Genomic DNA, 72,089 nt, shown 5'->3' with positions numbered 1-72,089 from the left:
GATTTATTGACAACACATGCTAAAGATTACAGTAACAACCATGTAGGCTCTTTGACAACACCATCTTCAGGCATTGATAAAGACAGGGTGTCAATACCAGAAACAGGTACAGATAGCGACAATGATGTAGTAACATCACCAGCTACGAAAACATCAATTACAGAAGAACATTCGTTGAATTCAATAACCAAGGGAGATCTGAGAAATTGTTCAAAAGTTGTTATAGCTTCGTGTAGTCAACAATGTGGAGTATATCGTCCATTGCCTTGTTCATGTGACCAGTTTTGTTTAATCTACAAGAATTGCTGTCCTGATTATGAGATGGTGTGTGACCAGGATGCTGAATTACTCCGAGAATATTATTCCGATCTTATAGATGTAGACATTACATGTCTAGAAAGTCCAACCGTGGATATCCATTTGGGTTTTCAGGTAAAATAATTTTATTTTTCATACTAAACAATAAGAACATAAATATGATGAATTGTGTCAATGATTGTAATTACCTTTTATGAGATCTTATTAAAGCGATAGTTACATTTTTTTTAAAGTCAAATTGAAAATATTTTAAAGATGCATTATGTAAGATGTAGATAAAGGCCTGTCAGTTCTCGCAAAAATAGTTTAAAAATAGGTAATGAAAAAGGAATATAATGAAAATATCATTCAAATTATGGATGTTTGAAAAATAGCGTATCACATTTTTCATTGCTACCATATATTGTTTACGATAATAAACAAAATCTCGATTATCCGTTTTTAAATTAAATTATTAAATAACGTTCGTGTTTCAATCCGTTTGAAATCCCACCCACCCGATAACCTAGAGAGTTGATTTATAAGTTATATAACATTCTGGGGTTAAAACAAAAGATCTACAATAGACAGATTTAGCTCTTACATAATACATCTTTACTATAATGGGTTAAAGCACATGTACTCGATGAACAGTCCTACCTTGTTAAAGAATAATCATATGTTTGAACCTGATCAGGGAGCCACGGTGGCTAAGTGGGTAAGATGCTGGCGCGCTAGCCTGGAGATCACGTGTTCGATCCCTGCATGGGTCGAGAAAGTTCATCCGGATTTTCCGACGTGGTTTCCCCTTGTCAGTGGTGCAGGACGGATGGGACGGAAACCCGAGGTCCTGTGTATACATTGGCGTGAACGTAAAAGATCCTTTGGCAGGAGCAGAACAGTAGAACGTTAAACCCCATTTCATTTGTTTGTAAATACTATATTTTTGCCTAAAATGTTCAATATTGTCTACTGGATATGTGAAGAGAATACTCAGAGAGTTTGTCCAACATTTTATAAAATATTGCGATATTAATACGAAGAACTCACTTAATATTTTAAAAACTGTCTACTCGTATTTTTGAAATCATCAGAAGGATACAATGACAATTCTAAGACCAGGGCCCTGTTTCACGAAATTTTAACTAAAGATAAAATCCAAATTTTAGTAGATACTTCAATTTTGATTGGCTAAGCACTAAAATCAATCTAATATTATCCAATCAAATTACTAAAATTTGGATTTTATCTTAGTTAAAATTTCGTGAAACAGGCCCCAGAGCTCAAACTTTATAAAAATATAGTACACACTCACTGTTGTTATATTTTCACGTGTACATCGTTTTATTTATAACATGTAAATACATGTATCTATATCTGACAGGGAGAGGGCTTTAATATAGGCTATTCTTGTTCGTCAATCCCTTTTCAGATACAAATATTGTTTATAAAAAAATAAAACAAAATACCGCTAGACACGTCCATCAATAACAGTTTTGTAATTTTTGTTCCAGGTAATCAGCGGATGTGGAATTGAAGCCTCTGAAGAATCTAAAAGATTATGTAATCCCACTAATATAAAACCTGTTACATTAAGCAACACAAACCTACATTTTATCAACCTTCACTGTCTCATCTGTAATGGCTTTAATCCCAATCATACCACCTATTGGAATCTTCAAATTATTCCCCACACAATCGATCTTGATTTAATTACTGGAGGGTTTGAAAAACTAATTAAGAGCCGCAAGTTCTCCGTGTATCCGCTCCCAACATCAGGAATTGATTTAACGTATTGTTGTAATAAAATAATTGATCACTGTGAAGCCCCAACTACCATGGAAGACAAATGTTCTAGTTCTCATAGTTTCTATTTTAGATATGGTTCTGAGCGTAAATATTGTCTTAAAAATCACTTCTGTGCTGAATGCAATAAGAATTTATATCCAGATGTTTGTCAATGGAATGAAATCGATTTTGGTAACAATAAGGAGTTGCCTTATATGGCATTTTTATTTGAGATTGGGGATACAGATAAGGTAAGCGTTAAAACTTACGGAACACGAAACCTGATGTTATGGTCAAGTGCTGAATGTAAATCACCTCTAAACGATGAATTTGGTGTAGACATTACTAATTGTATCATTCAGGAATGTCAAAAAAACGTTCAACTTTCTGATGGCAGCTGTCTCTTAAAGAATAAAATCTTTTGTTTCGAAATTATTGCTAACTTATCACTGATTGACCAGGATATTAATATGGACAAGTTATCTGGATTATTGTCTAAACAAGCGGTAGCTACGTTTAGTCAAATGAATGTTACTCTTGGATCGTTCAATACCACATTCTATAAAATAACTAAGCTACTACATTACGAATGGCAGTTTACAAATCAAACAGCTGGTTTTAAAGTTAGGCAATTTAATGAAATATTTCTATCGTCTGTAGAACTAGGCCTTGAGAAAACTGGGATTTCTGGTAATGTTTCCGTGTGTGTAGTGATGAATAGTAAAGCATGCTCAGATACAAATGTTAATCAATGCCGTATTTATTATAATGTTGAATTGTCACCACATCAATCCACAAATATATGTTCCCGCAAATTGATTAGTAATTGTGTATTGTATATGTGTCTTGTATTGATCAAGTTTGGGGCCGCAATAATCGGGCGGTAGGGGGCACTGAATGTAAACTTAAACTAAGGATTCGGCCCCCTCATTGGTTGAGTTGTTGTCAAACTAATTAAGTTGTCATGCATAATACCCCAGAAAAAAAGCCGTAAAAGTTGGAATATGACCCTGGAACAATTATTCTCACTAGAATTAGATTAAATCCTTGTAATATACATGTTTATTGATACCAACAATAAATCTTTATTTATGTAAAATGTTAAATAGTTTAGAAGACTTTATTAGTGTAATGTTTAGGTCTGTATGGTGTCTGCTTGCAATAAGTCTACGTGCCTGCGGAAAGCAAAGAAAAGAAAATGCTCCAGCAGAGAGTGTGACAGTTATGTATTAGCTGTCGGGTTATAATAATATTGATCAAATAACTTCACAATCATCAATTAGCTTTTAATTAAAACTTTTATGACATATGATTTGAGAGCTATTAGTCGTGGTTATGAAAACTGTTACGTATCGTTGTATTGATTATATTACTTGTCACAAACATACATTAAATTCTCTTTTTAAAACTTAAACCACCTTTCTTATATATTATTTGTCGTGGTTGTAATTATATCGTTGTATGGGTTATATAACTCTTCACAAACACCAATTAAATTCTCTTTTTAAAATTTAAACTACTTGTATTATATATTATTTGTCGTGGTTATAATTATATCTTTGTATGGATTATAATATGTCTGTTATAAAATAGAACAAACTTCAATAAATATTGTATTAAGATTATTATGTTTCATGTTTTGTATGAACTCCTGTATAAACGTAAGCCCCACCAATCACCGGGAACACCTGTTATATTTGTTTTATTTTTTCGGTTCGGGGAAAAGACTAATTTGAAAACGAAAAGTACTTGAAATCTTAAACTAAACAGTTTTCATGTGATACAAGTGGTTATTTGTTTACCAAGACCTAGAAGAACTGGTTTGGCCTTAGTGTGATATAACCATCTTGATGTTTTTCTTCGTGGGGGCGACGCCTTTGGAAAAGAGCCAAACCTCCGCCAATTCAAGTACGATAGATATGACCCATGTGCTGTGCTTCATAACGAAAGGTAATGTCACCTACACGTTATTTTTATAAAATAAAAGTCATGTTTTATCCAGTCACCGCATAATACATCAAAATGTAATTTAAAAATGGGAAAACGTGGCTAAGTGTTGGTTACCACAGTGCACACATCTGGTCAAAACTACAAACAGTGATAACTTGGCTCAGAATAAAATAATTTGAATGAACTTTTCAATATTTTCATTTTGAGCAATTATAGCAAGAACGATTAGGGTTATAAACATGTATTTCAAGTTTCATCAAAATCGGATCAAAATTGTGGCCTCTAGAGGGTCCACAACCTTGATATACCATATACACTATTTGCGTACATAGGGATGGCCATTTTGTCCAGCAGTTTTGGTCCGATTTTCACGACATTCGAACTCGACCATCATTAGCGTGTAACGGTGATATATTCAAGAGTAGGCAGTGGTGCCATTGTCTGGGCAAAATATCCCTCATAACACACTCAGTATGGCGTATGCCCATCATCATTAGCCCAGTAAGAGCAAAACAGTAGGACATTAAACCCCATTTCATATCATTTTATCATTAAAACTAATTATCAAGTCATGAAGGCAAAATTGTTTTTTAATATACAAGTTTACAAAGTCATCCGCTCGCTGTGGATATTCCTAAGGTTGGATCCAAGGTGAGATGGTGAGACGGACCTGTGACAAAGGACAGCGACACACTCATGTAATAATATTCTACCAGTTTATTTATTTTATTAACATAAAGTTATGGATTTTTTTCAGGCCTTCCAAGTTTAAAAGAACAGGCATTAACAACAGCACATCCTACAGTACAACCCACAGTGCCTATATTTGATGTCAACTGTTATACTCAACAGTATTTGACGGACAAATTTAAAGAGAATTGTAATACTGATTTTTATTCGTGTTTTAGTACTTTCTTTAAACCGACGTCAGAAATTATTTTTCAAATGAATGAAGCAACTTTGGGTCAGAGTACAAACAGCAGTTGGTATTCACCGAGAGAAGGTCGTATCACAGCATCCAATTTTTACGCTGTACATACTAGAGTCCAAACTTTAAAAAAAAAAGCACGACAATGCAGCAGGTGAAGATATTCGCCCACTTCTGAAAAAAATCATGGGATATACTAAGCTAAATCCTAATTTAAAACCATTAAAATATGGGCGAGAGATGGAGCCTCACGCAAAGGTACAATATAAAGGCATGTATTCTGATATTCATAAAAATGCTTCATACACAGAATGTGGTTTATTTTTAGATATGTGTAGACCTTATCTATCAGCATCGCCTGATTTACTTGTCGAGTGTGATTGTTGTGGGAAAGGTCTTTTAGAAGTTAAGTGTCCTTTAATTACAAAATGTGACAGTTGTTCTGCATTTTGCACATGTATTTTGCCTGTATATCTTTATAAGGGAAGTAACTCTCTCTTATCTTACTATGGGCAGGTGCAGGGACAGATGTTTGTAACTGAACGTCCCTGGTGTGATTTGTTTATATATACTTGTAATGGCTTTTTCTATGAAAGAATTTTATATGACGAGAAATTTGTTTCTAACATGGTTTGTTCTCTTAATTACTTTTTCCAAAAATTTGTAATCCCTGGATTATTTACTAGACGTCTGCAGAAAGAGATCCCTGAAAGCGCTAATTTAATGGAAGTAGATCAGCCCATCAGTGTCAGCACTGTAGTCCATTTCTGTCCTATTTGTCAGGGTGTTGTTAAAAATGAGACAGACATTAAGTCATTTAGGGATCGTAGTATATTATGTGATGCATGTGAAAATTGGTTTCATTTTAAATGTATTCAAATGACAAAGGCACAATTGATAGAGTTAAGTGATAAAAAATGGATGTGTAAAAAGTGTACATTGGAAGTTTAATTTGATAAGTTAATATAGGCCTACCTTGTTAATTGTACATATTTAATTTAATATTTTAGTTCATGTAAAATATTTCTATCTTAAATAGGAACTGATACCATATTTATTGCCCGCATGTACCTGGTTTGAAACAATGTTATTTTATTTCAAATGTTATGCGTTAAGCCTTTATTGAGAGGTAAATGTGTATGTATTTCTTGTTAGAGAGAGAGAGAAATGGGGTTTAACGTCCACTCGACAGAGACTAGTTCATTTCGGGACTAACATGTAGTTTAATTTTATTTCAATAATTCGCTTGCGCGTAGGGGTCTTTAGCAGTGGGAGGAAACCAGAGGACCCGGAGTAAACTCACGAGGCTGGACAGGCGACCCTACTCTTTGTCACGTACATCAAGGAATCGAGACCACGCCAGTTGGCTCAATGACAGGCCTTATTATCAGCGCGCACGTGCCAACAATTCGGCCATTAAACCCCCCTATTTGCTTGTTAAAGATAAATAGTAAATGCATAACTTCATAGTCTCTTAAAATTTAGCTAAACCTCTAACTCAGTATTGTCCATATGAACTAAATTTTGGTCCATTTCAATTAATAATGATGTTGGTATCTTGCCCTGACAATATGAGATCCTAATATCCAATATTTAAGACACAATGAACATTTTAAGTTCAGTACATGAGGTGTGTACCATTTGTAACGAACAAAGATAAACAATTGTCAATACAACAGATTAAGCAGACTCGGTTTGGAGTGTTCATGTAATCGATTATAAATAACAATAATTTTTGTAAAAATTTAATATAAATAACTTTATATACTTTCATATCACAGGTAACATGTGATTATGGACCCATTTAAGGTTCCAAATAATAGAGCCATACTCCTTTACATTGATAAAATGTAATAACTGGTATTTATATTTTTACAAAATGCCAAGGATCAAAAAATAAATATTTTAATCAAAAAAATTGTTCTAGTTTTCTCTCATGTCACAAAGCATTCTCAAAAATTAAAATTTGTATGAAGTTTAATAATGATATTATACTTATTTATAAGGATTAAATGATGACGATTTTTATTATCTCAACGCCAAGATTTTGACTACTATTACTATCAGAATTTTGCAAGAGGGGGATACAGATTGCAAATGCCAGAAGCAATCAAAACAATATCATCAAGATGATGTAAAAGTGTGAGAGGGAGTTCATACTTCAGAATTCGAAAGCACTTCAGTCTCCTAATGGCCTGTTCAACATATATGCAACGTTTAGCAATGACCTCTGTCGTTCTAACATCCGATACGCTCATCTGAGAGACTCCCCGTCTCCCAGGAGGCACCAACAGTTCAGCACGGAGAAGTGCAAGTTCCTCTCTTATTGGGAAACCCCTGTCAGCAAGTACAATATCGTAATCCTCAATCAAATCAAGGAACCCAGAATTTAGTGTGACATACTTATCACGCCCCCCCCCCCCCAAGTTTTTGATACAAAATTAATCATCCCTGCAGGAGTGATACTGATAAGAATTTTTGCAGTATGATGAAGTTTGTAATCACTCCAAGTGAGAGCCTGTACCTGCAAATTGTTTGGTGTTTCTATAAAAACTTCTGTGCAGTCAATAATATGCCTAGCTCTGCAAAACTTTGGATTTCGGAAAGAGGGAGGGAGATTTTCTCTTACTACTTCTTTTTCAGGATTGAAAACTAGTGACCCTAAAAATTTTGATAAAAATTTGATCCATGTTGTGATAACATTTGATACTTGTGTACAAGAAATTCCAAATCTATCAGCTAAATCTTCATTTAGAACACCAAGGCGCAGTTTCATCAATGTCATGATAAACTCTTCCCTATGTGTAAGAGTTCTTTGAACTCTGCTATCATACCTCTTATAGCGAATAGGGTTTACACACCTTGCTAGGTCCCCTCCAGTACCTGATGTGCCTGAAATATTTGTTCATGCAAGACTCAATTTTCAAGAAACTTGCCAATGTTGGAATTCCTGTATAAAATTTTACTTTTTTATCTGATCTAAGGATAGACTGAATTTGAAATGGCTTTCTTAATAAATCAGTTACTGTACTCTTAGACTTTGAAAGTTCTTTTTCTAAGTATTTTACCCTGTTCCTTAGCCTTTTCAATTCAACAGATTCTGATGACTCAGCAGAGGTTTGAATATATGAAATTGAGTAACTGTGATCAACATTATATGTAAAATCTAATGGTAAGGATTCAGAACAGTCATCTTTCTCAGAAGAAATGGCATGTTCTGTCATAGAGTTTTCATTGATATTACAATTACTATTAATATTTTGAGACTTCCTGCATTTTTTGGGGACATGATCTACATTTTCACGTGCTGTAGGAGGTGGACGAGACTTAATTTCTCTACGAGACTCATATCCAAGATGTAGTGATGGATATGAGTTAGCAGCGGTTGGATTTCCATCAGCAAAGTGAACGGAACAAACTCGAGAATCAGAAGTTGGAAGCCAAATTTTGTTCCCTTTCTTCCTGTTTACAATGGATGTCCACTTCTGTCTGCTGCCCTCTGGATCTTTAAGTTCAGTTGGAAGAGTGAATAAGCAAAATGGGGGATCGCAAATACAAGAGCCTGTTCCTTTGTTACAGTTATGAATATCACAGTTTTGACATCTCCATTTCTCCAATTTATGTTCACCATTAGAGCACTTAATAAACGCACAACATCTCCGTGATTTTGGCATCACTTTCTCGTCAAATGTTCTGAACAAGTAACAATAAAAAAGCTCTAAACTGTTTAACAATGAAAGTATAACACAACAAGAAGGGTATATATATATACTATACCATGTGTATATCTTAGTAAACCTGAAACATTGAAGCAAGTCGGATGTTTAGACACTTTTTTTGACATTTGTACTTATGAGCATTACATTCATTCTTAAGGTTTACAGTGCATGTGGTGAAAATTGTCAACAACTGAGATCTTCTATAGCCAAATTACAAGGGGTACTTAGTGGGGCATAAGACCAAAGAAATTAATTTTGCTTATAACATAACTGGTACCTAAAATTTGACTTCATATTAGATCTACATTTAAAAAAAAAATAACTCAACTCAAATCCAGTTATTATAGCTAGATGATTTTATTATTAACCTGGTGTATGATCACAATTAATTAAAACCATTAATAATTAGTAATTTATATAACTGGTGATACTTATATTGTATCAAACAAAAACAACAACATTATTAGCCTGGGCCTAATCGCCCTAATCTAATCTCTATGATGAAGCAGTCTGATCAAAACACAGCCTGTAGTGTGATGAAACTACATGCCCGAATGCAAGGAAACGGATTATTAGGCCTATTATCATTGAATATTAGCGTGCGATAAATATCTTCACCACAGTCCTGTAGCCTAGATCCAATTTTAACATCATCATACATTAATACACATGGCTGACACGATAAAAAGTATGTTCCCGTTTTAGTTTAACTTCTTTTTCAGTTTTACGACGACTGTACACTCGTTTCGCTTATTGAAATTATCCGTCATTTCTTCAATATGGCGGCGCAATAGTATTGATAGGGACTCAGACTAGCAATTATTTGCCCATTGACTTCAATGTTAAATGACTGTAACATCACAGGCTGTAGCTTTTTGCTCAACATTCCGTTGGTTCCAATCTTTATAGGCACAATGGGGACAACATTTGGCAATCTCCTCATCATAATTTTGTAGGGGGTTGACCATTTAGATTTTTTGCTACACGGATTTGAAGTTGACAGGGGTGAAAATCTCACTTCCGACACTATGATTGCTCTGCAGAAAGACACTTTACACCCCCTATCCCTCCGCTGTAATATCATCAGTATTACCCAAAACTGCTATGAAATTGCAAATTTGATCCCGTTTCTCCAATTCTAGACCAAAAAGTCAACCCAAAAATGCAGGAAGAGGGGAGAAAAAAATTAAGGGAAAAATTGTCTATTTATAACTCGCACTACATGAAATAAGGGGAAATAATTACTAGTCTTAGTCCATAGGAGTATTGGCTATAGTTACCATAGTATATCGTTAACTAATAGAAAACATGTATACACGTGTGTCAATCTGTTGTAGATAGGTACAATTTAGAAACAATGAGTGGAAGATAATCCTAGGATAGATTTAAGAAAATTAATGAAGTTTTTGGCCAATTGTTACTTATTGACTATTATTGACTATTAAGTCGAGGAACGTATTTTTTAATAAAATGGTTTTCCATTAATGTCCTTTTATTAAAAGGGAAATTTGGAATTTTACTTGTAGGTGTTGTGCACATCTAAAGATATGTCTATTTACAAATAAGGGCCCATTTTCAATCTTACAACAACGTTGATGGTTGCGTATCCCGTAGTTGCGCGCCCGTCTCTCCGATGTAGAAATTTTGATGACACCCATTGCAAGTAAGACATATATGAGATTTGTGTGTCACAATTCATATTATCGTTGACACTAAAAGTTATTGAAATTATATATGTTATTTAGCGTAATATGCTCGCAACATATAAAGAGGCATTGTGGGAGATTAGATAAAGAGTTGACTGTTCTCGCTATAATAGTTAAAAATAGGGTGTTTTATTAAATATACATTATGGGAGATTAGATAAAGAGTTGACAGTTCTTGCTATAATAGTTAACCAGCGGCTGCCAGGCAGGATACGCCCACATTTTCGAGAGATGGATAGAGAACAAGCTAACAAGAAAGTGATTTTTCTTAAAATCAAGGGCCATAATTCAGGAAATTACAATTCGATATGCGCGAATATCGAAAGGAACTGGGATCTTTGGGTTATAAACTTACATTTCAAGTTTCAACAAAATCGGATAAAAATTGTGACCTCTATAGGGTCCACAACCTTGATATACCATATTTTTACGCTATTTGAGAACGAACGGCGGCCATTTTGTCTGTCAATTTTGGACCGATTTTCACGAAATACGAATTCAGTCGTCCTTAGGGCGTAACGGTGATATAATAATACGGTTGTTTAAATCGGATAAAAATTATGACCTCTATGGTGTCCACAAGCTAAGAACGCGATTTTTCGTACAATCAGAGGCCATAATTCAGGAAGTTACGGTCCGATATGCACGAATATCGACAGGAACCGAGATCTTTGGGTTATAAACTTACATTTCAAGTTTCAACAAAATCGGATAAAAATTGTGATCTCTATAGGGTCCACAAGCTAAAAAGGTGATTTTTCGTACAAACAGGGGCCATAATCCATGAAGTTTCGATCTGATACATGCCAATATCGAAAGCAGCCGAGATCTTTTGGAGATAAACCTATATTTCGTCAAAATCGGAAAAGAATTGTGACCTGTAGAGTGTCCACAAACAATTGTGGACGGACGGACGGACGGACGGACAGGGGCGACGACAATATACGTCCACATGAAAATGTGGGCGTATAAAAACTAGATAACGTGTAGTACTATCAGATCTTCAATCTGGAAGCGTTACAAACAATTTTTCCTGGTCTCAAATAACTAAATGGCCGGTATGACCGGCGGGGTGAGCTCTCTCGAATGCTATTTCCCCACCCTATTTTATAGGTGCCTATTCCTTTGTCTGAGGTGTTAATCTAAAGACTGATAACAGCTAAGTTCCAAATCTGAAAATTTACAGGGATTGTTACCTAATTTCTTTAACAAATATGATATATGTTTTATAACAAAGAAACATGTAAATGACCAACATGTTCATTAATCTATAGCTCAGTTAAAGTATCAAAATAACCGGCATATACTTTCTATATTTTTGGTTATGAAGTTACAATCAATAATATGAAAGATAACGCTATTGTTCCAGCCACCATATTTCTCCATTCTTTGTCTGTAGACCCCATGTCCTGTTATTGTCACAATATTTCATAAACAATTTTAATTTGCGTTTCAGAATTAACTTATACCATAGCTAATATTTTGGCAATGGAGAATAATTAATCAAAACCCTAATATTATTTTACATAGATGTTCATTAGCACAAATTCCTGTTCTCCATATTACTACACACGTAAATAGGATATGTTGAAAATTTTAGGCAAATTGCTCCGATCACCATTACTAAAGTCGTTATGATAAAAAGCATAGTCTCGGTTGTCCACTTTTGGACTTGATCATCAATGAGCGTTGAACAGCAGATCGGATTCAAATCCAGAGGACATCGAGTTGATTATGGTTTGGATAAGGTAATTAATGTCTAATTAATAATTTAGATAACATTTCAGGCCTAAACATAGATATGCAATAGACAGATTTAGCTCTTACATAATGTATGTTTAAACTAAAAGAATTAAATATGTTTTACATGTATGTAGTCTTGTTTCGAAGGTCAATTATGGCCGTAAATCATTCTATTGTTGTTTTTTAACATAATGTTATGTTTCTAGCTGTATAGAATGAGTTGAGACACTTTAATAAATAATTATTATTATTTAACGACAATCTGGTTAAAACACTGATCCTATATTTTCGTTTCGTTTTTATAGTTCAAATTTTCGATTTTACTTGTCTTTACTGCACTTGGATCTGAAAGCGTTGTTATTTAACTCGTGTTCCGCTTGAAATGAGGGGTCGGCCAATCAAATGGTCTGTCGAATCGAGCGTTTGATCTTTTTTGCGCGGAACTGTGGGTAGACATCAGCGGCAATAGAAATCAAAACAAAGCAAAAGTTGATAAAAAAAATACATGGCGGTCGCTAATTGGTTAATCGAATGACTGACGTAATCGGGTCAAATGTCGCTTGCTTGGTACCTGACGTCATAGAACGTGAACTCCCACTATAACTTGTTAGATCTACATGTAGTGTAGGCCATTGAAAGTATAAAAAACGAAACGAAATATAGATCTATATTTTACTTAGATTGTATTTAACGACTCGCGCTTTCTGTTCGTAGTAAACAGGCCATTTGTATTTATAAAATAGCACAATAGACTGTTTAAGCTGCATTTAGTAACTGAATAAGAATAACATTTAGAAACCATCAAAGGGCGTGGGGAGTCATGGTTTCTGAATGATTATCTCTGATTGTATAGGAGTGTTTATTTTTCTTTGTGCCATATTTTATATCTTCTTGTACTACCGTTGTCATTCTTTGCTTGATAAAGACGAGATAACCGTCATTGAAACGTCTCTGAATTAAATCGTTCAAGTAACATGTATTCAATATAATTGTGTCATGTGTTGAATAATAGACCTTACGTCATGACGTTACTATAAATAGATATCAAATACAACATAATCATAACATTTACATATTTCTACATTTAGTAAATAATCAATAAAAAGAGAATTATTTCATCTCTTACTATAATATCCGTTTATTTAATTCTGGTTTGTACTTTTTGATGAAATAATTTCCTTTACATTCATTAAATCATCAATCATTATTTAAAAAATTCAGTTTGTACAAGAAATACGTGTCGATGTGTGCGCTTAAAGGTATAATTCAATTACTTGGATTCTTAATTTGCGATCCATGACGGTTCATTCGAAGGTTTAGTTGACGGACAGTGGCGACAATATATGTCCATATAAAACTGGAGAAATATAAAAAATGTATTATAGTACCTGTATATATTATTGTACCGGTATAATAATTACCTTATATACAGTTTCCAGGTATAATAATTACCTTTTGATATTGATATACAGTTTCTAGTTGTATTACGTATAATATTACCAGTAAACTAGTTAGATTAACATTATTTAGTGATAATGTGGTTTATTTTGTATATATCCATGATCATATAAATATAGAAAATATTACAACCATGAGGTAGATATAATTAACTCATCAGATAATTACCGATTCATGACAAGCTATGATCGCCAATAACTGATTGATTTTCATTGTGCTTCTAACAAGAATATTCAACATCAATTGTAAAAACTTCGTAAGTTATGAATTAGCAATACAAAGCATGGGGTAAACGGTGTGGTCCTAGAAACAAAGCAAACAAGAATGGGTAGACAAGATGGTTCTAGAACAAGGCGGGGGTAAACGAGTTGGTTCTAGAAACAAAGCCAACAAGAAGGGGTAAATGGTGTGGTTCTAGAAACAAAGCCAACAAGAAGGGGTAAACGTGGTGGTTCTAGAAACAAAGACCTATGTAAGTGGTCATTAAAGTGTTCTTTAGAAAGTCTGCAACAAATAACACCCTTGCCAGCAACTCTTCAACAAAGATTCGATCTGTATTCATCCAAAAATAGCATTATGGAACGCTGGTTCGGTCAGAAACAAAACTCTTGAAATTACTGAATATATATTGGAAAACAGTCGTGATATTATTGTCCTGACTGAAACATGATTATACGAAACAGGCGATGAATCAAACATTGTAGAACCCGTCCCTCCAGGGTATACACTTTTAGACACGAACCGCGTGATAAAATCACGGGCGTAGGACTCGCAGTCATTTTTAGAGAATATCTTATCGTCAAAATCATTAAAACGGCTGTGCTATATACATCAATGGAATTGATGGAATTAGTTAGTGACGTTTGCAAGCCAAGCTTTGCGTATATTGTGGGTCTACACCCCCCCCACCATCGGTTAAAACTTGTATTACAGATTCCCAGTTCCACAATGATTTTTCTTTTTTTTACTATCCATTAAGAATATTTAACTAAACCTTGTTTGTCAAAGGTATTGAAATCATTGAAGTCTGGGGGGGGGGGGGTCACTTGTCCGCATCTATACAACATAGTTGCGATACTCGATGTGACGTGCCTGTCCAACCTCGCGGGTTTTCTCCGGGTCCTCCGGTTACCTCCATCTGCTAAAGACTCCTATGCGCAAGCCAATTATTGAAATAAAATTAAACCATATGTTAGTCCCGAAATGACCTAGTTTGTGTCGAGTGGACGTTAAACCTCATATCTCCCTCTCTCTCTCTCGATTTGACGTTCCGGAATTGAATTCTCCCAATCCGCAAAATAGTGACAATCGAGTGAAAATGAGTGATTTCGGGCTACAATACACGAAAATATCCCAAAACAACCATGGTAGCTGAAATATATTTGTCGTGTTTAATCACGATTCTACTCCCACCACCTCTGTTGTAGGGACTGACAGATGTGTGAAAGGAATGAATTCCGCGCCATTCGAGTGCAAGTCTGTATTTCGTCCCGGACGTTCCGGACTGACATTCGTGTATCCGCATATATGGGTATCAAAATGTTTTTACATTTTGTTAAGGTCAAGTGTCAAGGTTAATAGATTGTTGAATCATCACAATAACCCTAACCCTAACCAACGGACAATTGAGTATTTCCCAAGTGGGTCTACACATTTCAATAACCCTAACCCCAGCCCACGGATCAATGAGTACTCATCAAGTGGGCCTACACATTTCAATAAGCCTAACCCCAACCCACGGATTAATGAGACTTACCAAATAGGCCTACACAGTTCAATAGTCCTAACCCTAACAAACGGATTAATGAGTACTCACCAAGTAGGCCTACACAGTTCAATAGTCCTAACCCCAACCCACGGATCAATGATTACTCACCAAGTAGGCCTACACAGTTCAATAGTCCTAACCCTAACACCCTGATTAATGAGTACTCACCAAGTAAGCCTACACAGTTCAATAGTCCTAACCCCAACCCACGGATCAATGAGTACTCACCAAGTAGGCCTACACAGTTCAATAGTCCTAACCCTAACAAACGGATTAATGAGTACTCACCAAGTAGGCCTACACAGTTCAATAGTCCTAACCCTAACAAACGGATCAATGAATACTTCCATGTAGACCTAACCCTAACAAACGGATCAATGAATACTCCCCATGTAGGTCTACACAGACACAAAAGGTTAAATAAAACTAGTACATAGAAACAAGGCGATACAACAAATTCTAAACAAGCAAAGAAACGTCAAGTCAATCAACAGTGGTGGATACAGCGTGTTATATTCTGCAGTGAAGGGTACAGGTGGGGGCTCTAGGGACCCGGGAACCACCTATATAACAGTATAAATTATTATTTTTTATTATTCGTGTAAATCTGTTATATTCTGAAGATTGGTGTGATGTAGCTGATCAAATCGGGTATAATAATTGTCACAATTCACATTAATTGACAACGGGCACCTGCCCCCCCCCCCTGTCAATGTTAATATGGTGTAACGGGTCTATTTTTTAGATATTTAGATATCCGAGGTAAGGCTTCAACTTGTTTTCGATGAGCTGCGACTTTAGGGAATTTGTCTAAGTTGATTGAATTCCCTAAATTACCAAGCATAGCATCTAAATCTATCAACGCCAAATCAGCCCACGTCAACTGAAATTACAAATCATAAAATAATAAACACTTAATAAAATTAAATTTTAAATTATGTAGACCTTATATTAATGTACAAATATTTAATCAGCCAATGGAAATCATAAAACATAAACGAATATTAAAGATGCCTTCCCAACTACACATATGTACGATTGTATTTGAACTGCAAAAATATTCAAACTAATTTATCAAACGTTTGCTTAATTCCTTCTTAAAACATTTTAATAGGTTGAACTACCCCCATGCTGCAAGAACCTATTTTTAGTCTCTAGTTTGTCACGTGACTTGATTGAGAGATAATCCATTTTTAGATTGTATTTGTCGTTAGTCGGTGTCCATTTACCATCAATATCAAATCCTAATAAAATTTTTGTATTATCCTTTGCCAACTTCTTTGTCTGCAGAGTCTACTGGATGTTTAAGTCCTTTACTTTTCACTTACTCACTAGCTATCAGATCACTTAAACAAAACTCCTTACGTCATTTTCTGCACAGTCTACAGGACGTTTAAGTCCTTCACATACTCGCTAGCCATTGGATCACTTAAAAACACTCCTTACGTCATTTGACGAGACGACCTGCCAGTTAGTGACACCCTTATCCCGTGAGCCCCCATGTGTTTTGCAGGGAATCCAGTTATATTAAGATCGGGTGTCTCTACTTTCCAAATATGCCATACTACCCTATCAATACATTCTTTAAGACGAACAAAATTATATTATCCCAGGAGACTAGCCTGTTGCGTGTTTTTTATATTCCAGGGGGTGGTTTGGTTAGGAAAGCAATGAATTTTACGATTGCACCAAACTTGTTCATTCATAACAATTAATGATTTTACAGCAAGCCAACATATTGGGAATATTCGATTGAACGTTCCGGAATTGAATTCTCTTAAACCCTAATGTCCCCGTCAGACCGAGGTGCCGTCATTACTGCGCTGCTGCGACCGTACGGCGACCAGAAAATGCGACAAGGTCGCTGGCAAACGTTAACACAAAGGAGAAAATGTCTTAAAAAATTACAAATTTGAAAAAAAGTCACGTTCTCACAGCTTTTCAGGCCAGATCGCAGAAACTTGGCGTTTGTTTTGAACATGGTCGAATGATTTACAAATGCTGTCCGATTCATTTCTCAAATAAAATCAGATAAACCTTCCAAATTCTAGCGAAGTTAGGACGAAAACACGAGTTGTACTGCTTCCTATGCGCTATGCTGATGATTGTCAATTGTTCTTTAAGATTGGCGCTGTTGTTGAATGGATGTGTCAAATAACAATAAAATTTATTTTTTATATCCATGTTCTAGTTCGTTCGAGGACGAACGAGTTTTCGAAGGCCTGTGTAGTGTGGCCGGAAATGCTAATTTCTAATATTTTCATTTCATGTGTACCCTTCGTGATTCATTATATTTTCGTAGGCACAAAAAATTGGCGAATTTATCCTTATTTAACCTTGTTCTGTTGTTAATTTGGAATCATTGTCAATGTAAATTCTATATAAGCCTAATTATGTTCAATGTTGCAGAGTAATTTTATGCGATGTGCTTATACCATTGTCTAGCATAGGGGAGCATATTGATTTCATCGGCAAGGATCGGCAGTAGATTAGTTTCATGTTTTTATTGTGTTTATGTGTTTGGAATGTATTTCCGAAGCAGTGCCTATTCGTATTTTTATTGTGCCTTAATCATGCCGGAAATTATAATCATTTATGTATTTTACTTATTGAGTAAAATGCAGGCTTGATCAAAGGGAGATAAATGACGGATTCGTAGAAGATATTAATTTTGTATGTTTTGGAGGTGTTATGATTTTACTTACGTGATTGTATCTGATTAAAGTGAATTATTGTAGACATTTTAATTTTCATACATTGTTCGGGACGCTGGCAAGACCCCCGTCTTATTCGTTCCGAATTACCCGAATTGCTGTTTGCTAATCCCCTACCGAACAAATATTTAATATTCACAATATAATTTCTTAAGACTGAAGGTGTGCACGTAACAGGATTTTGGGCTACAACGCATACGAAAGTATATCAAATCATTACTTCCAACTGATGTATTAAAATTATTTTATAACGCTCACTTTCAATCACATCTTGACTACTGCTCTACCATTTGGGACTCCTGTCCAATTTCTTCTCTTAATAAACTTAAAATTATCCAAAAATTATCTTTTAAAATTATATTCAACAAACCTATTATTAAAAATAATTCTTCTGATTCTTCATATTCCATTCTTTCAAAATCTTTAAAACTGCCTACCATTCAACAACGTCATTTAATGAATAAATATATATTTCTGTTCAAAATATTAAACTATAAAAGTCCAAATTACTTGTGTTCCTTATTTCAATTTAAAAATACTCCTTACAACTCTATAAATCTTAAATTACAAATTCCACATCCAAAAGGTACTAAATTTAAACATAGTCTTAGTTATAATGGTCCAGTTTTATGGAATTCACTTCAAAATAATTTAAACTCATTACATGTTCTCTCAACTTTTAAAAAATCACTGCATAATTATATCCAAAATGTTATATAACTATTCTGTATATTTAAATTTAAACCATTATCGGTTTCTGCATTTGATGTTATTTGGAATGTAAAGAATACATTTTCATTATTCAGTTTCCTTGTATGTATAATATATGTGTATGTTTGTTTTGTCTATTGTCATTTAAGGGCTGAATTGTAAACAGGCTGCTAACACGACGTCACTTGTCGGGACTAAGGGAACTGTGACAGGATTCAATTCCGCGTCATTCCATTCAAATTCTTTCCATTCGGGACGTTCCGGACTGACATTCGACCATCTCGTCGTTTTAGCCAAGCAAGGTGATATTGGGCGATATTAGTTTGGCTACTGATACGATAAACTTACAGTGGTCACTACTTACAATCAAACAGATATATAAATATTAAACAAGAATTTTAGAAACTTTTTAAGAACTAACCTGATTACCGACAAGAAATCCACTTGAATTTACCGATAAAGTTTTTTCTATATATCCAAAACATTTTGGTATCTGTTCTTCGTTGAATTTCTTCATCAACTCGGCCTGTATAAAATACAATCAGTGATATGGTGAGATGGCAATACAAGGACGTGCGTGTGGGCTGGATCTCTGTTGGGCTGGACGCTTTACACTACAGACAGAGTAGTCTCTATCACCCAGAAAAATATCCTATGAATATTAGACTTGATGCGTTGTTACATTATCATAAACAAGGTCTAAGGGGGGTAACTAGTCATTAATGGGTTGGATCTCTGTTGGGGTGAGCAAGAAATGGCTTTGTCTTTGCTCCAGTGGTGAACCTCATTGAAGCAAAGATACACAGTTGCATACCCACCGTACATTTCACCAATCTGTTACCAAAACCTGACAGAAATGTTAATTCCAACCCACTTCATCGATTCTTCACCAAAAATCAAAACAAATCACCAAGCAATAGGGGATAAAGGGAGAGTCAGACGAACTTCAAACCGAGAAGGTGAATTTAATGGTCGTTGTCTTCATTGTGCGATTCATTGTGCCCTAAATATGATGACGTTCTGAAAAACTGAGTAAATTATTTCCCAAATACTTACTTTCTTAGCTTCATCTTGTTCACCATTCAATACGACCAGTGATTCTCTGATTGCTATCATCTGGTCTACTAAAACATCAATCTTTGCATTATCTAGATTAGATTTACCAAGTAATCCTGGGAAACGAAAAGAACGAAATCAAATGAGAGAGAGGGGGGGGGGGTAGATGGGGTTTAACGTCAACTCTACAAAAACTAGGTCATTTCGGGACTAACACATGGTTCAGTTTTATTTCAATAATTCGCTTGTGTGTTTGGGTCTTTAGCAGTGGTTGGAAACCGGATGATCCGGAGAAAACCACGAAGTTGGAGAAATCACATGAGGTTTAATGACTTATTTGTCTGCCATGAACTGTCCTATGAGGAAGATTATCCCGGACAGCTGCGTTCCCACCTGCTCTTCGTCTGATTCCACCTACCTAGTGTTCTCTTACCTTTACACACCTGTCACCTCATTATCTAATGGTAACGTCGAATAAGGGGGCACAGGGTTTAACGTCCACTCGACACAAACCAGGCAATTTCGAGACTAACGTATGGTACAATTTTACATCAATAATCCGCGTAGGGGTCTTTCAGTAGGAGAAAACCAATAGACACGCGAGTTTGAATACGCGACCCAATTCCTTGTCACGTACAAGATTGGGATTGAAAACACGCAGTTTTATCCAATGACAGACCTTATGATCTAAATCGAGGAGACTAAACCATTCGGTCAAGCTACTTCCGCCCCTCCCTACCCCGACGTGATGAACTATCCATTACTAACAAACATACCGAATTCGTTGGCTAGATATCTAGCAATAGCAACACTTTCTGGAATTTTCTGTCCATCTACTTCCAAATATGGTAAGGAACCGAGAGGAGTTGCTGAAATAAAACACCAGGTATTATTACTTCCATGATTTAGAATAGTATCAGATTTAAAATAATCTTACAATCACGCTTAATGATCAAATGTCCCTTTAATTTATTACAACCAACAACTTCCAGTCTTACATAGGCCTATATCATTGTTTATTTACGTCACCAGTATATTTATTACAACAAACAACTTCCAATCTTTGTCATCCCGAATGGCCGAATGGTTTGGATATGCGCGCTATATCATATGGTCTATCATTGAGTCAACTGGCGGGGTTTCGTTTCCCCGGTTGTACGTGTCAAGGAGTAGAGTTGCCTGTTCAACTTTATGGGATTTCTCCGGGTCCTCCGGTTTCCTCCCACTGGTAAAGACCCCTACACGCAAGCGAATTATTGAAATAAAATTCAACCATATGTTAGTCCCGAAATGGCCAAGTTTGTGTCGAGTGGACGTTAAGCCCAATTTCCTCCTCTCTCTTGTCATCCGCAGGTAAAACGGAACTGTACTACTGGGGATACCTAGGAGAATTAGAAGTCTTTACATGGATTTCGAAAGACGCGATTTGGGGTATCTCATGCATAAGCAGCACAATAAAGCGATTTGTATCATAGCATCGCTCAGAATTGACTCGTGGATTTTTCACTGAAAAGTAGATAGGCCTATATCATTGCTTATTTTCGTCATCAGTGCATTTGCGGTCACCATAGTAGCGGTATCAGCAGTCATTGGCAGCTTCCGCAACTCCCATTTGTTAATCAACGGCATTTTTTCTCAAATCTAATTCGTAAATCATCGACCCTTTCGTTCAACTCCTAGCCGTAATAAATCGGACATTAGTCACAAGAGGATTGGACAGAGAATATCCGGAATCGTGAGCTAATAGATGTTCATCTTGACGTCTGAATCAGTTATTTCCATTCTGTGACTGCGAGCTACAAGATGTTCATCTATTGCATAAGTTGCTATCAGTCTATGACTGCGACCTAGTAGATATCCATCTATTGCATCAGTTGCTATCAGTCTATGACTGCGACCCAGTAGATATCCATCTATTGCATCAGTTGCTATCAGTCTATGACTGCTACCTAGTAGATCTCCATCTTTTGCATCAGGTACCACCAGTCTATGACTGCGACCTAGTAGATCTCCATCTGTTGCATCCGTTGCTATTAGTCTATGACTAGTAGTAGATGTTGCATCCGTTGCTATCAGTCTATGACTAGTAGTAGATCTCCATCTGTTGCATCAGTTACTATCAGGGTGCAACAGTCTATGGACGAGGGGTAAAATGACGTTAAGATCATTTGAACAGAGGAATGGGGGGGGGGGGGGTCTATGATTTTGGCCGTGACGATTAGACAGTGTATTATTACTTACATCCTTTTACTTTCGGCCAATCAGATAATTCAACTCTGTCATCTGTATATTCAACCCCAGCAGCGGCAAAAATAAGTCTTGGAGTTTCGCCTCTTCCTTTCAAATTAAAATAATGGTAGATATATTTCTTCCCCATTTTGACTTTTGGTTGATGATATCTTCAAATCTGAAAAGATAAACATTTATTCAGGGAGTTTCATCCTTCGAGAAACTTCTTACTTGCGGTCGTCGTTTCCAGCCCTGAATTGAGCGTATGTGGCTTTACTCTGGGTACTCCGGTTTCAACCCACTGGAAAGAGAGAGATAGAGAGAGAGAGAGAGAGAGAGAGAGAAAGTGAGAGAGAGAAATGGGGTTTAACGTCCACTCGACACAAACTAGGTCATTTCGGGACTAACATATGGTTTAATTTTATTTCCATAATTCGCTTGCGCGTAGGGGTCTTTAGCAGTGGGAGGAAACCGGAGGACCCGGAGAAAACCCAAGAGGTTGGACAGGCGACCCTACTCCTTGTCACGTACAACCGGGAATTCGAAACCACCCACAGGTAAGACCACAACGCATACGCTGAATTTACTGAAATAAATAGTCTGCGATATCACGTTCGGTGAAAGCGGATTTTAAACCCTAAGAACAACAAAAACTAATTGTGGTTTTGTGCGAGTTCATTATAACCAAATCCTCACGCCACATTTTGTCTCTCTGGGGTTGAGTTTGGTCTGGATAGATTATAAGGATTTGCGTTTTGATTTTGAACTAGGTTTTGGTGACTAAGAATAATATTAAATTCTTCTAGGTCACGTCAATTTGATTTGATGTTCGTCGGGGAAAAATGTATAAAAATCTTATCTCTTCGGAAAAAAAAGATTTATTTTAAAACCAAAAGTACTAGTTTGTACTGTTCGTAAGCTATTAGTTACAAATTTTTAAAATTTGGAATTTTAACAAATATTTCACGAGATTTAAGTGGTGGTTTATTAAAACCCAGAAGAAGAGATACTGAATTAGTGTGGTCTAAAGGTAATCAGATTTGGTGCTAGGTTTTTGTGACGGTATGGTTATAATCATTAGAATGGATATTTGCGATATTTTAAACCATAGCGGAGGTCCCGATAAGGACAGCTGTCTAGTCATTCGGATAGGACGAAAATTAGTGTGGTCTAAAGGTAATCAGATTTGGTGCTAGGTTTTTGTGACGGTATGGTTATAATCATTAGAATGGATATTTGCGATATTTTAAACCATAGCGGAGGTCCCGATAAGGACAGCTGTCTAGTCATTCGGATAGGACGAAAATCCGAAACCTCAAATAAACAATGTCATACACGTAAAAGATCCCTTTGCTGTTGTAATTCGATATAATAATAGGTCATAGCGCCGCTGTCTGTACCAAATTTAATTTTCCTCATAGCAAACTGTATGGTGTATGTCCGCCTTTATTATCCCAGTCGGAGCAGAACAGTAGGACCCCAGCTAACAAAATTTAGTTTTCCGAACGTTTTCAAAACATTATATTTTCGTTATTTAACGTTCGTTGTGAATGTTTGTGGCACGTGACCCAGGAAAGTTTTGTTGTCGTAACGTTAACGTTTTTACAAACGTTACAGGATACATTTACTGAACATTAATGTTAACGTTTTGAAAACATTAGTTATTATGGTTATTTCACGTTAGTTTTGAATGTTCATCTGACGTGAACCGGGAAAGTTTTTTTTGTCGTTCTCCCAACTTTCTAAAAGAATGTTATAAAATGTACTCGTGGCACGGATTAAAAAGGTTTTCATAAAATGATCCCAGGACGTTATCTAAACCTTTATTTCGGTTCGCTTTATGTTATGGGGAAGGTACCGGTAACGTCTACAGCATGTATTACACTTCACCTCTTTAACGTTCCGGATAACGTCAATAGCATGTGTTAAGTTCTCCTTACCTAAACGTTACAGATAACCTCTGGAGAATGTGTTAAATCCCTTCATTGTAAGGTTTCAGATAACGTCTATAGCATGTGTTTTATTTCCCTCCTTGAACGTTACAGATATCATCTAGTGCAGGTGTTAAAATCCCCTCGGTAAACGTTCCCTGTAACGTCTAAAGCACGTGCTAATTTCTAACCGCAATACGTTACATATAACGTCTACAGCATTTGTGAAATTCCTCTCCTTAAACGTTCCCGTTAACGTCTACAGCATGCGTGAAATCCCCCTCCATAAACGTTCTCGATAACGTCTATAGCATGTGTTAAATACCCCCTCCCCCCAACATTACCGATAACGTCAATAGCACGTCTTTAATCCCAACCCTAAAACGTTACCGATAACGTCCATAGCAGGTGTTCAATTCTCCCTCTAAAACGTTCTCTATAACGTCAATAGCATATGCTAAATCCCCACCCTAATACGTTACCGATAACGTATATAGCAGGTTTTCAATTCTCCCCCGGAAACGTTCTCTATAACGTCTATAGCATGCATTAGATTATTCGCCCTAAACGTTACAGATAATGTGTAACTCAAGTATAACCTGTAATATCATTTCTTCAAAGGTCAGCTTAATTCTATCATCAAAAATATGAATATTAACCAGAATTTTTTTTTAAAATAAATTTAATAAGTAATGATAACAATAAATTAAAAAGTATAGGCCTAAATCAATATCATAGAAATCATATATCAATATCACAGAAACATTAAATAATCCTACAGTAATCAGAATCACAGAATCAGTATATAATCATATAGTAACACAGAATCAGTATATTATCATACAGTATCAGTGCATCACAGCATCAATGTATAATCAATCCTACAGTATCACAGAATCAGTATACCTGTATAATCAGTATTATAATCATGCAGTATAAGTATTACAATTATATAGTATCAGTATTAAAATCATATAGTATCACAGTCTCACAGAATCAGTATATTATCATAAAGTATCACAGAATCAGTACATTATCATACAGTATCAGTATATAATCACAAAGTATCACAGAATCAGTATATTATCATACAGTATCACAGTATCGGTATATAATCAAAGTTTCACAGAATCAGTATATTATCAGACAGTATCACAGAATCAGTATATTATCATAGTATCTCTCTAATCACTATCTTATCATACAGTACCACAGTATAACTACAAGTGTATTATCATATTTTATCACAGAATTTTATTATAGTCATACAGTATCACACAAATTGGAATCACAGAATCAGTATATAATCATACAGTATCACAGTAATCAGAACCACAGAACCAGTATATTATCAACTAGTATCACAGAATCAGTACATATAATCATATACATGTATCACAGAACCAGTATATAATCATGCAGTATCAAAGTAATCAGAATCACAAAATCTGTATACAATCATATATCACAGTATCAGAACCACAAAATCAGTATATTATTATACAGTATCACAGAATCAGTATATATATTGTCATACAGTATCACAGAATCATTTTATATATTGTCATACAGTATCACAGAATCATTTTATATATACTATTCAAAAAAAGTAGGGGATATTTGATTTTGGGGGCATAATACTAAAATATGCAAATGACTACGAAAAAAGTCACTATAGAACCTAACAGAAGAAACATTTCCAGTTACATGTGACGCCCAAACGCACCAATAGCTACCGCATGGAATGCAGGTGATGCTTGGGATCATCATGGGGGTCCAACCCAAGATTTGCACGACTCTGACTTTGAATGTTACAGTCATTGTGGCATTGAATTCCAGGGTGGAAACATCAGTTTAATTGTTTTAGTGACCAGAAAACAAATTTTGATATGCGTCGGCTTACCCAAAATGAAAGGTTACGTGCCCTTGGCATGCTACAGATCGGCACAACACAGGCGGTTGTGGCGCGGACGATGAATGTTTCTCAGTCTGTCATAAGCAGGCTATGGTCCAGATACCGTGATACACAATCTGTACAGGACAGACCACGCTCAGGTTGACCAAGGGCGACAACTCAAGCCCAGGATCGATTTATCCTTACCTTGGCCTTGAGAAATCGTGTCATCACAGCAAATCAGATCAGCGCTCGTCTTCAAACAGACACTGGTGTGAGAGTGAGTGGCCAGACGATTCGGAATCGACTGCATAGGGGTCACCTTCGCGCCCGACGTCCTCGCGTGATCCCTTGTTTGAGAGATCATCACATTCAGACAAGACGTCGTTGGTGTAGGGATCGTCAACACTGGGATAATTGACGCTGGAGAAATGTCAAGGTTCACTGTTGATTTTTTGGACAGACGTAGGAGGGTGTGGCGTCGTCGAAACGAGCGCTTCCAAGACGTTAACGTCATCAGACATGATCGATTTGGGGGTGGTTCTGTTATGGTGTGGGGAGGCATCACTGTTGCTGGAAGAACGGCTTTACATGTTGTTGCAGGGCGTGTTACAGGCCAGTACTACCGGGACAACATCTTGGCAGTCCATGTTGTGCCGTTCGCACGACGTCATGGCCGCCGTTTCATCTTCCAGGATGACAACGCAAGATGTCACAGGGCCAGGATCGTTACAGGTTACCTCCAACAACAGAACATCACCACATTACCTTGGCCAGCACTGAGTCCCGACCTCTCCCCCATCAAGCACGTCAACGTCAACAACGTCCTGCCAATGTCCAAGAACTTGCTGCTGCGTTGCAACAGGAATGGGACAATCTGGACCAAAATGACCTTAGACGTCTCATTAGGAGTATGCCACGTCGGATCAATGCTTGTTTGGCAAACAGAGGAGGATTTACCCGTTACTGACTTGGTTGTGATGCTGTGGTAACTTTGCTGTTTGACCCCGGGTATCATTTTACCCTTATAATGGTCAGTCTGTGCCTTACTTAGTCTAACGATCATTTGGAATAAATCGATGAATGTGAACTTCATTTCATTTTGTCATTTGTTTCTTCGTCAGTTTCATTAGGTGACTTTAATAACACTTAAAAATCAAATATCCCCTACTTTTTTTGAATAGTATATATTAATAACGTTCAAAGAATTATAAGTTAAAACGTTACATACTTTATTTTATAAGAAATAGTTTACTAATGTGCACAGGAGGTCTGATTAGGCTTAGAAAATAACTTTGTATCAGATGGTTCATTTGGTGTTCTTGACATAGCTTATTTGAACGTTAGTAAAGTAAACGTCAATAGATTAATACCAATTAATGTTTAGTAACTTCTCACAGTTTCAACGACGAAACGTCAAATAAAACGCGCTTGAAACATTAATCATAAGCCTAAATGCAGTTATTGTCAGTAAAATATTTAAAAAAAACCATCTAATTATAAAACGTTTTACGAACATTTTTGGACGGTTTTTTTGTTCGTTTAATTTAAACGTTTATTATATTAGGAACATGGAATGTAATCCAATATAATCAATATAATGTCACGAACATAATATATACTTATAACGTTCAAAGAGCCATAAGTTAAAACGGTACAAATATACACTAGAAGAACATAGTTTACTAACGTTTGCAGGTTGTCTGACCAGGCTTGAGATAAAACGTTAAACCAGACAGTTCATTTGACGTTCTTGGAACAATTAATCTGAACGTTTCTAAAGTAAACGTCACTAGAAGGATATTAATTAATGTTTAGTAACGTCTCGCATTAATCTAAAGTCTTTATGCAACGATTGTCTAATGTAACATCAAAAAAGCATTGGAGGGTTATTTCTGTTCGTTTAATTTAAACTTTTTGGAATAGGAACACGGAACGTTTCAAAGTAAGTATAAAATCTAATATCAATATTACGTCTAGGAAATTACGTTTTATCAGATGGTTCATCCGAAGTTCTTAGAACATCAAATCTTAACGTTTTAAAAGTAAACGTCACTAATGTTTAGTAACGTTTTACAGTATCAATGACGTAACGTCAAAGAGAAGAAAATAGTTTACTAACGTTTACAGGCTGACCATGCTTAGGAAATAACATGTTAACAGATGGTTCGACGTTCTTGGAACAACTAATCTGAATGTTGCAAAAGTAAACGTTACTAGAACGATATTAATTACTGTTTAGTAACGTCTCACAGTCTCAACAATTTAACGTCTAATAAAACGCGTTTGAAACATTATTCTAAACTTTAAATGAAAATTGGGGGTGGGAGGGGGGTATTTTTATTTGTTTAGTTAAACGGTTTTAGATTAGGAAAACGGAACGTTTTAAAAAGTAAGATCCAATATAATTATTATAATTCGGAAATAATTCGGGATTATATGTTCAATCTTATTTACATTAGAAGAAACTAGTTTACTAACGTTTACAGACTGTCCGAACAGACTTAGGAAATAAGGCCGTATCTGATGGTTCCTTTGACGTTCTTGGCATAAGTAATCTGAACATTTCTAATGTAAATGTTCATAGAACAAGTTTAATTATTGTAAAATAACGCCCACAGTATCACCGATGTAATTCCAAATAAAACGAGGCTGAAACATAAATTTAATGTTTCAATGGAACATTTGTCAATGAAACATTACAAAAACATCTCAAATAACATTAGGTCATTGTCCAATTACAGGAGAAAGATGTAAAATAAAAATAGAACGTTTTACGAACTTTATTGGAGATTATTTTTGTTCTTTTAATTTAAACATTTTTAGATTAGGAAAACAGAACATTTTGAAAACTCGAATCCAATACAATCAATATAACGTTACAAACAAATATATAAATAACGTTCAAAGAATCATAAGTTAAAACGCTACAAAAGTTAGAAAAACATACATTAGTTTACTGGCGTTAACAGGCTGTTTGACCAGTTTTGTGAAATAACCTTGAATCAGATGGTTCATTTGACGTTCTTGGAACAATTAATCTGGATGTTTCTAAGGTAAATGTCAATAGAATTACAGGAAAACGATGTAACATGGAAATATAACGTTTTTACGAACTTTATTGAGGGTTATTGTTTTTGTTTAATTTCAACGTTTTTCGATTAGGAAACCGAACGTTTTAAAAACCAAAATCCAATATAACCAATAGTACGTACGTTACAAACAAATATATTAATAAAGTTCAAACAATCCTAAGTTAAAACGCTACTATAGTTACGTTAGAAGAACATAATTTACTGACGTTTACACGTTGTTTGATCAGGCTTGTGAAATAACGTTGAATCAGGTGGTTTAGTTGACTTTCTTGGAACAACTAATCTGAACGTTTCTAATGTAAACGCCACTAGAACGATATTAATGAATGTTGTGTAACGTTTCACAGTATCAAGGATATAAAGTCATAATAAAACGAGGTTGAAACATTAATCTAATGTTTTAATGCAACGTTTGCGAATTTTATTGCAAGGTTGTTTTTATTTTCGTTTAATTTCAACGTTTTAGGAAAACAGAACGTTTTAAAAACTAAAATCCAATAATCAATATAACGTCACAAACAAATCTATTAATAACGTTCAAAGAATCATAAGCTAAGCGCTACGAAAGTTATGTTAAACGATCATAGTTTACTGACGTTTACAGGTTGTCTGACCAGGCTTAGGAAATAACGTTGAATCAGATGGTTCATTTGACGTTCTCGGAACAACTAATCCCAACGTTTCTGAAGTAAAACTCGCTAGAACGATAATAATTACATGTAATTCTAACGTCTCACAGTATCAAGGATATTATGTAAAAAAACCGGTTTGAAATATTGATCAAATGTTTTAATGCAACGTTTGCTAATGAGTTAAGATGTAAAGAATATGTAAAATAGAAATACAACGTTTTACGAACTTTATTGGAAGGGTTTATTTTTTGTTTAATTTTAACGTTTTTAGATTAGGAAAACAGAACGTTTTAAAAACTGAAATTAATATAACGTCACAAACAGATATATTACTAACCTTCAAAGAATCATAAGTTAAAACGCCAATATAGGTATGTTAGAAGAACATAATTTACTGACGTTTACAGGTTGTCTGACCAGGCTTGGGAAATAACGGTGCTGCAGGTGGTTCAGTTGACGTTCGTGGAACAACTAATCTGAACGTTTCTAAAATAAACGTCACTAGAACGATATTAATTAATGTTTAGTAACGTTTCACAGTATCAACGATGTAACGTCATAAAAAACGGAGTTGGAACATTAATCTAATGTTTCAATGCAACTTTTGCTAATGATGTAAGATGTAAAGCATATGTAAAATAGAAGTACAACGTTTTACGAACTTTATTGGAAGGGTTTATTTTTCGTTTAATTTTAACGTTTTTAGATTAGAAAAACAACGTTTTAAAAACTGAAATTAATATAACGTCACAAACATATATATTACTAACGTTCAAAGAATCATAAGTTAAAACGCAACAATAGTTACGTTAGAAGAACATAATTTACTGACGTTTACAGGTTGCCTGACCAGGCTTGGGAAATAGCGTTGATTCGGGTGGTTCAGTCGACGTTCTTGGAACAACTAATCTGAACGTTTCTTAAGTAAATGTCACTAGAACGATATTAATTAATGTTTAGTAACATTTCACAGTATCAACGATATAACGTCATAAAAAACGGAGTTGGAACATTTATCTAATGTTTTAATGCAACATTTGCTAATGATGTAAGATGTAAAGAATATGTAAAATAGAAATACAACGTTTTACGAACTTTATTGGAAGGGTTTATTTTTCGTTTAATTTTAACGTTTTTAAATTAGGAAAACAGAACGTTTTAAAAACTGAAATCAATATAACGTCACAAACAAATATATTACTAACGTTCAAAGAATCATAAGGTAAACGCTACAATAGTTACGTTAGAAGAAAATAATTTACTGACGTTTACAGGTTGTCTGATCAGGCTTGGGAAATAACGTTGATTCAGGTGGTTCAGTTGACGTTCTTGGAACAATTAATCTGAACGTTTCTTAAGTAAACGTCACTAGAACGATATTAATTAATGTTTAGTAACGTCTCACAGTATCAGCGATATAACGTCATAAAAAACAGAGTTGAAACATTAATCTAATGTTTTAATGCAATGTTTGCCGATGAAACATTATAAAAACATTCAAAATAACGTTCGGTCATTGCTGAATGAAAGTAAAATTAAAACGTCAAAAGATAACATTCTGGCGATGTTTCTGGAACGTTTATAAAAAGTACAGTCTATCTCTGAACCCTTTTCGAACGTTTGGAGAACGTGCTTAAAAAAACATTCTGACCGCAACCATATTAGAACCAATTACGAATGTTACCAAAACGTTTTGTGTTTGCTGGGACGTTCTTCCATAAGTAGGCCTATGCGTTATTATAATATAGTATATTGTCCTGCCCAGTCACTAAATGACTGTAAAGATTGTTAAAGTTATTATTAAAATTATATGTTGTGTTGTACATGACCTGGTTGGTTTACGCCCTCTAAACAAATACGACAAATACGATATTTAATCAGATACGTTCAACAACCATTGAATTATAGAGTAAATATGTTTTGAGTCGACCATTACACATGAAACAAGATCTGATACTTGATAAATATACGAGAGAGAGAGAGAGAGAGAGAGAGAGAGAGAGACTGGGTCATTTCAGGACTAACACATTAGTAGTGGGAGGAAACCAGAGGACCCTGAGAAAACCCACGAGGTTGGACAGGCCACCCCTCACGCACAACCGAGGAATCGACACCATGCCAGTTGACTCAATGACAGACCTGATGATACAGCGGGCACGTGCTAGCCATTTGGCCATCCAACCCCGACCCCATCCGAACGACTAAAACAATAAATGAGGGTTAACAGCTCGAATAGTTTCATATAATTTCACATCACTATTTAAAACAAATGTGAAATAAATATCATCTTACCTGGTGAGATCGTCTGTGTTGAATCCTTTAAACGATGACAATGTACTAGTTCGCTCCAACCAAGCTTATATATATATTGACAAGTGTATGTTTACTTATGATTCACCTCGAATATTTTTGCAAGTCATGTTGCTGGTGTGCTATTTGAGCCACTTTCATCGTCCCTCGACGCACGACGCAATTTAATTGGATTTAATCGGGAAGGTACGTCACGCGCCGATGATTTCCGTTTTTGAAGAACATTCTGGTCACTCGGCCAGGTTTATAAAAATTCGTTGTGGAACATTCAGGTCACTCCGTTTTATTTACGGTGTTTAGCAGTGGTAGGAATCCATAGGAACTACACATCAAAATATAATTCGATTTACAGAAATGGCTGACACTTTATATTATGAAAATTAGCAGCCTCTTCAACCACCTTCAGTTTTTTCAGGTCAAGGTTGTACACACCTTTATTCACAAGTTGTCGTGTCTTATCATAATGTTCGTTTATCATAGAGCTGCAATGTTTATTTTTATTTTTACACCACGTGGTGAGGTGTTCCTTTTTTTATTGTATTACAGAATTCAAACAATACCCACATTACATTTGTTTTAAATGGTTCGCACATTTGTTTTATATCTTGTTGCATGTTGAGTACCGTGTTATTAACCGCTGCACAATAAGCTTGACGATTTACTATATTTTTATCATCTTTATAATATTTGTCGTGTAATGTCACATGGAAATCAGGTGTTAAATCAGGAGAAGTTAATTCGTGACCTGGGATCAGATGAAGTTTGTTGTATTTCTGTAAATCTACATTTCCAATACCAATATGCCAATCATATCTCTCCTTTTCAAAATAAAATGCATACGCCATAATAATATTTACTGGACTCATAATTCTCGATTCATATGATCCTACTTGAATATAAGCCTCTTCTATTGTTGAAACGTTCAAATATTCTAAGATGTAATTCCTACAATTGGCTATTGTGTCTCTCCAGATATACACAGGAAAAAGGGTCATAAAATCTGACGGCATGCGCTTCCCGATCATTTGTTCAGTAAATCTGTCCCAACTTCTTATCAAAGGATACTGAAATGTGTCCATTCCTTTTACGCGCAGTTTTTTTTCCATTAAGAATATTTTCAGGTGTCACTGGAGTAGTAAATTTAGCATCAGTATCTGTCCAAGCTACTATCGGTGTTGAAATGAATGTGTCCATAATAAAACTAGAATATAGTTGACGATTGTATCGATGTGGTCTACTTTTCACTACAGTTAAAACACGTTTGTTTTTAGGCAGAGGTTCGTAGTAAAAATTCATATTTATTCCTAGTTGTTCCTGATATGTTTGAAGATTCTCTGCGAATTTGTGATCATCTTGGGATTCTTTGTCCAGTATCAGTCCAAGATGTCCTAGCTGACCAGACCAATACAGAGTCAGACTTCTCAACATCGTACAATAAAAATAATTTAATAGACGCGACACAGTACTAGACATCCTAACTGTTAATGTCATATCCGGAACGTCTTTAAAATGAGATACCGTCTTACGACTAGTTGTTGGCTGTATGTTAGACATACGCTTATATACAGGAGCTGCGTGACCCATAGTATCCGCGTGAACTGCTGGACGAATATAGGACATATAATAATGCATGCCTATAACACATACAGCTAAGAAAATGGCTACAACAACATATAATTTATTCCTCTTCATCTTACCCTGAAAAAGATACCAAACAGTGAGATAATTGTTATTTTCTAAAACTACATAGTAATAATAACTAAACCTATGATTCACTAATGTCGGGTTTCATCGGTTAAATTTAACCTTTAAATGATGTAACTATCCGTATCCATGGCAACAGTCCAGAGAACACATGAAAGACAGACCCGACATCCGGCGTTGATTTAATTCCAAGTATAGGATATAACCTGAGTATATAACGTCGTCTTGTCAACAAAACGCTTCGGTCCGAGGTCCCGAGACATCTTCCCATCTCTCACTTCGGTTATCTTGTGCCAAACATCGGATTATTATTTTCATCATAATCTTAATCGATATCCAACTATCCGGCTCCCCCAACTGTCCAGTTATCAGTGGATATAAATGTAAATTGACCAATCAATTGTGACACTCTGGGGACACGTAATCTATGTCCCGATAGTCAAATCTTCAATGTCACACTGTCGTGTGTCTGAGTAGGACTTTACTCTGTGATCAACAAGATTTCAAACTTCTGTATGTTGGATGTATGTTTATATGTTACAATGATATATTCTACAACATCAATTACAGCAATTGTTCTTTACGTGAAATGAAATAAAATACAATGGGGTTTAACGTCCTACTGTTCTGCTCCTATGCTGGGCTAATGAAGACGGGCATGTGCCATACAGTGTGCTATGAGGGAAAGTATGCCCGGGTAGCGGCACTATCGCCTACTCTCATATCGAATTCCAACTGCCAAGAGATCTGTTACGTGCATTCCAATGTATACACGGGACCTCAGTTTTTCGTCTCATCCAAAGGACTAGACAGCTGTCCTTGTCGGGTCCTCCGTCCTGCATCACTGACAAGCGGGAACCACGCCGGAAAATCTGGATGAACTTTCTCGGCCAATGCAGGGATCTAACACCCGGCCTCCAGGCTAGCGAGCCGGCATCTTACCCACTTAGCCACGTGCTCCCCTTGTTCTTGACGTATTTAAACGGTAATCATGATCAAAACCTACTATGGTGTCTACCCTGGTTATTTCGCCCATCCATCTCCAGGGGAAAACGCGCTGGTCTAATTTATATCAAAAGGTTAGGGGCGTTAACTATCAGGGCGGATCCTTGACCATATTTGGGTAAATGTTTCATTAGAGCACGCATCTAATCTGTACTCCAGAGACCTCTGACCTGATATCTGAACATTAACGTAATAGGACATCATTTTTAACGAACCATGTCACAACAATAGCAGGAACCGTGAGTCAGTCTAAGAAAGGTGAAGGCATCCTGCAAGGGTAGCCTACGTAGTATCACACAGTTAACGAACTGTGACACAACAGTACCCTATTCCAGAAATAACTGGTAGCAGGAACCGTGAGTCAGTCTAAGAAAGGTGAAGGCATCCTGCAAGGGTAGCCTGCGTAGCATCACACAATCAGTCGACCAGAAACCACCCACACATGGTAATAGGTAATAGCAAGATGTCATTTTATATCTAAAAATAATTTTGTTCAAATAAAGGCTGTAATCTTATTGATTATCTATTACGTCATGCCAAACATTTATCACTTATTAAATACTTTCAACCTGGCTATTTCAACTAATTCTCTGATAATTCACCCATAATATTTAACGTATTTAATCCAACAAATAAAACAAAAACAGTACATGATAACAATAAAGAAAATAGAATGTGAACAAAGAGCGGAAACAAGCAATAAAATTAACTGGGGTAAAGTGAATATTGATGAGAGAAACCAAGACATTTAATGAGCTCTTGCTTTGTGGTCAACACTACTCAGGACAGCGTTGACACATGTGTCGAAGGCTTTTTCCAAAAGTCTATCTGATCTGATATCGATATATATAGAAAAGGGCCCCGTAAAAAAAACTAAGAATGGTCTATTTCAATGGGAAGTTTTATCGCCGTTATTATTTTCGTTTTATATTAATGATTGTGAATCTCGTCTTTTAGCCGATAATTCTGAGTCTATTGATATCCAGACATTCAATTTATTTTTACATATGTACGCAGACGATAACGTAGTTCTTTCAGAAACTCTACAAGGCCTTCAAGATATTCTGAATTCAATATGTCGATACACACAGCAATGAGATTTGTAAATTAATACTAAAAAGACTAAGATTATTTTTACATAATATTCAACAGTCGTGGTTTATAGTTGTGGGCTGGAGATACAATCAGTATAGCTAATGTTATGTGTAGACTGGTGAAGTATCATGTATAGTCCGGCCCGTAGCCAGAGGGGGGCAAGGGGGGGGGGGGCAATGCCCCAACCCCCCCGAAAAAAAAATTGCCGATCATAGCTCTAAAATACCTACTGTAGAATGTGCCGGGTGTGCCCCCCCCCCCACCCTAAAAACTTCACTGCCCCTCCGAAGCTAGCAAGCTGGCTACGGGCCTGTGTATATTGGTCAATTTAGATAAACCGTTGACCACTAGTTTCGTTTACAAATAATGTATTATAATAATTGACCACTATACATACTGATTATATCTCCACATCAAAGCTATAAACTACGACAGCTGAATATTATGTAACAATATATTGAGAGAAATAAACAATTATGTACATTGTGTAATTTTGAAGATATTGAAGATGAGTACCATTTTGCCTTAATTTGCCGAGTTTATATAAAACTCTGAGATAAAAAAAATATTATTATTCGAACCCTAGTGTTTTTAAATTGTTTAATCTTTTATGTACCAAAAATGTATCTGAACTTGTAAACATTAGTTGGTTTTTATATTTTTCTAATAAAACGGAATAGTAACAGTTAATATACCGTCAGTCTACTCTCCATATCACGATTCTTGTTTGTAATAGCGTGTTTATATAATATTAGTATATATGGATATTTGTATATACATAAATAAATAAAAAAATAATAAATACGTCAAGGTAAAAAATTATCTACTTTACTTCATATCTAACATACATATAGGCGTCTTCGGAATATTGTATATCGTACATATTTTTGTTTTCCCAGATGAGTCTGTAACTCAAGGGTAATGAAACTTAACTATATAGCCTATATAAATTATAAACATTTAAAGATGGGTTCCCGCGTACAAACTGGGTGATTTAATGGTATATATGGACCAAAAACATATTCAAACTAATTAATTTGTCATAATTATGCTTCAAATCCTTCTCAAACATTGTATTGCGAAGGAATGTCCTGCTATTAAAATTCGATCAAACCAGGTCATGTTTACGTCACGCCTTGGGAGTCAGAGGAGAATTCATTACATACATAAGACGATGGTGTCTTTAATCGCTTACTATTTATTACAAATATCGAATCCTAATTAAATTCTCGGATTATCCACTACCCGTGTCTTTTTCCGTCATTTTTATCTCAGAAAGTATTGTACGTCTAACTCTTCATAAAGTTTATCAACTTGTACATCAAGCCCTCAATGTTCGCTTGTGACCTTTGACATCATGCGTGCAGAAGTTCCTAATCGTCGGGCTGTTGATTAGGGAAACCCTTACATTTTTGTCCTGTATAAGCTCCATGAGTGTTTTTCGGGGAATCCAGTATTTTTCTAGTAAGATTGGATATCTCTACTTTCCATATATACCAAAATTGCCATACTTTTATTGGAAATAACCACCCGATAAATACTTTTCTGGGAACCCATCTTTAATTTACCTGAAATAAAATACAGGAACACTGTTAGGGGTTAATGTATAGGTCGTGTTTAATGTCCAAGGTAAATTGAATGATCTACTCTCTTGTTGTTTATTACAACTATGCTCAAGGATGTTTTTATATTTAACGTTGTTGTTGTTGTTTATTACAGATTTAACGTCCAATACAATACATATGATATGATGGACAGGTTGATTTAATTAAATTATTTACACTTGGATATCAAAAGTTTCTTAAAACACACTTATAAGTTCGCTGTTGTATGAAGAGAGGGCGGGTCATCTTCTCCCTTTGTCATAATAAAGTTAAAACAGGAGGTCCAGCTGACTGATGTTTGGCGTCATCAGAGCGGATAGAAAAAAAAAGCCCGGTAAGGGAAAAAAGAATCCGCTGGCTTTATGTGGAAAAGCGAAGTGCTCGCAGTAAAACCCACATAGCTGGACCCGTAGATTATTTACATATTAAAAGTGTTCGTCCAATAAGTTCCATGTTGTTAAAAATTAACTAAAAGTTCAAGACTTCAAAGTTTAAAAGTTGTAAGCATTCCATTAGAGTTTTCCTTGCGTATGGCTTTCCACAGAGCCGAGTAACCAGAATGTTCTCCATGGACATGACGCATGACGCATCTTGGCAATTAAAGCCAATTGTAACATTGATGGGTAATCTTCCTTTGTTGTTTTCGTTGAATAAGCAGATTGTTTTCCCTCTAGTAGATTGGGTGGAGCTTAAAGGAGCTAAATCGCTAACATTTGGGACCTAGAAATTCACAAAAGTGGGTCGCAACGCATATAATACTGTAATATGAATGTATATAAACTGATTTACATTTAATGGTTTCCGTTTTAACTCCAATTTCAAATCAGTTATGTTCGGCGAAATAAGTCAGCAATCTCAATCGAGTGCAAATTTCTAGCGTCTAGTTATTCTAGTCTACATAACTCCATTTGATTTGGTGCAATGTGTCTAGCCTCGTCCCTCGAGTCTCTCAATACAACTGGGGCTGAAGCGCATTATGGTACACGATTCGTGTGCCAAAGTTAAAAAAATTATTTTATCTTAAATATCGGATATCAGAGGCTCATCTTTTCCCGGTAAGTTTACATCATCAATGTTGATTTAAATTGACCAATAATTCGTGTTTTCGATGTCGAAGATTTTGGAGGATTTTAAGTTACGGACTTAGCTCCTTTAACCGTGTAATAACTAGACATGTTCAATGTTATTGAACACTTTTACTGGTTTACACTAGTTTTAGTAGAAATCATATAGAGAAGTGGGGTGGGTTTTCTGTGCAATAACAACAAGCATGTTGAGCAGTTGTCAATGTTACAAGTCATTTATAGCACACTTCATTCGTTAACAGGTCGGGTGTTCGATCCCTGCATTGGCCGAGAAAGTTCATCCAGATTTTCCGGCGTGGTTCCCCCTTGTCAGTGATGCAGGACGGAGGGCCTGACAAGGACAGCTGTCTAGTCATTCGGATGAGACGAAAAACCGAGGTCCCGTGTACACATTGGCGTGCACGTAAAAGATCCCTTGACAGTTGGAATTCGATATAAGAGTAGGCCGTAGTGCCGCTGTCCGGGCAAAATTACCCTCATAGCACACTGTATGGCGTATGCCCGTCTTCATTAGCCCAGTTCGGAGCAAAACAGTAGGACGTTAAACCCCATTTCATTTCATTCCTTAACAGGTTTAACCCCTCGGCCTTCGGCCTCTGGTTAAACCGTGCTATAAATATAACTTAAACATGATTATTGTCTTCAATAACACCTTAATAGCCTCGCTTTAAGTGTCATACCACATCTGCATTGTGATTCAAACCACAACATGACTTGCTACACTATTTGAGGACAGTCATGCGTAAACATTCACTAGTCTATAAATATATATATATACCTGTAGTTGTAGCGAACTAGTACATTGTCATAGACACTCTCACCAGGTAAGATGACATTTATTTCACATAATACAGGTAACAACTGTACCTGAATCTAACCCTCGTTTATTGCACAGTGTTAATTCAGGTAACAACTGTACCAGAAAATAACCCTCGCTTATTGTTATAGTAGTTCGGATGGCACGAAAATCTGAGGTCTCGTGTACACATCTACACATTGGCGTGCACATAAAATGGCCGTTATAAATCGATATAAGAGTAGGCCTTAGAGCGCTGTACGGGTAAAATTCCTTTTATAGCACAATGTATTGCGTATGGTCGTCTTCATTAGCCCAGATGGCGCGGGGATCACGTGGTTAAGTGGGTAAGCCGCTGGCTCGCTAGCCTGGAGGTCGGGTGTTCGATCCCTGCATTGGCCGAGAAAGTTCATCCCGATTTTCCGGCGTGGTTTCCTCTTGTCAGTGATGCAGGACGGAGGGCCTGACAAGGACAGCTATCTAGTCGGTCGGATGGGACGAAAAACCGAGGTCCCGCGTACACATTGGCGTACACGTAAAAGATGCCTTGGCAGTTGGAATTCGATATAAAAGTAGTCCGTAGAGTCGCTGCCCGGGCAAAATTGCCCTCATAGCACATTGTATGGCGTATGCCCGTCTTCATTAGGCTAGCATAGGAGCAGAACAGTAGGACGTTAAACCCCATTTCATTTCAATTCCATTTCCCTACAATTGATTGTTTGTTGAACGTAGCTGATTGAATATGCATATCGTACATATATATATATATATATATAGTAGAATAGTTAATTAAAGCTGCTCTTTGGTAATATATAATTGAAATTAAAGATGGCAAAATAAAACTACATTTTTATGCTAACGTTTTCCCCGCGATAGCGGCTCTTCAGGCATTTATTAAACAATAATTCAATTAACAATAGTCTATGACGTCACAATGTCATAGTTACATTATTATACAGGCAAGGGTAGTAATTTCTTAGCCTACAGACTACAAATATTCAATCCCACCACGGTCTTTATTTTATTTAATTTAATTTAATTTAATTATTCTCTCATTTAGAATTAAGTTTCGGGTGGTACCTCTCAATAAAATAGCTTTCTTTTGCCTCCAAGAGGTCGTTGTTTTTGCTATTAAGTCTATATAAAGGAAAAACACTAAATTTACCCCCACCACATACTTCAAGATGCTCACTGAGCGGGATCATCCTGTATTTTGATTGAAGTATGTGCTGTCGATGGAGGTTCATTCTCAACCTAAGCATCATTTGGGTCTTTCCTATATACCTTCCCTTGCATCCCGGACACGCTATAAGGTAAATTACATAGTTCGATTGGCAATTCATTGCCTGTTTGATATAAAATATATTATCATCATTAATTTTTATGGATGATCCCTCAATAATAATGTCACAGGTTTTACACTTTGAATTACCACATTTCGAAACTACTGGAATTGAAGCGACTGAATCATATTTAGAAGATGTTATAATCCTAGCTAGATTGGAAGGTTGCTTTAGACTGTTGATTATATTTGTTTTTCTCAATATTTTATCCACCGTTTGGCTATTTTTAAGGATATGGATGTAATTTTCAATGATAGACTTCCCATTTTCCTGGGACGGATTGAATGTAGTAACTAAAGCAACGTTCCTTTTATCAGAGTCTACAGGAACTTTAGGTTGTCTTAAAACGCTTTGGTCCAGACTCAATGCTCTTTGGTTAGCATCGTCTATTAATTTACCTGGATAGTGTTGTTTTAATAAGAAACCTTTTAGTTCGTGTAGTCTCTGAACTTTGACATCTTGATTGGACACAATTGTACAAATTCGTCTAGCTAAGTTATATGGGATGTTTCGTTTCGTATGAGGTGGGTGATAAGAATTAAAATTTAGATATTGATGTGTATCGGTTTTTTTGTAATACACATCAGTTTCAATAGAGCCGTTTGCGTGTAGCTTAACTGTGACATCCAGAAAATTTAATGTGGATTGACTCTGTTCAATTGTAAACTGAATACTGTCATCTAAACTATTTAACATTTTATGAAGTTCTGAGATGATTTCTTGAGATACTCTGAGTATCACAGAACAATCATCTAAGAACCGTTTCCATGAAGTCTTAATTAAATCACCGAATTCATTGCCAAACGTTGTTGTCACCCTCTCATACCATATTTCCTCAAGATAACCTAAAGTTAAAGTAGCATAGGTAGGGCCAACTTTCGTACCCATAGCGACTCCCTTGATTTGTGTATAGTATAGGCCATTGAAGAAAAATATGTTATTTGATATCATAAACGAATATGATCCGAGGTGAGTTTCACGCTGCTAAGGTTTATGACAACCGGATCTACTACATTCGTTGGTTCTTGTATCGACTTCGGGTTTTCTATCGGCCTTGGCCTAAAAAATTGACCCTATTGTCATACGTATAATATATTTTCTGTATATATATATATATATATATATATATATATAGAGAGAGAGAGAGAGGGGAGAGAGAGAGAGAGAGAGAGAGTCTCCTACGAGAATCAACACAAATCGATATAGTAAAAAGAAAAACAAAAAAACCAAAAAAAACCTAGGCTTTACTTTATCGACGAGTGTTGATATTGTTTACACAGTCCTATATATTGACCCGGTGTTTCTTTTAAGGTCAAAGCCACTACGAAGCGAACACGTTTATGGTAATTAAGAACGTTCCCCCAACAATATAACTGAATACAATAAGTAGTTCCTTTTTGATAAAAAAAACAGTTCCTTTTTTTAATTGACCAATCAAATTCATGTAAATATGAAAGTTATTACCCAATCTACTGTAGAATGTGTTATTGGGTGATAAACATGTATCTTTATAAATGTATCGCTTGACGTCAACCAACTAGAAATAAGTTACCAATAACAACTTTAAAGGAGCTCAATCACTAGTATTTGGGACCTTTGAAATTGACACAAATGGGCCTCAATGCATATAATAATGTAATATGAATTTATATAAACTGATTTAAATTGGCCCCTTTCTGATTTGATTGTAATTTCAAATCAGTTATGTTCGCCGAACTACGCCAGAAATCTCAATCGAATGGCAATCTCTAGCGTCTGGTTATACCAGACTACACAGATAGTATTTATTGTGCATGCTATTCAGATACGGGGGGGTTGGATGGCTGAATGGTTAGCGTGCGCGCGCTGTATCATAAAGTCTGTCATTGAGTCGACTGGCGTGGTTTCGAATCCCCGGTTGTACGTGACAAGGAGTAGGGTCGCCTGTCCAACCTCGTGGGTTTTCTCCGGGTCCACCGGTTTCCTCCCACTGCTAAAGACCCCTATGCGCAAGCGAATTATTGAAATAAAATTAAACCATATGTTAGTCCCGAAATGACCTAGTTGTGTCGAGTGGACGTTAAACCCCATTTCTCTCTCTCTCTCTCTCTATTCAGATACGAATAAGGCGTCGCCGTTTGATACGACTTTTGGAATATGATTAGCCCCGTTCTTCGAGTCCCGTGTTACAAATAGCGCTGACACGCATTATGGTACACGATTCGTGTACTAATGGCGAAACGTTTATTTTGTCTTAAATATTGGATATCAGAAGCCCATTTTTTTTTCGGTAAGATCACAACATCATTGTTGATTTAAATTGACAAACAATTCGTGTTTTCAATGTTGAGGACTTTGGATGATTTTGAGTTAGAGACTTGGCTTCTTTAAAAATCTTTAGATGCACTTAATGACTGGACAGGACATTGCGCGCTCATACATATCACACAAATTTGCATAGGTGTTTTAATTATATATGCACGGGTAATTCGTATCATGCCTACATAATTACACGTATGCAAATTTGTACTAGGAGTATATTTACTCCATTTTATTCATTATTTGATTTTGACCTAAATAACAGAGAAAAGACGATTGGTCGCCCTAGCAACAGATGACACTGTGATATATCAACAAGTATGTGTTATAGTTTAATAAATACTCTATCCTGTTACTAAATGCTTTCTAAATGATTCGTATTTTTAAAGGGAGATGGCGAATAAAACCGCCCTGTTTTGTTGATCTACGGTTTAAAAGATCGTATTATCTATTCTAATGAAGATCACCACAGTCACAAACAGATGTAATATCATTCCTAGTAGGAATTCACGATTAATTGGTTTAGTCCTAGTCGATTCGGTTTCTAGCTCAAACCGATTCACATTTTGAAAAATCGGTAGTCGTTTCATCCAATTTATATTGATACAATTACATATAATGTTTGAATTTTACTGTCTGCTTAACACACTACTGAATTGCTACATATTAAAACCGTATTGAAACTACGTCTCAATACAGAAATTCCCATTTACAGTGACACGAACTCGATGTCGCATGGAATTCCTCGCCTTCCATATTAGGAATGGCTAACTACGAAATGTGTAAAATGGTTGATTTTGGCGCGAAATAGCTGTCAACAGCCACGTACGCTGATAATATCACGGAACTTTATAATACATGGACTTAATGCATGCCGCACGAGACGGGGAAGTTGGCGATGCCTTTTTTACAAGCGATAAACTACCAATGTAATTTTGATAAAGTAATAGGTAATCGAAAGATTCCCTCACAAATTCCCCATGTATAAAATAATTTTAAATCCAGTTGTATTTTGTTATTTAATTCACAATCAGAATGTGACGTTACTGTGTCCGAGACGCGAATAAACAGTTCCCCAACCGGACATTACTAGTCAGGAGGCTCTTCTTTTCTCCTCCCTCGGCATATGTTGCCGCCTTTTTTTAAGACACATGTTTTTTTTTATTTGTACCGTCTTGTGCGGGTTCTCTTGTTGTTTTCCGTCAATATGATTTTCGCTATATATGTTAAAATATTATGTACGGGAATTGTTGTACTAGTGAATTGTAATCTATTGCCAGTATTGGATTTTTAATTAGCAGTTAAAGATGTGGGGGTAAGTCAGAACTCGGGGATGTCTACTTTTACTCAGTCCAATGCGTAACTAAATATCAAAAATAATGACTTGGTACATGTTGTTTATTGCCAATTTAAAAAATGTATTCCAACATCTCTTTAGCTCAAACCCAAAGAAATGTATTAAAATAAAATACGGTCAGCTATTCAGTGCTCACGCATATCAACAATCACAAGGGAAAACCCCTGTAACGCAGTACAGACAATGACATTATTAGCCAACGAAAGAAACATTTATTTTACATTATTATAGAATTTATACGGCTTCCGATTAATCGGTACCGATACGATTTTTGGCTAGCCGATTAACCGATTCAAGAATTTTGTAATCGTGATCCTAGTCACAAAAACCTAGCTCAAAATCAAAATTCAATCATTTTCATCGATTCATCATAACAGACGACAATGGTTGTAAAATCACATATTAATGTAAGCTCGGTGTATATAAAGCGATTTATACGTTATTGAATCAGTCATTTTTAATTACTTCCAAATTGTCTTCTTGAATATGTTTTTCTTTGGGCATTACATTATGTCCATCGAATACACGAGTCGTGTAGTGATTTAAAAATGTTCATTGTGCCTTAAATATTGGATATTAGGATGAAACCTTTTAACATCAATATAGATTAAAATGGACCAATATTTTAATTTCCAATATTATGGATATAATGATATTGAGTTAGAGGTTTAGCTCTTCTGACACTGGTGGGGGTGGGGTGGGGTGGTGCTTGTGGCCGAATGGTTAACGCGTGCGCATTGTATCATATGTTCTGTCATTGAGTCAAGCGGGTTCGATTCCCTGCTTGTACGTGACAGGAAGTAGGATCGCCTGTCCAAACACGTGGGTTTTCTCCGGGTCCTCCGGTTTCCTCCCACTGCTAAAGCGAATTATTGAAATAAAATTGAACCATATGTTAGTCCCGAAATGACCTAGCTTGTGTCGAGTGGACGTTAAACTCACTCTCTCTCTCTCTCTCTCTCTCTCTCTCTCTCCCTCCCCCTCTCCCGCACTGTGGGCTGAATCCGGAGTACCCCGAGCAAAGCCAAATATGTTCAATTCATGGCTGGAAACGACGACCGGAAGTAAGAGATACCGCGAAGTATGACACTCCCTTAAAAATGTTTATCGTTTCAGATTTGAAGATATCATAAATCAAAAGTCAAAATGGGGAAGAAATATGTCTACCATTATTTTAATTTAAAAGGAAGAGGCGAAACTCCAAGACTTATTTTTGCCGCTGCTGGTGTTGAATATACAGATAACAGAGTTGAATTTTCTGATTGGCCGAAAATAAAAGAAAGTAAATATATCGAATTCCAACTGCCAGGGGACCTTTACATGCACGCCGATCTATACACAGGGCTTCGGTTTTTCGTTCCATCCGAACAACTAGACAGCTGTCCTTGTCAGGCCCTCCATCCTGCATCACTGACAAGGGGAAACCACGTCGGAAAATCCGGATGAACCTTCTTGGCCAATGCTGGGATCGACAGCGTCTTATCCCACTTAGCCATGGTGTCTCCCTGTAATCAATTATAACCTAGATCAACTAGGATATTTTTAGGATATGGGGTGCTAGAGTAGTGTACGTAGTGCTGGATTCGCCTAGGGGGATCTCCAGCTAACGGGTATATTATTTTTGACCATTGTCATAAGCAGGCCTTACTTTAGGCCTGAAATATTATCTAAATTATTAATTAGACATTAATTAACTTATCCAGACGATAACCAACGCTCGATAGCATTGGATTTTTCCGATATTAAATAGATTAGAACAGTTCAGCCATATTTTGATTTAAGCAAAAAATGGAGGAGCGAGACTTAGCTTCGAACAACCAGTGCGATGGTTGAAATTATTGCACACGTCTTGTCAAACCTTCAAAGGCTAATACTAAAGAGACATTTGATGATAAAGCTTGTTTGTAAGATTATTGTAAATCTTATATTGATCAAGATCGATTCCATTTATATTCCTGATATTGATCAAGATCGATTCCATTTATTTTCCTCATGAAAGTAATAATACCTGGTGTTTTATTTCAGCAACTCCTCTCGGTTCCTTACCATATTTGGAAGTAGATGGACAGAAATTTCCAGAAAGTGTTGCTATTGCCAGATATCTAGCCAACGAATTCGGTATGCTTTTAACACGTTGGCTAGGGCGGGGGTAGGGCGAACGGTCTACCGTATCCACTATAGATCATAAGGTCTGTCATTCGGTAAAATGACGTGCTGCTGATCCCAAGCTTGACAGGGAATACGGTCGACTGTCCAAACTCGTGGATTTTCTCTGGGTCCTCTGGTTACCCCCCACTGCTAAAGACCCCTACCCGGAAGCTAATTATTGAAATAAAACTGTACCATATGTTAGTACCATATGACCTAGTTTATCCCTTACTCGACATCACCATTAATTAACGAGGTGACAGGTGTTTGCACGTAAAAGAACACTATGTTATTGGAATTCTAAGAACATAACAGTCGGGAACGCAGCTGTCCGGGGGAATTTCCCTCGTGGCATATGGCATACTATATTATTAGTATGTATATGTGTTCATGGCATATTCCCACCTTTATTAGCGCGGGATGGAGCACACATCATATTTCATTCTCTCTGTTTCACAGGTTTAGCTGGTAAATCTAATCTAGAAAAATTAAAGATAGATGTTATAGTAGACTTGTTGATAGCAGTCAGAGAATCGGCTGGCACAGTACATTTTGAACAAGATGAAGCTAAAAAAGTGAGTATTGGGCTATACAATTACCAAGTGTTTCAGTACGTCACCTATTCAGAACAACAGTCACCATTACAGGAGCTAAATCGCTAATAGTTGGGTATTTACAAATTATGTATTCCATATAGATAACGAAACGAAATAGGATCTGTGTTTTAATCAGCTTGACATAAAATGGGTATTTACAAATTATCTATTTCGTATAGAAAACAAAATTAAACTATTTTTTTACATTTGGCTTTTGGTATGAACTGTCCATTTAAAGGTGCTAAAGCGCTAATATTTGACACATAGAAATGGACACAAATGGATCGCAACGCATATAGAAATGTGATATGAATTTATATAAACAGGTTTACATTCAATCGTTTCCGTTTTTACTGTAATTTCTAATTAGTTATGTTCGGCGAAACACGTCAGAAGTCTAAATCGAATGGCAATCTCTAGCGTCTGGGTGTTCAAATCTACACCGATATTATGTATTGTCCATGCTCTCCAGATAAAATTTGTCTATGTTATCACCCTTGGTGTAAGTTGACGTAAAACTCCAGGATCGCACGAACGAATCAGATAAGAATATGGCGTCACCACTTGACATATCTTGTGGAATATGTCTAGCCACATTCTTCGAGTCGCTTGTTACAAATTAGGCTGAAACGTATTATGGTACACGATTCGTGTTTATATTGTGTTAAATATTGGATACCAGAAGCCCATCTTTTCCAGGTAAAATCACAACATCAATGTTGATTTAAATTGACAAATAATTTATGTTTTCAATGTCAAAGACTTTGGATGATGTTGAGTTAGAGACTTGGCTACTTTAAATTCGCCATTTCGTTATATATAAAAATGGAGGAGGTCAATAAATCTAGAATTCTCGTCCATTTAATATTTTTGATGGATTATATATCTGCAACCTGATTAAAATACATATCTATATTTCGTTTCGTTTCGTTTCGTTTCGTTTCGTTTTGTTTCGTTTCGTTTTTTTTATACTTTCGGTGGCCTACACTACATGAAGATCTGAACAGTTGTTTTGGGCGGTCGCATTAGAGGTCATACAAGCGGCTTTTGACCTATGACGTCAGACATTTAATTAACCAATCAGAATTGATGTTTCTAGCGGGTTACCCACAGTTCCGTGCACCTTACGCCAAAAGCTCACCGTAACAGACCATTTCATTGGCTAATCCCTCACATCATCCAGAACGCGTCAATGATAACAACTCTTCCAGATCCTAGTGTAGTAAAGACAAGTAAAACGGAATTTTGAACTATAAAAAACGAAACGAAATAGGACCTGCGTTTAAATCAGTTTGATATATCTTCAATATGTTCGTTGGTTACAGTGACATGTACAGTGGATGTGTTTAGAATGCTAGGTTCACCACTGGAGCAAAGATAAGTCATTTGTTGCTCTGTCTGTAGTCTTGGTCACCCAGAACATCACAGTCTTCAACGTACGCAGGGTCTGGGACCGTTGTCAATATTTGACGAACAGCTCCATTGCCCATGCGTAACTCAAGTAAGAGTTGCGCCCCTTCCGACAATAAATCTCCCAATTCTTTCGTTATTATAAACAAATATGAATCGTGACGACGAATTAGGATTAATTTTTAAAAACATAGATATGGCCCACGAAGAGAAAAATTTTACAATAAAAAAATTAAGTTTTGGATATTCAACTGACAATGCAATCCAATGAATTTGTCTGAAATGGCAAGCTTGAATTAATTTAATGGGCGTCGACATGTTGCTTTATTACTAGTTACCTCCCTTAGACTTTGTTTATGATAATGTAACAACGCATGCAGACTAATATTCATAGGATATTTTTCTGGATAATAGAGACTACTCTGTCTGTAGCGAAAAGCATCCAGCCCATTAGAGATCCAGCCCACACGCACACCATTGTATTGAAACTGATTGCATTTTATACAGGCCGAGTTGATGAAGAAATTCAAAGAGGAACAGTTACCAAAATGTTTTGGGTATATAGAAAAAACTTTATCGGAAAATTCAAGTGGATTTCTTGTCGGTAATCAGGTTAGCTCTTAAAATGTTTCTAAACTCCTTGTTTAATATTTTTACATCTGGGTCCAGTTTCTCGAAATCTTAACTAAAGATAAAATCCAAATTTTAGTAGATACTTCAATTTTGATTGTCTAAGCGCTAAAATCAACCTAATATTATCCAATCAAATTACTAAAATCTGGATTTTATCTTAGTTAAAATTTCGTGAAACAGGCCCCTGTTTGACTGTAAGTAGTGACCACTCGTTAAGTTTGCTCTGTGCAATGTATTGTTCTGCTTCATTAAGTCATACTTGCTCTATCCCCGAAAAGCACATGTCACGTGACAAACAAAGCGGCTTCGAAAAAGGCCCTTTTGATAGATAAATTCATTTGAATATGTTTGTAGTCCAAATATATCAGACAATCGTACAATGTGTACTTGGGAAGGCGCCTTTATTAAATATTCATTTGTGTTTTGTGATTTCCATTGGCTGATGATTTAATCGGCCAATAGAAGGTCAGTATCTTTAACACAATTTAATTTAAACTTTAATTTATAATTTCAGTTGACTTGGGGAGATTTGGCGTTAATAGATTTAGATGAATTGCTTGGTAATTTAGGAAATTTAATCAACTTAGACGATTTCCCGAAACTCACAGCTCACAAGAAACAAGTTGAAGCCTTACCTCAGATATCTACATATCTAAAACACAGACCCGTTACGTCACATTAATATTATGATGATGAACAGAGCTATTTGATTGACAGTGTGTGTGTGGGGGGGGGGGGGCGGGGGTCAGTTATTGGTGGCAATCATCTAGACCCGAATATAACATTCATGTTTGTCAGCTACATCGCCCCAACTATTAGAAAGCTCGGATTTACACGTTTCACAGAAGAAGCAGAATAATTGGTGAATAATAATTTCTACTGTTATTTAGGTGGTTCCCGGGCCCCTAGAACCACCACCTGTATCCACCACTGTTGACTGAGTCGACGTTGTCATGGAGAAGATGAAGATTTGTGTATCAAGTGGTGAACCATCAAAGAGTTTTTCTTCTGGCAAGGCAGTCTTTAACATAGCAAACTTTTATATAGCCTGGTTACTGATTATAAGAGAATATCAACCGATTAAAAGAAAGACAAATTGTGCGGCGTTTGGTTAAATACTGGATTATTTGATGTGAACTAATCGATATTGAGTGATCAAATTAAGTCAACAAACGATGCCTTGATATAACTGAATTCTCAATATTAATGTTGGAACGCCTGAAGTATCAAATATATAACAGTTTTGTTAAAGACGGTTTAGTTTGATGTATGGTAGAAGGCAATATTATTTAAACAGATCTATATTTCGATTTTCAGTGGCTTTCACTGCACATATCAATATTTAATATTCTAACTCCTGTTTTGTTTTGGGTTTTCTGGACAACCAAGTAAATAACGTAGATGTTTAGTTTGGTCTATTTTAATTGGCCATTTCATTAAAGGGAGTGTTGCTCTGTTGGAACAATAGACGAAGATGGTTCTAAAATCACATATTAATGTAATATGAATGTATATAAAATGATTTATATACAAGTTTTACAACATTTATTATATTTTCAGTTAAATACGTAAACATTATTATTTTGACGTTTGTGAATTAGCCATTACTATTTACTTCCGCATTGTCTTGTAAGATATGTTTTTATTTATTCATTACAAAATGACACCCAAAACCATAGAATACACGACTCGTGTACTGATTATAAAATGTTAATTGTGTCTTAAATATTGGATATTAGGATGCTATAATTTCACGGCAAGATAAGAACATCAAAATTGATTGAATTTGATCGATATTGAATTTTAATTTGTGTTTTTAATCTGGAATATTATGGAAAATATTGAGTTAGACATTTAGTTTCTTTAAAACGAGGGGGGGGGGGGGTGGCCGAATGGTTAGCACGTGCGCGCTGCGCTGTATCATACGGTCTGTCATTGAGTCAACTGGCGGGGTTTCGATTCCGTACGTGACAAGGAGTAGGGTCGCCTGTCCAACCTCGTGGGTTTTCTCCGGGTCCTCCGGTTTCCTCCCACTGCTAAAGACCCCTACGCGCAAGTGAGTTATTGAAATAAAATTGAACCATGTGTTAGTCCCAAAATGACCTAGTTTGTGTGTTGAGTGGACGTTAAACCCCATTTCTCTCTCTCTCTCTCTCTCTCCCTCTCTCTCTCTCTCTCTCTCTCTCTCTCTCTCTCTCTCTCCCTCTCTCTTTAAAACGGATTCATATTTGTTTCTTTTTTAAAAATATATTTCCAATGGCTAACACTGCACGTATCGAAGAAAATATTTCAAACGCGAACTGTTTAAAGAGAGAGAGAGAGAGAAATGGGGTTTAACGTCCACTCGACACAAACTAGGTCATTTCGGGACTAACATATGGTTTAATTTTATTTCAATAATTCGCTTGCGCGTTGGGGTCTTTAGCAGTGGAAGGAAACCGGGGGACCCGGAGAAAACCCACTAGGTTGGACAGGCGACCCTACTCCTTGCCACGTACAACCGGGGATTCGAAACCACGCCAGTCGACTCAATGACAGACTTTATGGTACAGCGCGCGCACGCTAACCATTCAGCCATCCAACCCCCCGAAATGTTTAAAGGTACATAATGTAAGAGCTAATATCCTATTCAATATAAATCGCTTTATTTACACCCACGTTACAATAATGTGTACTTTTTAGAGTTATACGCCCTTTAAGTGAAAAGTAAACAATGACAAAGCAAAACGTATTAACATAGACTTGAATAGAAGATGGTGTTGAAGCTTATAGAATAGTGGTTTGTTTGATTGATTGATTTTATCTTTTACATGAATAACCGTTTCTCTTGTCCTTAAAATAAAAAACATGTTGGTGATTAGTCCATGTTCTACGGCAGGTCAGCTCGCTACGGGATTTTCCAATGAGGTTTCCCCTTGTCAGTGATGCAGGACAGAGGGCCCGAAAAGGACAGCTGTCTAGTCGTTCGGATGGGACGAAAAAGCGAAATCCCATTAACATATTGACGTGCGCGTAAAAGATCTCTTGACAGTTGGAATTCTATATAAGAGTAGCCCGTAGCGCCGGTGTCCGGATAAAATTTCCCTCATAGCACACTATATAACGTATGCTCCTTTGCCCAGTTGAAGCAGAACAGTAGGACGCTAAACCCCATTTCAATTCATTTCATCCCGTTAGGTTCAGTGTTCGATCCCGATATTGGCCAAGGAAGCATATCTAGCTTTTCCAGGAAGTGGTTCCCCGTTGTCAGTGATGCAGGACAAAGGGTCTGGCAAGGACAGCTGTCTAGTCGTTCGGATTGGACGAAAAGAGAGGTCCCGTGTACACATCGGCGTGCGCGTAAAAGATCTTTTGGCTGTTGGAATTCGATATAAAAGTAGGCCGTAAACCCCATTTCATTTCCCCTCCGCATCTCGTTTCAGAAATCTTGCTTTGTCACTCATACACATAGCTATAACAATCTGTTTTATACTACTTGAAAACTGAACCTACGTATACGTATAACTACTATGTTATTATCGTTACTTGACCGAGTTGTCTATCTTTGTAAATAAAACGGAGTGACCTGAATGTTCCACAATGAATTTTTGTAAACCTGGCCGAGTGACCAGAATGTTCTACAAAAACGGAAATCATCGGCGCGTGACGTACCTTCCCGATTAAAACCAATTAAAAATGACGCGAATTTTGCGTCGTGCGTCGCCCTTTATTTTAAAGGCGACGCGAGACGAGGAAAGTGGCTCAAATAACACACCATAGCAACATGACTTGCAAAACTATTCGAGGAGAATCATAAGTAAACATACACTTGTCTCTATGAATATATATACCAGTAGTTGGAGCGAACTAGTACATTGTCATCGTATGAAAGACTTAACACACACGCTCTCACCAGGTAAGATGATATTTATTTCACATTTGTTTTAAATAGTGATGTGAAATTATGTGAAACTATTCTAGCAGATAACCCTCGTTTATTGTTATAGTCGTTCGGATGGGACAAAAAACCGAGGTCCCGTGTACACATTGACGTGGACATAAAAGAACCCTTGGCAGTTTGAATTTGATATAAGGGTAGACCGTCTTGCCCCTGTCCGGGAAAACTGTTCCTCATAGCACACTGTATGGCGTGTGCCCGTCTTCATTAGCCCAGTTGGATAAGAACAGTAGGACGTTAAACACCATTTTATTTTATTTATATGAGGGTCGGTCAACATGTAGAGTTTATTGAAATAGTAAGTTAACATTAACGTTCATAGTGGTTCAGTGATGAACGTGCTGGTTCAATAACCAGCTGTTCCTGGGTTTGATCTCTGTGTTGGCCGGGATGTTTCATCGTAGTTTAGCCTCATCAGTAGTACAGGACAAGGGCCTGGTAATAAAAAAGCAGGATCCGGCGTACGCGTTAGTGTGCACCTAAAATATTCATCAAATGACCACTGCATGGAGTATATTATTCTTTATTAGTCATTATCCCGGTTGGTGCAGAAAAGTAGGCCGTTAAATTCCATTTTATTTCCAGAAAGGTAGGACGAAAAAAAATGGATTTTATTACATTTTATTTTATAATAATTATGTAGCAGTGAAAAATAATGGAGTCGGTTAAACTGTCCTGAAATCCAGTCGTGAGAAATGTGTCTAGGTAGGAGTCTATACTCTGAAACCCAGTCGTGAGTGAGCCCATGCCAGTTTATTAAATGTGTGGGCGTATATTTTTCGGGGGTGGGGTTGGGGGTCGTTTTTGGATGGCCCAATGGCTAGCACGTTCGCGCTGTATCATCAGGTCAGTCAACTGGCGTGGTGTCGATTCCTCGGTTGTCGCCTGCCCAACCTCGTGGGTTTTCTCCGGGTCCTCTGGTTTCCTCCCACTGCTAATGTGTTAGTCCTGAAATGACCCAGTCTCTCTCTCTCTCTCTCTCCCCCTCTCCCACTCTCTCTCTCTCTCCCACTCTCTCTCTCTCTCTCTCTCTCTCTCTCTCTCTTATATTTTCCACGTATCAGATCTTGTTTCATGTGTAATGGGCGACTCAAAATATGTCTGTTTTATAATTCAATGTTTGTTGAACGTATCTGATTAAAATATCGTATTTGTCGTATTTGTTTAGGGGGCGTAAACCAACCAGGTCATGTACAACACAACATATAATATTAATAATTACTTTAACAATCTTTACAGTCATTTAGTGACTGGGCAGGACAATATACTATATTATAATAACGCATAGATCAACTTATGGAAGAACGTCCTACTGTTCTGCTCCGACTGGGCTAATAAAGGCGGACATACACCAAACAGTTTGCTATGAGGAAAATTAAATTTGATCCAGACAGCGGCGCTTTGACCTATTATTATATCGAATTACAACAGCCAAGGGATCTTTTACGTGTATGCCATTGTTTATTTGAGGCTTCGGGTTTTCGTCCTATCCGAATGACTAGACAACTGTTCTTATCGGGACCTCCGCTATGGTTTAAAATATCGCAAATATCCATTCTAATGATTATAACCATACCGTCACAAAAACCTAGCACCAAATCTGATTACCTTTAGACCACACTAATTCAGTATCTCTTCTTCTGGGTTTTAATAAACCACCACTTAAATCTCGTGAAATATTTGTTAACTAATAGCTACGAACAGTAGAAACTAGTACTTTTGGTTTTAAAATAAATCTTTTTTTTTTCCGAAGAGATAAGATTTTTATACATTTTTTCCCCAACGAACATCAAATCCTGTGGGTGGTTTCGAATCCCCGGTTGTACGTGACAAGGAGTAGGGTCGCCTGTCCAACATCTTGGGTTTTCTCCGGGTCCTCCGGTTTCCTCCCACTGCTAAAGACCCCTACGCGCAAGCGAATTATGGAAATAAAATTGAACCATATGTTAGTCCCGAAATGACCTAGTTTGTGTCGAGTGGGCGTTAAACCCCATTTCTCTCTTTCTCTCTCTCTCTCTCTCTCTCTCTCTCTCTCTCTCTCTCCTTCCTGTGGGTTGAAACCGGAGTACCCAGCGTAAAGCCACATACGCTCAATTCAGGGCTGGAAAAGACGACCGCAAGTAAGAAGTCTCTCGAAGGATGAAACTCCCTGAATAAATATTTATCGTTTCAGATTTGAAGATATCATCAATCAAAAGTCAAAATGGGGAAGAAATATGTCTACCATTATTTTAATTTGAAAGGAAGAGGCGAAACTCCAAGACTTATTTTTGCCGCTGCTGGGGTTGAATATACAGATGACAGAGTTGAATTTTCTGATTGGCCGAAAGTAAAAGGATGTAAGTAATAATACACTGTCTAATCGTCACGGTCTAAGAAATAGACCCCCCCCCCCCCCATTCCTCTGTTCAAATTATCTTAACGTCATTTTACCCCTCGTCCATAGACTGTTGTACCAGATGACCCTCTAGTAGCTCACAGCCACAGACTGATAGTAACTGATGCAACAGATGAACATCTACTACTAGTCATAGACTGATAGCAACGGATACAACAGATGGAGATCTACTAGGTCGCAGTCATAGACTGGTGATACCTGATGCAAAAGATGGAGATCTACTAGGTCGCAGTCATAGACTGATAGCAACTGATGCAATAGATGGACATCTACTGGGTCGCAGTCATAGACTGGTACCTGATGCAAAAGATGGACATCTACTGGGTCGCAGTCATAGACTGGTGATACCTGATGCAAAAGATGGAGATCTACTAGGTCGCAGTCATAAGCTGATAGCAACTTATGTAATAGATGAACATCTTGTAGCTCGCAGTCACAGAATGGGAGAGAGAGAGAGAGATGGGGTTTAACGTCCACTCGACACAAACTAGGTCATTTCGGGACTAACACATGATTTAATTTTATTTCCATAATTCGCTTGCGTGTAGGGGTCTTTAGCAGTGGGAGGAAACCGGAGGACCCGGAGAAATCCCATAAAGTTAAACAGGCAACCCTACTCTTCCCACATACAATCGGGGAAACGAAACCCCGCCAGTTGACTCAATGATAGACCATATGATATAGCGCGCACGTCGTTACCATTCGGCCATTCGGGATGACAAAGATTGGACGTTGTTGGTAGTAATAAATATACTAGTGACGTAAATAAACAAAGATATAGGCCTATGTAAGACTGGACATTGTTGGTTGTAATAAATATACTAGTGACGTAAATAAACAATGATATAGGCCTATGTATGACTGGACGTTGTTGGTTGTAATAAATATACTAGTGACGTAAATAAACAATGATATAGGCCTATGTATGACTGGACATTGTTGGTTGTAATAAATATACTAGTGACGTAAATAAACAATGATATAGGCCTATGTATGACTGGACATTGTTGGTTGTAATAAATATACTAGTGACGTAAATAAACAATGATATAGGCCTATGTATGACTGGACATTGTTGGTTGTAATAAATATACTAGTGACGTAAATAAACAATGATATAGGCCTATGTATGACTGGACATTGTTGGTTGTAATAAATATACTAGTGACGTAAATAAACAATGATATAGGCCTATGTATGACTGGACATTGTTGGTTGTAATAAATATACTAGTGACGTAAATAAACAATGATATAGGCCTATGTATGACTGGACGTTGTTGGTTGTAATAAATTAAAATGACATTTGATGATTAAGCTTGTTTGTAAAATTATTGTAAATCTGATATTGATCAAGATCGATTCCATTTATTTCGTCATGAAAGTAATAATACCTGGTGTTTTATTTCAGCAACTCCTCTCGGTTCCTTACCATATTTGGAAGTAGATGGACAGAAAATTCCAGAAAGTGTTGCTATTGCTAGATATCTAGCCAACGAATTCGGTATGTTTGTTACTAACTATACATCAACTCACGACGGAAGTAACTTGACCGAATGATTTAGTTTCCTCGTTTTAGATCATAAGGTCTGTCATTGGATAAAACTGCGTGTTTTCGATCTCAATCTTGTACGTGACAAGGAATTGGGTCGCCTATCTAACCTCGTGGGTTTTCTCTGGGTCCTCTGGTTTCCCCCCACTGCTAAATACACCTACCCGGAAGCGAATACGTGACAAGGAATTGGGTCGCGTATCCAAACTCGCGTGTCTATTGGTTTTCTCCGACTGAAAGACCCCTATGCAGATTATTGATGTAAAATTGTACCATACGTTAGTCTCGAAATGACCTGGTTTGTGTCGAGTGGTCGTTAAACCCTGTGCCCCCTTATTCGACTTTACCATTAGATAATGAGGTGACAGGTGTGTACAGGTAAGAGGTGGAATCCGACGAAGAGCAGGTGGGAACGCAGTTGTCCGGGAAAATCTTCCTCATAGCACAGTACATGGCAGACAAATAAGTCTTTAAACTGTGATTTCTCCAACCTCATGGGTTTATTGAAATAAAACCATGTGTTAGTCCCGAAATGACCTAGTTTTTGTCGAGTGGACGTTAAACCCCATCTCTCCCCCCCCCCCCCCCCTCTATCTCTCATTTGATTTCGTTCTTTTCGTTTCCCAGGATTACTTGGTAAATCTAATCTAGATAAGGCAAAGATTGATGTTTTAGTAGACCAGATGATAGCAATCAGAGAATCAATGGTCGTATTGAAAAATGAACAAGGTGAAGCTAAGAAAGTAAGTACATGTTTTTGGGAAATAATTTACTCAGTTTTTCAGAACGTCATCCTATTTAGGGCACAATGAATCGCCCTATGAAGACAACCACCATTAAATTCACCTTCTCGATTTGAAGTTCGTCTATTTATAACAATTCTCTCTGTTTCTCCCTTTCTCCCCTTGCTTGGTAATTTGTTTTGATTTTTGGTCAATAATCGATGAAGTGGGTTGGAATTAACATTTCTGTCAGGTTTTGGTAACAGATGGGTGAAATGTACGGCGGGTATGCAACTGTGTATATCTTTGCTTCAATGAGGATCTTTGCTCTGTAGTGAAAAGCGCCCATCGCAACAGAGATCCAGCCCACTAATGACTAGTTACCTCCCTTAGACTTTGTTTATGATAATGTAACAACGCATCCAGACTAATATACATTTTTCTGAATGATAGAGACTACTCTGTCTGTAGTGTAAAGCGTCCAGTCCAACAGTGATCCAGCCCACACGCACGTCCTTGTATTGCCATCTCACCATATCACTGATTGTATTTTATACAGGCCGAGTTGATGAAGAAATTCAACGAAGAACAGATACCAAAATGTTTTGGATATATAGAAAAAACTTTATCGGAAAATTCAAGTGGATTTCTTGTCGGTAATAAGGTTAGCTTTTAAAAAGTTTCTAAAATCCTTGTTTAGCATTTATATATCTGTTTGACTGTAAGTAGTGACCACTGTAAGTTTATCGTATCAGTAGCCAAACTAATATAGCCCAATACAACCTTCCTCAGCTAAAACGACGGACATGCTCGAATGCCCTCCGGAACGTCCCGAATGGAAAGAATCGAGGGAATTGGAATCGAATGACGCAGAATTGCTCTTGGTCCCGACAAGTGACGTCGTGTTAGTCGAATAGTGACGTAATTAAATACGACGGATATATTAAACCTGCCCAGTCTTCATTGGTCGGTTGATATACTCTCTTATGCGTTGTAGCCCAAAATCCTGTTACCTGCACACCGTCAGTCTTAAGAAATTATATTGTGAATATTAAATATTCGTTCGGTAGGGGATTAGCAAACAGCAATTCGGGTAATTCGCAACGAATAGGACGGGACGTCTTGTCAACGTCTCTAACAATGTATGAAAATAAAAATGTCTACAATAATTCACTTTAATCAGATACAATCACGTAAGTAAAATCATAACACCTTCAAAACATACAAAATTAATATCTTCTACGAATCCGTCATTTATCTCCCTTTGATCAAGCCTGCATTTACTCAATAAGTAAAATACTTAAATGATTATAATTTCCGGCATGATTAAGGCACAATAAAAATACAAATAGGCACTGCTTTAGAAATACATACCAAACAAATACAGACAATAAAAACATGAAAATAATCTACTGCCGATCCTTGCCGATGAAATCAGTATGCTCCCCTATGCTAAACAATGGGATAAGTACATCACATATAACGCCTCGGTAACATTAAACATAATTAGGAACATATAGAGAATCTCCTACCAGTCTTTCTTGATATCAAAAAATATCAACACAAGTTGATAAAGTAACAAAAAACGAGGCTCGACGATAAAGTAACAAAAAACGAGGCTCTGCCGAGTTTTTTTACTTTATCAACGAGTGTTGATATTTTTTGATATCAAAAAAGACGAGTAGGAGATTTTATTTATCACCCAATCCCCTTTTACATGCTCAAATAGATAAATATAATTCTTTACTGTAGATTTCACTTTTAATGAACATTACGGCGTAGTGATACATCATTTTTTGACAGCAATTCCACCATTGCAAAGTCCTTTATATTGACCCAGTGTTTCCATCAAGGTCAATTGAATAACAATAGTTCATTATTAATAAAAAAAAAAGTTACTTTTAATAAGAAATGAACTGTTCTTTGAAAATAAAAAAAGTAGTTCCTTTTCAACTGACCAATCAAATTCATGTAAAGCGATTTCTCCTAAGGAGATATCGCAGTAGATTATGAAATATATCACACAAGCGATATCTACTGTAGAATGTATTATTGGGTGATAAATAGAATTTACATTGACAATGATTCCAATTTAATTACAGAACAAGGTTAAATAAGGATAAATTCACCAAATTCTTGTGCCTCCGAAAATATAATGAATCACGAAGGGTACACATGAAATGAAAATATTAGAAATTAGCATTTCCGGTCACACTACACACGTCTTCGAAAACTCGTTCGTCCTCGAACGAACTAGAACACGGACATAAAAAATAAATGTTATTGTTATTTGACACACCCATTCAACAACAGCGTCAATCGTAAAGTACAATTAACAATCATCAGCATAGCCCATAGGAAGCAGTACAACTCGTGTTTTCGTCCTGACTTCGCTAGAATTTGGAAGGTTTATCTGATTTTATTTGAGAAATGAATCGGACAACATTTGTAAATCATTTGACCATGTTCAAAACAAACGCCAAGTTTCTGCGATCTGGTCTGAAAAGCTGTGAGAACGCGAGTTTTTTCAAATTTGTAATTTTTTAAGACATTTTCTCGCTTTGTGTTAACGTTTGCCGGCGACCTTGTCGCATTTTCTGGTCGCCGTACGGTCGCAGCAGCGCAGTAAGGACGGCACCTCGGTCTGACGGGGACATTAGGGATTAAGAGAATTCAATTCCGGAACGTTCAATCGAATATTCCCAATGTGTTGGCATGCTGTAGAATTATTAATTGTTATGAATGAACAAGTTTGGTGCCATCGTAAAATTCATTGCTTTCCTGACCAAACCACCCTCTGTTATATAATATGTTAGTCTCCTAGGATAATATAATTTTGTTCGACTTTAAGAATGTATTGATAGGGCAGTATGGCATATTGGGAAAGTAGAGACACCCAATCTTAAAATAACTAGATTCCCTGTAAAACTCATGGGGGCTCACAGGATAAGGGTGTCACTAACTGGCAGGTCGTCTCGTCAAATGATGTAAGGAGTGTTTTTAAGTGATTTAATGGCTAGTGAGTATGTGAAGGACTTGAACGTCCTGTAGACTGTGCAGAAAATGACGTAAGGAGTTTTGTTTAAGTGATCTGATGGCTAGCGAGTAAGTGAAAAGTGAAGGACTTAAACATCCAGTAGACCGTGTAAAAAAAGAAGTTGACAGAGGATAATCCAAGCATTTTATTAGACTTTTATATTGAGGGTAAATGGACACCGACTAACGACAAATATAAGCTACAAATGGATTATCTCAATCAAGTCACGTGACAAACTAGGGTCCAAAAATAGGTTCTCACGGCATGGGGGTAGTTCAACCGATTACAATGTTTTAAGAGGGAATTGTGCAAACTTTTGATAGATAAATTAGTTTGAATATTTTTGCAGTTTAAATACAATCGTACATATGTGTACATGGGAAAGCATCTTTATTATTCATGTATGTTTTGTGATTTCCATTGGCTGATGATTAAATCTTTGTACATTAACGAAAGGTCTACTTAAATTAAAATTTAATTTTGTTAAGTGTTAATATTATTTTATGTTTTATAATTTCAGTTGACGTGGGCTGATTTGGCGTTGATAGATTTAGATGCTATGCTTGGTAATTTTGGAAATCCAATCAACTTAGACAAATTCCCTAAAGTCGCAGCTCATCGAAAACAAGTTGAAGCCTTACCTCGGATATCTAAATATCTAAAAAATAGACCCGTCACACCATATTAATATTATGATTACGGATCTCGTTGATTGACAGGGGGTGAGGGTGGCGCAGGTGCTCGTTGTTAATTAATGTGAATTGTGACAATTATTAGACCCGATTTCACCAGCTACATCACCCCAATCTTCAGAATATAACAGATTTACACGAATAATAACAAAAAAAAATAATTTATACTGTTATTTAGGTGGTTCCCGGGTCCCTAGAGCCCCAACCTGTACCCGTCAGCTCCCATGGTTGTTTGATATATTTTCGTGTATTGTAGCCCGAAATCACCCCCTTTCACTCGATTGTCACTAATTGGGATTGGAGAATTCAATTCCGGAATGTCAAATCGGATATTCCAACTATGTTGTATAGATGCGTACAAGTGCCCCCCACCCTCTACCCCCACCCCCATGGCTTCGTTTACTTGATATCTGTACACCATCATTTTATCTCTTTTAAATTCACATATGTCCCTCATATAATTATTTATAGTTTGTTTGTATTTTAAAAGAAATGGTAAAAGTATGTTCTAATAAAGATTACTAGATTAACCATATTACTTTCTTATTATTGCCCCTTGACTTTCGAAGAAAGCAGGAGAATATTAAAATGGGTTCGTCTGTCCGTCTGTCTGTCCATCACACGTTTTGGAACACAATATCTCTCCTTCTTTTTGAGCTAGAATGTTTAAATGTTTGATGTTGATGTTCATTAGGTGAATGTCTTGACTGAGTTCAATGATTAACATTTCCAGCTAAAGCTAAGCAATTTCATTGGTCGATGCTTTGGGACAAGATAACTTTGATTCTAAGTGATGAAGATTGATGAAACTTAGTGTATAGTTTCACTACTAGGTTACTTCAAAACCTTGACTAAGTTTGATTGTGAACATTTTTATGCTTAGACTAAGTATAGATAATAAGGTGGATTGCTCAGTACGTTTAAAAAAGATAAATGTGCAATTAATATGTGTCATCTATTTATTTTCGGATTTCGGTGGTAGACATCCGCCTAACTGTTGGCTTGTTTTAAAAGAAGATCAAAATGCATCCATTTGACATCTGGTTGTCAAATACAATTCAATTCCACACAATGTCTTTATCATCTTTAGTTATAACCTAGTCGATAGTGTGTCTGTGACGATATTGTACCAGACTTCAATACTTTTGACGAACAAGGTTTAGTTGAATATTCTTAATGGATATTAAAGTCTCCTAGTAACAAAAGTAAAAAATCATTATGGAACTGGGAATCTTTAATACGATTTTTAACCGATGGTGGTGGTGGGGGGGGGGGGCTGTAAACACATAATATATGCAAGGCCTGGCTTGTAAACGTCACTAACTAATTCCATCAATTCCATTGATGTATATAGCACAGCCGTTTTAATGATTTTGACGATAAGATATTCTCTAAAAATGACTGCGAGTCCACCACCCGTGCTTTTATCACGGGGTTCATGTCTAAAAGTGTATACCCTGGAGGGACGGGTTCTGCAATGTTTGATTCATCGCCTGTTTCGTATAATCATGTTTCAGTCAGGACAATAATATCACGACTATTTTCCAATATATATTCAGTAATTTCAAGAGTTTTGTTTCTGACCGAACGAGCGTTCCATAATGCTATTTTTGGATGAATATAGATCCAATCTTTATGGTTAATTGTTGAAACGTTGCTGGCAAGGGTTTTATTTATTGCAGACTTTCTAAAGAACACTTCAATGACTACTTTTTTGGGGTTCTTTGTTTCTAGAACCACCACGTTTACCCCTTCTTGTTACCTTTGTTTTTAGGACCACACCGTTTACCCCATGCTTTGTATTGCTAATCCATAATATCATCAGTAAGAAAGGTTCCAAATAGATTCCAAAGCTTGCACCGAGCGAAGAATAAATTAGGCATTCGTAACCAGCAAAATGTTTAAGATAAAATTTGATTGATGTTAAAATCAATTTTAAGGGTGTTAGTTAAAGTTTTCGTGAATTAGGGCCCAGTGGTTTCTCTTTCTCTTTCAAAGTTTTTATATCAGTGACTCAATATTACCAATCATAATAATTACATGGTCTAACCTTTTCACTGTTTAACACGTGCGCGTTGCATCATAAGGTCTGTCATTGAGTCAAGAGGCGTGACAAGGAATGTAGGGTCGCCTGTCCAACCTCGTGGGTTTTCTCCGGGTCCTCCGGTTTCCACCGCACGGATAAAGACCCCTTCGAGCAGGTGAATTATAAATACAACTGAACCATATGTTAGACCCGAAGATAACCTACTTTGTGTGGAGTGGACGTTACCCCCCCCCCCCTCCACCCCACCCCTCTCTTTCTCTCTCATATGCTACCTTGTTGAATTAAATATAAAGGACACCATGTTTTATTTATCGCTAAGATACTATCCCAAGTTTGAATCCGTCATGGTATATTAAATCTTCATTACTTTTGTATAATTTTTATACCACTGTAACGCTAGGTGTGTATTTCTATAGAGTCGTGTAGAGAGTAAAATGGTTAGTTGACATATTTACAGTCCAATGAATTGTTGCCTTGAATCATTGACTGTGACGGTATTAAATAGTAGGATATTTCTTCATTTTGTTGTCGTATTTCGACATGTGTACACTAAAATTAACATTTGTATCATAAAATCAATATTTGTTTTACCAGACATTTGTCATAATATCAGGAACAACAAATTTCTAAATACAAATCTTGATGAGAACCATTGCAAGTCATATATATATGTATGTATGTATGTATGTATGTATGTATATATGTATGTATGTATATATGTATGTATGTATGTATGTATGTATGTATATATGTATGTATATATGTATGTATGTATGTATGTATGTATGTATGTATGTATGTATGTATGTATGTATGTATGTATGTATGTATGTATGTATGTATGTATGTATGTATGTATGTATGTATGTATGTATGTATGTATGTATGTATGTATGTATGTATGTATGTATGTATGTATGTATGTATGTATGTATGTATGTATGTATGTATGTATGTATGTATGTATGTATGTATGTATGTATGTATGTATGTATGTATGTATGTATGTATGTATGTATGTATGTATGTATGTATGTATGTATGTATGTATGTATGTATGTATGTATGTATGTATGTATGTATGTATGTATGTATGTATGTATGTATGTATGTATGTATGTATGTATGTATGTATGTATGTATGTATGTATGTATGTATGTATGTATGTATGTATGTATGTATGTATGTATGTATGTATGTATGTATGTATGTATGTATGTATGTATGTATGTATGTATGTATGTATGTATGTATGTATGTATGTATGTATGTATGTATGTATGTATGTATGTATGTATGTATGTATGTATGTATGTATGTATGTATGTATGTATGTATGTATGTATGTATGTATGTATGTATATATGTATGTATATATGTATGTATGTATGTATGTATGTATGTATGTATGTATGTATGTATGTATGTATGTATGTATGTATGTATGTATGTATGTATATATGTATGTATATATGTATGTATGTATGTATGTATGTATGTATGTATGTATGTATGTATGTATGTATATATGTATGTATGTATGTATGTATGTATGTATGTATATTTTATTATGATATATAAGCTATGAGTTGTATTTACCAATATTTTATCATATATATATATATTAGCTATGAGCTGTATTTACCTATATATTAGCTATAAGCTGCATTACCTTTATTTTATTATTTATATATATATATTCTAAAAGATTAAGTAGAAAATACCATTAAAGAAATTTTATTCAAATGCCTAAATGTTTCGCCGTTAGGTATTCAAGGCAATAATAGATAACGGCGAAACATGTAGGCATTTAAATAAATTTCTTTAATGGTATTTTCTACTTAATCTTTTAGAATGTATGATATCCTTTTACGGTAAGCACCCTTTTAATATATTTTAATATATATATATATAAGCTATGAGTTGTATTTACCTATATTTTATTTTATATTAGCTATGAGCTGTATTTACCTATAGTCAGACCATCTGTAAAACCATTAAACGGGGTGGAAACGAACAGACGGGTTTTTATTTTAATCTCAAGTCGCTTGGGCTTTTAAAATTGTCGCTAACGCCATTTCATGGTAACCGATTTAATAGTATTGTCCACAATGCCGCAATTTTAAATTATATGGCCAAAATAAAATAAATTATCTTGGTGATTTTGAATAGAAAACAGAGTAACCCAAAACATATTTTTAAATATTAAAATTCGATTATTTCATATTGGGTGTCAGACTTTGGGCTTGATAGATAAATTAATTAATGTTCCACTGTGCCGCATATTAGAAAGCGGTATTCTTGATGAAAATTGTTTATAAAAAATGACATGATTTTTTTTTTCAAAAACGCGTATACTGAAAACTTTGTTTGAATCTATAATTAAAATTGAAAATGATTTTGTCATTGCTAACCTGATGAAATGTAATTCTGATCTGAATGTAAGTGAACACATGAATTATAAGGTATTTTTGAAACCATCAATCTTTTGTCATTTGCATGTAGAGTCTAGAGTTCCTAGAATTGTTTGAAGCTCATGGAATGATCAAAACAATATCAGCAGTAAGAAGGGTTCCAAATAGATTTCAAAGCTTGCACAGAACAAATTAGGCACTTGTTTAAGATAAAATTTGATTTTTGTTAAAATCAATTTTAAGGGTGTTAGTTTAAGTTTTCGTGAATTAGGGTCCAGTGGTTTCTCTTTCTCTTTCAAAGTTTTTATATCAGTGACTCAATATTACCAATCATAATAATTACATGGTCTAACCTTTTTACTGTTTAACACGTGCGCGTTGCATCATAAGGTCTGTCATTGAGTCAAGAGGCGTGACAAGGAGTAGGGTCGCCTGTCCAACCTCGTGGACAAATGAACCATAAGTTAGACCCGAAGATGACCTACTTTGTGTGGAGTGGACGTTACCCCCCCCCCCCCCAACGTCTCTCTTTCTCTCTCTCAAAAACATATCCATGGCGGTTGACCGGTTTCTAGACAGCACGCCAAGACTTTTTCTTATTTCAGATGTTAAAGTTGGTTAAATCGTGGCCTATTGTTAATAATAGGTCACATGAATATAAAGATATCCTTGAACAGAGTAGACCTCTCAGTTGAACTTAACAGGGTGAACAATAAACAACATCAAATTATACATCACTAACAGTGTTCCAGTATTTAATATCAGGTAAGTGAGTCTGTGTTAAAACTAAATCTTCCTTTAATATACCTTTCTACAATATATTATATCACATTAATTTATTAAATTCAATAATTGTTTACGAGAGAGAGAGAGAGAGAGAGAGAGAGAGAGACCTAACTAAGTTGAGGTGTAAAACAATAGTTTATTTGTAAAGACAAGTCATTAATCCGCCCATTATTAGAGTCCAATACATCATCTAAATTATATCTGACGTAATAGCTATTGGTTGGATTTTAATAAGGCTCTCCTTAATTAAGACAAGAAGATTCTGTAGCTAACTGAATAGTGTGTTATGTACATATTATATTTGTTTATTCATTCATCACTATTCATTCATTTATTCATTCATTCATGCAATGTAATGTACCTCTACTGTGACGTCACGAGGGTAATCTTGCAACGTTATTAGAATCAATGGCTTCCTGATGAAAATATATTGAAACATGTAGAAGCAAATCGGTGTTATTTTTATATTTTATACTATGATATATATATATATATATATATATATATATATATATATATATATATATTACATACACTCACACACACACACATACACACTACACATACACTAATTCATTGATAATTAACATCAAACAACTGAGAAAAAATGTACGATAATAGACTAAAATAAATATGTATGCTGCACATGTCTGATATATAAAGAAATAGTTAAGATTTTTAATACATGTAGTTCAAAATTTAAACATTAAATATTACTGTAATGACTTTAATTGACAAAAACAGTATGTTGATAAGATATGAATTTATAGGCTTGAATCAGCATACAATAGGTATGTAAAAACATATATACAAAGTCATTTTAAAATTTAATAAAACATGTTGATTTTGATTTTATAATTATACTAAATCATTCATGGACTAAAGTGTACAAAATATGCATAATGAATTTGTTATGGTTAATATATGTTATAGCGAGTTCAATGATAGGTTCAATATTAACAAAGATTACTTGAATTGTAAAACTGTTCAAAATTTAAACTCGACTAATGATACAGATTTAAAACATTAGTTTTACTATAAAATAAAACAAAATTATAATCCGATGGAATAACTTGATTTTAAAAATATCAGAAATCAAGAGAAAAAAACATCACTAAACTTCAGCCGATCATAAGGGACAGACACAAAAAAAATCCCTGATGTAAGAGTTATAAACTATGTGAGAATGTAGCATTCAACTGCAGATAAAATCCATGCTCCCATTTATTGCTTTAATTTTATTAAATGCCAGGTTAAAGGTGTACAAAGAATTGGGGATAGAAAATCATTTTAAAGAAAAGGAAAAAATAATAATACTTTTAAAACAAATATATGTTGATGTAATAATGAAAATATATATATTTATTTTTTTTATTGAGAATGTATTGATTATTATCTTTGTAACAATACACTGTATATAGTTTTTACATTCAACATTCTTCTTCATCCTCATGATCATCATTATCATCCATAGCCATCTCTGTCGGTGTAGGTGTGGAATTTTGACAGTCTTTACATCCACATAGATCTGTACAGGAAAGAGCAGCAACTTTACACGAACATCTTTTTGATTCACCTTTGAAGCTTCTTCCTTTGTTCCTTAAGAAAATAGGAAATATGATAGAAAAAACATAATTGTATGTCACACGTCTGAATCTTTTTTGAGCAATGCAATCTCTAAATGAAATCAAAATCTAAAATTGCTTATTTAAATAGCATTTCCGCCTGTAGGATCAATAATCTTTGCAGATCTTTTTACGGCTTAGACTAATTGCCTTTGATTTTTCTGTAAAGGCTATTCCAAACTATACTCCCACAAGACGGCAGGTTTTGTTTTAGACCAATCACCGACGGAATATAAATTTGACAAAGTTCCATGGAACCTGACTTAAATGATTCTAATAAGAATGTAATTTTAAATATTATGTGCTGTACTCCATATTTCTAATATTACTTTATTGAAAATGATATTTCATAACCCTTGACATTGTAATTAATGACTAATGTAATTTGTTAGTTATGTTTCATAAAAATGTTTTCCCCTTCACCAGTTTAGGCTTCAGTTTTGTTTTAAAACTTGAAAGTTTGCCCACCACTGGTTTGCGTGATACCATGTATTGTGAACAAGTACTTTATATATTTCTTAACAACAACCAACGTGAACACTCACAGCCTAGAAAAAATTTAAATACTAAGACTAAGAAAATAATAATAATAAAATAACTAATAATATAACATACAAACATACCTTCGAACACATCTCGATACGTGATTGCAATGTTTTTTTCTTCTCCATCCAAAGTCTGCCACTGTTTTGAATATTCCACACAATGCCTCCAGGTGTTGCCGTTAAAAACCAGTACTTTGCAGGGCTGTGTTGCATTCTGATGAATAAGGCACTTTATTTTTCTGGTCAGAATGCCAGAAAAATGTGTCCTTGTTGACTATATACGCCATGATTGAAGGATCGGGGCTAAAAGTTTTCTTTATTTTGATTTGCCAAAATGGCACTCGGCAACAAACTTCGGAGGTTTCCGGATGAGTATTTATCTTTCGAGTTCAAGGCCGATTGCACATCGACCGAACTAGCCGTTACGCCATTGATCATAGTGCGTATTCCTACGCCTGTAATGTTTATTATTTAGGTGATTAGGTTAAAAAGAATTAGGTGTTTTATCATTTTGCCATTTTTAACAAGGGACTCGTAGAAAGAGGCTAGATATATTCCACAAGTCATGTCAAACGGTGACGTTATATTCTTATCTGGAGAGCATGCGCAATAAATACTATCTGTATAGAGTGGAATAACCAGACGGTAGAGATTGCCATTGGATTGAGACTTCTGGCGTATTTCGCCGAACATAACTGATTAGAAATTGCAGTAAAAACATGTAACGATTGAATGTAAATCAGTTATATACATTCACATTACATTATTATATACGTTGCGACCCATTTGTGTCAATTTCTAGACCCAAAATATTAGCGATTTAGCTCCTTTAATAGAAAGATATTAAAGAAAATTTATTTAAGAAAATCAAAAAAAATGTACTTTTAAATTTCATCAGAAACATACAACGAAAAACAAATTTCCAAATACAAATAGAGCAAAACATGTGTCAAAACACTATTCTCCAGATTCATCGAACCGGAACGCTAGTGGTGAGCCGAAATCTACCTGACATAAAAAAATAACTCACCATACACAAATGGCGAACCCAGTGACGTCTATAATAACTAGACCGCGCGCAGATGCTAAATTGGTGGAGAACAGCGCTCATAGGCAGAGCCAGGGGGTGGGGGCGGAGGGTACTGGGCAGCTGCCCGACTAACTTTGGGGCTATCTAACGTTTCGGGCAGACGGTTAAAAAGAAAACAAAACTTATTTTTTCATCCAAATGTCAAAATAAAGCGTCGGAAATCTAATAAAACACTAATTTTACTTTTCTTTTAATTGAATACCTCGAATTTGTACTGAATTAACTATGGATTAAAGCCACTCTACTTTGTGCGACATTTATCGGGCTTCGATTAATATAAGTGAATGCAGACGCAACAGTCTGATAGGATGGTTGGAATTCAGGTCGGCATATGGAGGGATTGGAAAGTTTGAAGTTGCTTAATTCACGGGCTAGAATAGCAGAAAAACGGTTAAATTTTCAAAATTTTCTCGGGGAGCGCGAGGCCCCCATACCCCGCAACGATTGATTGGTTGTTTGGGAATTGGGATTCAGGTAAGTCCTAAGGTATAATAGGACCACATTGGTGTTGTTGTATTCAAGGGCTAAAATAACAGGAAAACACGTTCATTTATATTGGTAAGAGGACACCAATGAAACGTGAAATACCCTTCATAAAAGGCTTCTGGTTATTAAAGATACATTCCCACGTACAAACTGGTTATTAAAGATACGTTTCCCGCGTACAAACTGGGTGATATCATGATATATGTGGACTATAAGCATATTCAAACTAATTTATTTATCAAAATTTTGCTTCAAACTTTCTCAAACATTGTTTTCGCGGGGTAATACCCCTCTGCTATGAAAAATCTATTACAAGAGGTCATGTTTGTGTCACGTGGCCTGGCTGACGCGGTGCCTAGCAACGGGTGCGATGCCGTAGCAGAATTCATTGCATATACAAGACGATGTTGTCTTTAATCGCTGTCCATTTATCACAAATATCGACACCTAATTAAATTCTCAGATTATCCACTGCCCACGTCTTTTCCCGCGGTTTGTATCTCAGAAACTGTTGTACGCGTAAGCTCACCATCAAGTTTATCAACATATATTATACATAGCGCTCCCTAATCGCCGTGTTGCCGGTCATGGAACCCATACATGGTTGTCCTGTTTCTTCTCTATGGATGTTTTCCTGGGAATGACAGTTTGTCTCTTATCCATTTAAAAAAGATACTCAGTCGATGGGATATATACTTTTCCAAATATCTGGTCTCGAAATTGAATGCACACTAAAAACGTACAAAATATACCCATTTTTACCTTCAATTTTGGTCATGTGGGACAGAGGTTAAAATTCTGAAAAAGTTTGATAATGAAACTTCAACTATCCTACTATAACATACATTAAGGTAAATGAAACTGATTTAAAATACAATTATTTTGGCAAAGATCTGTTTTCAAAAATGGGAAATGTAACATAGGTTTTTAAAGCATAAAAGTCATTTGACTTATGTCGGTAATACTATGTAATATTGAAAATGGACTCTTTATTTGTAAATAGACATATCTTTCTTTATGTGCACAACACCTTCAAGTAAATTTCCAAATTGTCCCTTTTTATAAAATGAAGGCCGATGACATCACGAAAGGGAAATTAATGGAAAGCCATTTTATTAAAAAAAATACGTTCCTCGACTTAATAGTCAAAAAGTAACAACTGGCCATTAACTTCATTAATTTTGTTTAATCTATACCAGGAATATGTTCCACTCCGATAAACACACGTGTACATGTTTTCTATTAGTTATCGATAAACTATGTAACCATAGACAATGGTAACTATAACCAATTAAAACCACAGTGTTACTATGTAAATATGTATAAATATACTATACTTTCCATCTTTATACGGGGTGTTGGGTGGCCGAATGGTTAGCACGTGCGCGCTGCTCTGTATCATACGGTCTGTCGTTGAGTCAACTGGCGGGGATTCCCTGGTTGAACGTGACAAGAAGTAGGGTCCTCCGGTTTCAACCCACTGCTAAAGACCCCTACGCGCAAACGAATTATTAAAATAAAATTGAACCATGTGTTAGTCCCGAAATGACCTAGTTAGTGTTGAGTGGACGTTAAATCCCATCTCTCTCTCTCTCTCTCTCTCTCTCTCTCTCTCTCTCTCTCATCTTTATACAATCACAATATTTATGAATAGTCCCAAGATGGACGAAAAGTACTTTAAAATGTTTTTAACCCAGTGTTGAAATCAGTTTGTCTCGGCATACCTTTTATCTTGTCATCCAGAAATAATAGTTA

The 72,089-nt window shown here is 36.0% G+C and overlaps 1 protein-coding gene across 3 annotated transcripts; it reads left to right on the top strand.

The window, feature by feature from the left end:
• The first annotated feature begins 39,125 nt into the window (after positions 1 to 39,125).
• Positions 39,126 to 61,787, top strand: LOC126827823 (probable glutathione S-transferase 5). 3 transcript variants are annotated; one of them, XM_050557388.1, is made up of 6 exons: positions 39,126 to 39,246; positions 45,333 to 45,498; positions 46,242 to 46,334; positions 46,824 to 46,939; positions 58,171 to 58,275; positions 61,169 to 61,787. In XM_050557388.1, the coding sequence occupies exons 2-6, from the start codon at positions 45,363 to 45,365 to the stop codon at positions 61,334 to 61,336; spliced, it is 618 nt and encodes a 205-aa protein (XP_050413345.1). In that variant the 5' UTR covers positions 39,126 to 39,246; positions 45,333 to 45,362; the 3' UTR covers positions 61,337 to 61,787. The 3 variants fall into 3 exon arrangements, with proteins under 3 accessions (XP_050413345.1, XP_050413346.1, XP_050413348.1); XM_050557389.1 differs by lacking the exon at positions 58,171 to 58,275 and adding an exon at positions 48,878 to 48,982; XM_050557391.2 differs by lacking the exons at positions 39,126 to 39,246; positions 45,333 to 45,498; positions 46,242 to 46,334; positions 46,824 to 46,939 and adding exons at positions 52,702 to 52,898; positions 55,114 to 55,279; positions 56,749 to 56,841; positions 57,517 to 57,632.
• Positions 61,788 to 72,089: the final 10,302 nt, after the last annotated feature.

This window comes from Patella vulgata, chromosome 7 (assembly GCF_932274485.2).
Source record: "Patella vulgata chromosome 7, xgPatVulg1.2, whole genome shotgun sequence".
NCBI lineage: Eukaryota > Metazoa > Mollusca > Gastropoda > Patellidae > Patella > Patella vulgata.
This window is presented reverse-complemented; position numbering and strand designations above follow the sequence as displayed.

Excerpts from the sequence above, each read along its gene's own strand:
- LOC126827823 (XM_050557388.1), top strand. The coding sequence starts at position 45,363 with ATGGGGAAGAAATATGTCTACCATTATTTTAATTTAAAAGGAAGAGGC. Across the intron at positions 46,335-46,823 it reads ATATCTAGCCAACGAATTCG|GTTTAGCTGGTAAATCTAAT; the intron begins GTATGCTTTTAA and ends TCTGTTTCACAG. Across the intron at positions 46,940-58,170 it reads AACAAGATGAAGCTAAAAAA|GCCGAGTTGATGAAGAAATT; the intron begins GTGAGTATTGGG and ends TATTTTATACAG.